This window comes from Mytilus galloprovincialis, chromosome 5 (assembly GCF_965363235.1).
Source record: "Mytilus galloprovincialis chromosome 5, xbMytGall1.hap1.1, whole genome shotgun sequence".
In the NCBI taxonomy this organism is placed as follows: domain Eukaryota; kingdom Metazoa; phylum Mollusca; class Bivalvia; order Mytilida; family Mytilidae; genus Mytilus; species Mytilus galloprovincialis.
In genome coordinates this window covers 100,438,229-100,510,317 of record NC_134842.1, presented here as the reverse complement: position 1 = coordinate 100,510,317, position 72,089 = coordinate 100,438,229, and the positions used below count along the sequence as shown (strand labels likewise).

Genomic DNA, 72,089 nt, shown 5'->3' with positions numbered 1-72,089 from the left:
CTTCTTTCAAAATTCAAACGTCAATCTAGGATGTTCCGATCAAATAAAGGCAACAGTAGTATACCGATGTTCAAAACTCATAAATCGATAGACAAAAACAAATCCCGGTCATATAAACCAAAACCGAGGAAAACGCATACAAAAACAAGAAAATGACGACACAACATTAAAATGTAACACACACAGAAACGAACAAAGCATTAGACAAAATCCGACGCGAATAACAAATATAACATCAAAAGTAAATACATGAATTTGGGATAGAAAAGTACCGTAACACGTCTTATAATAATGTGAATTCACACTCAAATATAACAGAAAACAAACGACACAAAAGAAAGACAACGTTAAAATGTAACACACACAGAGACGAACTATCATATAACAATGACCATATTCCTGACTTGGTACAGGACATCGAAAACTTAAAACACGTTATTGTCTGAACCGAAAAAAAATCTCAAGTCAAACGGTTGTTGTTCACTTGATGTCGTTGGTTAGTTTCTGTCAAATTTCGTTTTCGTTTATTATATTGTTGTAAACAAATTAAGTTGTTAATTTTTCAAAATTTTTCAAATTGTTTCCTATTTTTTTACGCTGGGAACTAGCCGATAATAGCATATGGGTTTTTCTTATTGTGAACAAGAAGGAACAGTTTCCTATATACATTCACTTCATTTGAACATTTATAGATAGATGTCTCATTGGCATCCATACTACACATCCGTCTTTTTTTTATTTAACAACAAGAAATCAAAAACAAACATTTAAATAAATACTCACGTAATATAATACTTAAAAAAAAAAAAAAAAATACAAAAAATACAAGCATGTTTTGACTTGAAAACTTGAAAATTAATATTATTTCCACAAATTAAAAAAAACAACAACCCAACCATATTAAAATAAATATTAACCTACAAAGTAAAAGGAATACTCACAGTACAAAGCATGACAAAGCAATGAACAATTTACAGCCGTAATCATTGGTAATATACACTATACATCGTGACTTGCTTCCTCAGTTGTATTATCTATATCAGTTGTATTGTCTTCATATAAATCTGGTTCGATCAATATCTACGTCATTACTACATAGACAAGTGAAACTGTAACCTTGTTTGCAACAATTATCAGACGAATTCATCCAACAATGGCACTTTCAAATCAATAACTCATCGAGGGGGGAATATTACGGTCTTTTCAAAATTGACTTTGGCTTAGAAAAATATTTATTAAGACTCTCATCTACAGATCGTAAAAATATAACTAAGGTGCGATGCTGTAACCTAAAAATACCAATTGAAACAGGAAGATGGAATGGAATTCCTAGAGATGAAAGACAGTGGCATCCCTGCTCCTTGTCAATTGGAAATGAGTTTCACTACTTATTTGAGGGGCAATCTGATCTTGTTAAAAATATCAGAAAAAATATATTTCGGAATATTACCGCATTTATCCATGTGTTGGGGAAAATGAAGGGACTGCTTTATTTTTGAATTATCAAAGTTCTTAAAAATTTACCATTGTTTATAAGAAATTAGTTAAAATATTGTAACTTTTATGAATATATGTTAACATATATATATATTGTTTTGTAGTAACCATAAGAGTCCAGCTGATTCGTGCATTTAAAAAAAAATTGTGGGTTTGATTATAAAAGCATAACACTTTGCACAATAGTAGATCTATATATGGTAGTCAATTTAAGCTATGGACCCACCCTGAAAAACCTAATATGACGGCCAATTTTTAGATGGCTGCCAATCAGAAAAAATCTCAGTTACCATTTTTTAAATTACAGCAAATAATATTCAAATCTAATATTTTTAAAGCATGATAACCAATGTGTTTCAACGTTTAAAGTAACTCATGGCGGTATTTTAAAATTTTAGAAATTTTAAAAGGCGGACATTTCAAAGTGGCCTCCAAAAGAGGAAAAAAAAAATTATCTAAACTAAAACATGGCTCTGTTGATATTCTTTTCATTCTTAGAATTGCTATTTGCAGTTAATACTTCGTTCTAAGGATTGTGTTTCCATAATACATGGCTTGCAAAATATTTTAATCAAAGATCTCATGGAAAAATTTGAACGTTTTCATGACGCCTTTATCATTTGTTTGACAGTGTACCATATAAGTCACAAATGGTGATTTTAAATAGACACTATGTGTTATGAACGCTAATGAGACAAATCTCAACAAAAGACAAACTGTCACAAAAATGACAGCTATAAGTCAACAGACGGCTTTCAACAATTAGTAAAGCCAATATCACATGTTCTATCTCTCCTTGTCCGATTTGTTTCTTATTTTTTTCATATCTGTGTTGTCAACAAATGAGTTTTTTAAGCAGTGTTATCCATTATACAGAAATGGGAAACCTGATTTCATTGATAGCACAAAACCACTATGATATATGGGATAATTAAATGCTAAGAACCACAGAATAAGCAGCATTATAACACTTTTATACATTTGAAGGAACACTATCTTAACCTTCTAACATAAACATTTCTACTTCAATCATTAATGTTACAAATTAGTAGAGGTGACGTGGACTCAATTTATCCTAATTAATTCTTTCTTTGACTGTTACATAGTTTACCACTATCTCGTTCCTCAGTTAAAATTATTTTAGGATCTTTTTATATTCATTTGATAAAATTTACTGTTTGCAATAGCATGAATTGTTCTATATAATAAGAATGTTCTTATCCCGGGCATAAAAACAATGCCGTATTTGGCGAAACCTTTTCAACTTTTTATCTCCAGTGCTGTACAACTTTGTACTTTTTTCACTTTCGATCTTTTATATCTGGGCGTCATTTGTAAGTCCTGTGTGGACAAGGCGCGTTTTTGGCGTATTGAATTTTAAACCTGATGCTTTTTGTTATCTATTAATCATGTTTTTCTTTGTCTAATATGTTCTCCTATTTATTTGTATTGTAGTCCTGTAATATTATGTTGTCATTTCAATGTTATATTTAACTTTGCCATTAAAGTGCGAGGTTTGGCATGCCACAAAACCAGGTTCAACCCACCACTTTTATTCCCCTTTAAAAGTGTCCTGTACCAAGTCAGGAAGATGGCCATTGTTATATTATTGTTCGTTTCTGTGTGTGCTGCATTTTAACGTTGAGTCGTTTGTGTTTTCTCTTATTTTTGAGATATTGAGATCAGACGTGGCACGGTACTTGTCTATCCCAAATTCATGTATTTGGTTTTCTTGTTATATTTGTTATTCTCGTGGTGTTTTGTCTGATGCTTGGTCCGTTTCTGTGTGTGTTACGTTTCGGTGTTATGTCGTTGTTCTCCTCTTATATTTAATGCGTTTCCCTCGGTTTTAGTTTGTTACCCCGATTTTGTTTTTTGTCCCTGGATTTATGAGTTTTGAACAGCGGTTACCGCATACTACTGTTGCCTTTATTTATAAGAAGGAGAAATAAACACGCTGTATCTTCATGGATATATCTTGTTCATTATGCATGAGAGCCTGTGAAAAAAATCTGCTGTTCACGAAAAGCTATGTTCAATACAGCTTTCAAACCAATCACGTAAGCTTCTCAATAATGCCATTACTATATATATATCTAAAGCAAAATGTTCTGCATGTCCCACTGTTCCAAGTTTGCATCAGCAGCAACAAAGAAATATTGATCATAAGTAATAGTTGATACATGTCAAGGAAAACCTTTGACACATTGCTGGATTGTATTTAGAGAATGTCGATTCGAAGTGACATATTTGATATCTTTCTGAAACATTATTCAATGCTGACGGCCGTTTGTCTTTGCTTTAAAACGTGGAATGATGTCAAGACATACTTAATATTTTCATTGTCATCTGCTAGTTCAGTTTCTGAGGATAAATGAATAATTAGAAGAATTTTCTAGTTCAGTCACTGAAGATAAGTGAATAATTGGATTATACATAAACAACCATTGTAAACTGTACATTTTGTCATTTAGTACCTCCTTTACTGGTCCTAAATCCAGCTGTAAAAGGGTCATATACATTAAGAGATCATGATTCTAGTCGAGACCTATAGAAGACTAAAACAGAAGTAACTGTGAAATGGATAGCATAGTAGTTGTCTCAATGGAATAATTTGAGTGCATCTGAATATTTGCCCAAAAGATAATCAAGTAGTGTTTAATATCTGTGGGAAAGGTCTATTAAAATTGCAAGGTGGGTCCATAGCTAATCCGGTAAGGACCGATTTTGGCCTCAAATTTCAGGTTCTTCTGACGAAAGATTTTGACCACTTTTTAAATACTTAAGTGTCTATTTTATTTGAATTAATTAGTTTATGTGAAAGATTTTAACAGATTTAGTCATTAAAAACGATCCAATTCAAGCTCAAATATGAAAATTCTACCTAATATGCCGAAAAATGTCACATTTCAGATGGTTTTTGGTAAAAATGAAAGTGGCCGCATCCGTGTTCATCCTCAACCTTTATATATGTTATGTATTATCATAAAATACAACTTACATTTCAATATTAAGGATGAACACGAATGCGGCCACTTTCGTTTTACACGAAAACCCTCTAAAATTTAACTAAAATGCTAGAATTATGAGGATTTCAGTAATTTAGCATGACTTAATGGTGCTAGTACCGAATATATGTGCATTGTATTGTCAAAAACAGCCCATATTTATGTAGCAGAAGTATTCTACTGTCCAATAAATAACTAAAGGTTTACATTTTAACAATTTTGTAAAACTGCTATATTTTGGGGCCAAAAAGGGGTCTTACTGAACCTACTCCTTTGGTGCTTTTATCATCAAACCCACATTTTTTTACCAATCAGCCGGACGATAATAATGACTATGTATTTTGCCACTTATTGCACATGTAAATATGAGTCTTAGTGTTTCCAAATAAAGTATATTGTTATTGTTGTTTGGAACCAGATTAAATAATTAACAACTACATGTACTCCAAAGTTCGTTAACAGTATAATTAAAATCTATCTACACACAAAGGACCACAAATTAAAAAAAAATACATATACATTTTTCATCTGTTTACAGCAATCATAAATCAAGTAAAATATTTAATGAATCTGAGAATGAAGATAGGGAATATGTCAAAGAGACATGCGACCAAAGAGCAGACAACAGCCGAAGTCCACCAATGGATCGTCAATACAGCGATCGAGAAAACCCGCACACGGAGGTTACATCCCAGCTCCTTTGTTCTAACCCACCACTCCTTTGTTCTGACCCACCTTGCAATTTCTTACTTCTTACCAGATCACCCCAGTTTAAGTTTCTTTGCTGTGCATGCTTTCCTTTGTTCTGTAACATTTTGGCGGGAATGTCAAATCCACTATAAAACTTATAATTAATTATACGGAAAAGACTATCTATCAAAATTCATGTAGAAAAAAACCCAGTGTAGATGCTGGGATTTGAAATCAAGACCTTTAGCATATGAAGCCACTACACATACCACTATACCAGGACGACTGACTATGAATAATCAGTAAATTAACATACTTAAAGGAACCAACATATTTTTATAAATGGGGCGAGTTGGCAGACCTTTATTCAGTGGGGATTAAACCCTTTTTGTTTATAAGTGAGTTGTTAAACTGATTGTTGAATTTGATATTACACTTTTTCAAAAGTGGGGCGAGTCGGGAAACAAGAGTGGGGCGATCTTTTTATAAAGGGGCGATACAGTGTGGGCCGATTGGTCACTGGGGCGAGTTGATATTGTTTGATATCTACTCATCGTGTTCAGTAGTCTCGATCATCCAGCCGCTTTATTTTTCAAAGTAGAGCGTCTGGATGACAAGTGATATAAAAATGGTAATTTATGACATTCGGAATAGTATCGGCTTTTTAGCTTGTTTTTAAAGATAATGTCCAAGACGAATAACCAAGAAGTTGGTTATTGACTTCGGAAGAAATTATATTACGATAATACTATTGAAAAGCCCGAGTGTACCGATTGTTGTTTAAAGCTATTTATATTTTTTTTGTGACGACATACAAGTCGTGGAAAACACCAGACAGCATGGCTTCCATGACCGCGAAGGAAAATAACAGCACATCAAACCTTGGTAAGATGATATAACAACACAAACTGTTACATAAATTTTAATGCAAACTGAAACATCAAGTAGTTATATTCTTTCATGCATGTCCGTGCTACGTAAGCAAGTTAATAATTATACAATAAATGGCATTTTTTCTATTGACTGGACCACTCGAACAGTCGTGTGTACGCTATAAATACATTTTGGGGTTGTTAACTTTAAAAATACTTGATGGAAAAGTGATTTGACGCCGAAATATGAACTTCATCCAAGATCATAAGTTTGTTGTATTTATATGTAGTGTATAAAGGAGTTTGCATCTTGATATGTGTAAAAAAAAAGGGGGGGAGGAGAGATGCGCAATGTTCTTCACATTTGAAGGACGGAACGCAATTCAAAACCATAAGCAGAAGAAAAACAAACTAAGTATATCTAGAAGATGCCACTGATTTTGTACATACACCAAACGGTCAAAATGATTTATGCTCGATTTTTTTTAAACAAATGCATTTAGCTTATACAAACATATAAGGAGTGGGACACGTTGTTATGAAAAGTAATTTAAATAAACTGTTAGTAAACCAAGTCTGGACTGGTCAACTTAAAAAAGAAAAATACTTTTTTGCACTTTTAAGAGACATTTTTTTCACACTAAAAAAAGTCCATAAAAGAATACAAATGTTATCAGTGAATATATACCAATTGGCTATCTAAACCTTGAAACAAAACCATGGCATGAGGAATACACTGAAAATTTGTTTTTAGGCAAAACAAGACAGTAAAACAATAGATGCAGCATCAATGAAAGGAGGTGTCAATGAGGCAGCAACCTGTGAACCCAATGACATACATTACCAAAAGTAGACATCAACATGATTAACAGGACATCTTGTTGACTGAAACAAAAATTGAGAATAAAAGTACTAAAAGGTCAACATTATACAAGTATAAGAACATGCGGTATGAATACCAATGAGACAACTATCCACCCCAAGTTCAAATGAGGTGGATGAGAGCAAGTATAGGCAACTGTATGGCCTTTAACAATGATAAAAATGCATGCATGATTTTGATAAAGAATACAGACAGGGAATGTGTCAAAGAGACATCAACCCGACAAAAGAGCAGGAAACAACCCAATGCCACCAATGGGTCGTGTCATCACCAAAGCGAGATAATCTCGCATCCCGTAGCGGGATTCAGCTTGCAGCAAGACATTTCTAAATGTGTATTTCTGTATGATGTTTTTTTCCAAACATTTTGTTTTTCATATCTGCTATGCTGGTGACCAAAAATTAATATGATTTTATTAACATTTACTTTATTTTGTAGACAAACCAATGATGATTTCGGGACACAGATGTAATGTGTAAAATGTGAAGAATTAAAAAAATCTATATAAATATACGAATTTTCATTGTATCATAAACAGCTTCAATTTTATAAGAAAAAAGATTCAAAGATTTTTTTTAATTACTGAAGCAGCAATCATTATAAATAAATCACAGTATCAAAAATGTTGGGTTAACATTATTTTGATAGCAACCACAAAGGGAAAAAAGGTACACAGACATATATTAAGTAAATAAAACAAACATCAAGAAACACATTGTTGTCAGATATGTCGGAGAATTAAGATTTGTATTAACAAATTAAAAATCATATAAACAATTTAACAGTTTTGACGTTTGCGTTGTATCTCATTTACATGTCTGGCCCTTCTCAGTTAACTATATGGTATGGAGTTTTCTTAATATTTGAGGCCGAGCAGTGATTATATTTGCGAATATCCATGTCATTTAAACTCTGCTGGTTTGTTGCCTCATTAGCAATCGTACCAATTTCCTTATTTTATATAAAGGTTCACATGTACAGGAGAATTCGAAGTTGTTGTTTTTGTGAAGCTGCCCTTTTATACAAAAGTCTTGATGGATATTATAATAGTTTGTAGTAGGAGAATACACTTTTCAGTTATTTTTTGTACAAGTTACTATGCAGTATGGGATAAATCCCATTTCATCTTTTCCATGGGATTGATTAAACATGCATTCAAAGAGTATTGGGTTTCATGAATGACTGGTTAACTTCTGAATTTCTTCATAGACACGGAGACTGGCAAAGTGGTATTGTGTGAAGGTTGGTCCCAAAATGTTTTCTTCCCAAAAGGATTAGGCGATATAGATTATTGGTGAAACATTCAGACTATTCTGTCGTTAGCAATTTTAAGAATCAGTTAATTTTGTAAATAAAAATTAAGTTGACTCATTGTGTGATCTCACTGATCTGCAGTGATAAGTTGTTAAGCAGGGTTTTCTACATTGTAATCTTAGTATTTGTATGAGTTGTTTTTCTTTCCATAAACGTAACTTGATGTGTGCTTTTCGAGTAAGGTAAGTGCGTCAGATATCTGAAAGATTATTATAAAAAGGAAAGCATAAATTATAACAAGAATTTACAGAAATAAGAATGAGACAAAACTAAGAAAAATGGATAAAAATTAAAAATAAGGAATACAGACTAACGTGGCTACAATATACCGACTGTTGGTTGCTTAACGTCAAGTGGCAAATATTTCATGAATGTTCAGGACGATGTGATACAATATAAAGAATAGAGAATATATATAGTGGTGTACTATATGAAAATAGAGAAAAATGGTAGTTTATAGTATGCATATTAAACGTGGTGTGATAAAATAGATTGACTTTTCTTTTGGGTTGCTTGGTTATCGTCTTGTGGTAAATAGTGTATGTTCAGGACGAAAAAAAAATAACAATAATTATAAAGATGAGGTCCTAAATTATAGCCCGTTGGGGATACATGTTCGAGAAATTATAACTCACCAGAAAATTAAGGTATATTGTATTGCTTTATGTACAACGGTCCACCTACGGATCCCTCTCTTAGCGCGCAGAGAGCGTGGTATCCTCTATAAACGACCAGTGGCGGATCCAGAACTTGTTATAAGGAGGGCACTATACAGTCATGCTACAGTGTTTCCTTATATGATATAATCAACCAAATTTTTTCCACGAAAAAATCATGTCTTTAATTTTCTTATACATGTGTACAAAATTCAGAAAAAAAGATCGCCGCTAATTACAGTTTTTTTATCGTTCTTTTTTTTTAACATTGCCCATCTGCAAGTTGGGCAACATAGGATCAGCTACAAGAATGTCAGTTTTAATAGTCACATATAAATGTAACGTTACACTGTGTACTGTTGTTATTTTTTGTTTAAATATAATGGGGATAACGGAAGTGCTATTTATAGATATGTTCTATATTTAATTATTTGTTACGCCCCCTATAAATATCTGACCAGTCCGGTTAATCACCCCAGACGCTATATTTAAATATGCGTCTGAGTTATCGAGACTACGTGTTCAGGGGTCATAAAGGGTATACATCATATAGTAATATATAAAGTATAATATTATAATAATGGTTGTGTGGCGTTTTTAACTAGCTTTTATGAATTGTAAATGGTTTTTCGTCTAATCTAAAACAGCTGGGATGTAAAATAGTTATCCCATTCGGACTTGGTGTGTCAGTATTAGATCAACCTCTGGCCTCCGGCCATCGGGGTGATCTTACACTGACACACTGCGTCCTCGTGGGATAACTATTATTGTACGACTTTGCCCCCCGCAGAGCTATAGAAAAACAGTACATTAACGGGTGTTACACCCCAGCTCCTTTGTTCTAACAGGGGTGATCTGAGCCGGATCACCCCTACCAGATCACCCCAGTTTGAGTTTCTTTGTTATGCATGCTTTCCTTTGTTCTGTAACATTTTGGCGGGAATGTCAAATCCACTATAAAACTAATATTTAATTATACGGAAAAGACTATCTATCAACATTCACGTAGAAAAAATCCGGTGTATTTGCTGGGATTCGAACTCAAGACCTTTAGCATATCAAGCCACGACACATACCACTACACCATGACGACTGGATACGTAATAATTGTAATTTGACATACTTAAAGGAAGCAAGATCTTTTTATACGTGGGGCGAGTTGTCAGACCTTTATTCAGTGGGGTTTTAACCTTTTTCGTTAATTAGTTTTCAGACTGATTGTTCAATTTGATTTTACACTTTTTCAAAGTGGGGCAAGTCGGTAAACAAGAGTGGGACGGTATTTTTATAAAGTGGCGATATAGTGTGGGCCGATTGGCAAGTGGGGCGAGTTTACATTGTTTGATATCTACTCATCGTGTTTGGGGGTCAAAAAGGGTATACATCATATAGTAATATATAAAGTATATTGTTATGGTTGTGTGGCGTTCAAAACTAGATTTTATGAATTGTAAATGTTTTTTCGTCTAATCTAAAACAGCTGGGATGTAAAATAGTTATCCCAGTCGGACTTGGTGTGTCAGTGTTAGATCACCCTCTGGCCTCCGGCCATCGGGGTGATCTTACAATGACACACCGCGTCCTTGTGGGATAACTATTAATTACACGGACTCTTTTTAGACGATACACGGACTCTTTTTAGTTACACGGACACTTTTTATGAATAGAATCACTGGTGCATGATCAGTGAGTTCATGGGCACTTTAACTTTCAATTAGATTTGAACTTTTTGGTTCACCGACTTCCTGTCTTTTTATTGAACAAAATATTAACGTTGGCATCAATATCTATTTTCAAACATTTCCATTAAAATACTATTCATCAGTACTTACACTAAGGGATTAGACATTTAACTTCAAAGGGGGGGGGGGGGAGGGGGTATGGTTTTTTCCTTAAAAAAGGTATTTTGATCACAAATTTTATCAGAAAAAATTAATATTGTCAAGCAGATGACAAATTAATGTTTTGCATGATTCCCTGATTTCCGAATACCGTAAATAGTGCTAATTTAAACAAAAACATTTGGGTGATGGCGTTGAAAGTAAATACACGGTGTCTATCCATATCGGATCCTTTACGCGCAATTCAGCGGTACGCGGCTCCTTTGTGAACAAATAACGGATCCTTGCCGTAAACATAAGGTGAGTTAATCTAAACGTTCCTTTAAAATTGTGTTTTATTCTGTCTAAACACTCTTGTCAACAAAAAGCAAATATCAGGCGGAATAAGCCAACTATCAAGGTAAGTATATAGATGTATTTTATTTCGTTAGCTATTATGATTACGAAATAATCACTGAAACAAGGGAGTGCAATTGTATGAAATTGCGAAGTGATGTTGACATTTTCCAGACTTTCAAGCATTTCTTCCCTGTTTTTGCTGATAAAAGTACTGAATTGTATTAGAAATTGACGTTCTTTTATTGGGTAAAACAATCTACCGAAATTCTAATGTTCAGTCTTCTGAAATTAGTTCAAAATGTTATAAAATTTGTGGCAACGGATCTTTATGATCACCGTTTCCAACACGGTCTTTTAATTCTATCTGGAGCTTATTGTATACTCTTTTATACTCAATAAAATGAAATGAGCAATTAAAAAATGATGAACTGTTTATTCAAATCGATATTGACAGAAATAACATGCATATAACGCTGTTTTTTGGAAAAAACAAAGGTTATGTGAGACACTTGCCCACTTTTTCTTGTAAAAATAGCCTGTTATTCTTAAAACTATCTATAGTCATAAGAAGAGTGGATCAGTTTGACATTCTAAAGTTCCGTGAACTAAGAATTTAATACAAAATACCTCTCTGATTGGTTGTCATCCATAACTTTCTAACAACACCACGTTGTTTTTACGGCAAGGATCCGTTATCTGTTCACAAAGGAGCCGCGTACCGCTGAATTGCGCGTAAAGGATCCGATATGGATAGACACCGTGAAATAGTTAATTAATGTACAAAAAAAAAGAACATACCGCCCCCTTTATGAAGTAAAATATTCGGTCAATATACGTTTTCTTCAATATATGGATATGAATAGTATTTTAGACAATGCTGAAAGTAAAGAAATGATGATACTGACGTGTATATTTCAATAAAATTAAGACAGGAAATAAAAAAATAAAAATCAAATCTTATCAAAAGATAAAATCCCTATCAACTCACCAATGCATGATTGATCCTATAAACAAAAAGTGTTCATGTAATACACATACAAATAAGCAGCTAATCTAGAAGAAAATCATTCAACTTATGTCATCAATTTTGTGCGGTAAGCTGCGATTGGATCATACAGTAACACGTGTTTATTCCCGATCAGATCTAAAGACGAGCATGCATTTAAAAAAAAAAAGTATATGCCTGAATATATTTAATATTAAGACAAATTTCATTTTTCCATAAACATTTCATTTACTAATGAAATAGGAAATTCATTCTTTTGATACATTTATATTGTTATCGAATTTATATCAATGGCGGATCCAGGTCCAAATCCAGGACAAAACAGCGGGGGGGGGGGGGGTCCAACTTTATGTCCCCATTTAAATGCATTGATCATCCAAAACAAGATTGTTCCAACCCCCGGGACCCCCCCCCCCCCCCCACCACTGAATATTAAATTCATGAATTTGGCAACAAACGTATTTTTTTAAGGGGGGATGGGGGATGGAATGGCATATCCTGCATTTTTCTTTAGAAATAAAGATTACAGCCTGTTTATCTTAAAATAAATTAGCCCCCCCCCCCCCCTTCTTCCCCGCTTTCCGTTTCATCCATAAAGATCAAACGTAATCCTCTTACCACTAAAATATTTCTTTAATATATTACATTTTTTTACGAAGTTGCCTTTTAAAAGTCTTAAATGTGTACAACATTCATCTTTTCCTTTAAATGGCTCTTTTTTTATCAAATAATTAGATTCCTGATTTTTTTTTCTTTAAAAAAAATCTCGGTTGAAGGGAAATGAAAAATGTTTATACTATAACTTACATTTACTGCTTTATGGCTATCTAAGTATCTAAAATGTTTAGTCTTGCAAAATGTATTATAACTTTCTTGAAAAGTCGTACAAGTCAGATAAAAAACAAAAGTAACAAAGAAAACAGGCCGGTAACAACCAGCCGAATAGTTTTTCTGCACTTGTAGTCAGGTCAAGGTCCTCGGCTATCGCCTCGGACCTTGACCTGACTACTCGTGCAGAAAAACTATCCGGCAACGGTTGTTACCGGCCTGTTTCTTTGTTACCTTTGTATTTTATCTAATACTTACTTGAAACACATAAGTCTGAAGACATTCATAGAACATCATTATAGTTTTATTACCGCTATTCCGCCTGGTGGGATTAGCTTATATGTATCTGTGAATAATATTTTATACATTTGTCAGAAGTACAAAAAATGTATGTAAATGAAATCCAAAGACATTAAAAACAGTATGACACGATCTTAATCAAAAGAACATCATTAGAACGACTATAAATGGAAATAATATACTTACAGCAAATTGTTTTTGTCATTATGAATCCTTTGATCCGACGTGTAATCACGCTATACACCAAATCCTAATAGCGTGATCAAAACTATTCGCTGTAAATATATTATTTCCATTTATAGACGTTAAGGAAGATTTTTTTTGTTTGTTCACGATACATTCAAATCTTTGAGTTAAAAAAATGTAGGTCATTGAACAAAGGAATGCGTTTGTCAACGTCTGTACACTAAATCCGTTCGATGTGTACTGGTTGGTGACATTTTATATTGAGTTAGGTGAAAATGGCTTTTAACTAGTTTTTTCTTACTGTGACTACTCTTATTTCGGTGATTTGTGTCTATTGCTTTTATGTTAGTTGTTTTTGTGCCTTGTATCGACCTTTTTAAATTCCATCTATTTACAATAATTATTAGTTCCTCTGTTGTGCTGATACAACTTTGTGACCAGGTAAGGGGATTGATTGTTACGGAAGCGTATTAGTGCCACACAACAATTTTTTTTGTAATATTTCTTCCTATGTTTGCGTTAAAAAACCTTTGCGAAATAGTGCAAACCTTTGAGAATTAACTAAAAAAAATTGCGATATAAACCTTTGCGAAAAGCAGCAGTTATAAATTGAAGAAGCTGCATATATTAAAATTTATCTCTTTTGGTACTCATTACAAAGCAAAATGCTTGAACATTTCATTTACTAATAATGAGTAGGATAATAGATATAAGAAGATGTAGTATGAACGTCAATTAGACAACTCTCCATCCAAGTCACAAATTGTAAAAGTAAACCATTATACATGTAGGTCAAAGTACGGTCTACAACACATAGCATTGGCACACATCGAACAGCAAGCTATAAAGGGCCCCAAACATATAAAAAAATATACAGTACATGTATACGATGTATATATTACAAACAAAATTGAGTAAATTAAAGTTATATCGAAGAATTTAAAAAAAATCAACCCTGCTAAAACATATATAGCCAAATATAAATATACTTCCAACGTAAGCTCTTAATTGAGGATTGTGTTATGTTAGTAAGATTCAAACAAGCTACCTTTTCGCAATTAAAATGAAGATGTTTTATTATTAAAATTATGTTCTCTCCATTCAAATTGCTACATTTGCCCAAGTATCTGCAAATAACATACAAGATTGAAATGACAATTTCATGACTTTCTATCAAAGAATCTTTAACATATTCTGAGATTTCCAAAAACGATTTATTGCATCAAATTTAAAAGAATGTAAATTTATTAATAATTCATTTTAAAGCAGAAATATCATTTTGTCTATTTAAATTGCATTTTGTGACCTAATTTTTGCTCTTTCAATTAAAATATGCCTACACCATATCTGTTTTCTTGATACATTAATAACTTCCCTGATACACAAATCATTCTTAATTTATTAATAATTGCACTTCAAGTATTCCCTTATCCTAGGCATACTTATTATAATGATTTGGCCTTATATTTATGGTTCGTTTTTTTTTTTATCTACTAGTAAGTCACAACCGAAATGAATGACAGACGGACATATATACAAAACGTAATGAATAATTGAAATCAAAATATTTGCGTAATAAATGCAAAGGTTCGCAAAAGTTTGCGTTATTTCGTAAAAGGTTTGCGTTATTTCGCAAATGTTTGCATTATAACGCAAACGTAGGAAGAACTATTAAAAAAAATTGTGTGGCGCTAATACACTTCCGTATATTGTTTGTGTTTTAACGCTCTTTTAAGCGCAACTATTGGGCTATTGTGTGGCGGTCAGTGTTTATGTTATAGATAATGCATATTTTAAGGTTTTTCTTGTCGAAGAACACACCGAGGGGTGTCAGGATTGATCAAATGAAAGACCGACCGGAGGGAGGTCTTTCTTTGAACAATCCTGACACCCCGAGAAAGAGGAATCCGAAAGAGGAATCCGAAGTGCCCGGAAAATATCCGACCTTCCTTACGAAAACCGATAATCCTAGTCAACTAAGATTGGAGTCGAGTGCACCCGCACGAGCGTGTTTCGAACTTACAACCTCTGGCAAGGTAAGTGGTAGAATGAGAACGTCCAAAACACTTTTCTTACACACTTTAATATCAAGATCGGTAGACATTTAACCATTGAACAAAGCTAATAAGGTAGACAATAACTCTAAAATAAAAGTTGTATGTATTATTAAACGTATGTATCATTGTCATTTTTGTTTAGTTTCTTTGGTTACATGTACCTATTCTGACATCGGAAGGACTGATTGTAAACAGTTCCTAAATTTTAAAGTGCGAATTGCGGTGTGTTTGTTTTTCTAAATTGGCTATAAACAGCAAGATATATAGGGGGAGGGTTGAGATTTCCGAAAACAGGTTTAAGGTTTATTACCCTTCTGATCCAGATCCGTAGCTATAAAATTACGAAATTTTCCACCTGCAATTGTATCAAAACAGCAGAGACAATTATTAATATAGATTAGCCATTTTGTACAAAAACCAAAGGGAAACGTCGTGCAAAGCATTATTATTCATTGTAACATGGCATTTAATAGAAAAGGGGGATTTTGTGGGGAAAAAAACCCAGAATTTTGTAAAAAATCCACAGACTTTGAAACCGAGATCTTTGTTATAAATGAAATTAGAATACTCACTTATTTTTCTATGATGTCTGTGCTAGCGTTAATTGTTTACAAAAAGTCTTAAGGTTTATGAACCCTTCTGTAGCCATTTTTGTACTAATTTTTCAAACTTCAATTGTATCAAATTTACAGATATGGCGACTATTGTTTTTAATCTTTTATGTTAATGAACCCATTTTGTTGATTTGGAATCTGATGGTCATTGGTGTTAGAGAAAATATCCACACCAGTTACTTTAAATATGTTTTAAAGGAACCGTGCATGGGCTAAAGCAATAGTTATTACTTGACTAAAACCCATGTATTTGTGCAAATGGATATGAAATGATAAATTTGCATAGATTTTTAGGTACATTATGAAAATTCGTAAAGGGGTCCGTGGATTACCGTGATTCTCGTCTGAGATTACCCCTTCAAAAATTGAATCCATCAATCAGTTCATTACATTACAAGATTTAAAATAATTAAACATTAAATTTCTTAAGATGTTTTTTTTCTTGATCTGGAATATTACTTCTGCTAAAGTTTCAATACAATATCTGAAGGTCTTCAAAATTGTCTAGTAAAAAACAATATTAACCACAGACCGTCTGTTAATTGCTAAAAGTTGCTTCAGACATTAACCACAAAAAAAGCTTCTGTCAAAGTTTCATAAAATTCGATGAAGGTTTGACAAAGTAATTGAAGTGTAACACACTTTAACCACAGACTGTATCTACTCTTTAACTGCAGAAAAGATAATTCCCTTTATCAGTAAAATACGGTAGAATTAAAAATATAAATTCATCATTATGATTTGGAACTGTATTAAGAATAAAAAGCTTCTGTCCAACTTTCGTAAAACTTCATGAAGGTTTGACAAAATTATTGATTTAAGAATTGAATGCTCTTTTTTGTAAATTTATTGGGGTGTAAAAGCGTTGACCGAAGTACATTTTGTATGAAGCGCGGAAGCGCTATATACTTAAAATGTGCGCACGGTCAACGCTTTTACAACCCTATAAAATTACAAAAAAAAGCATTCAATACTTATAATTACATTTTTACCTATAGGATCATGAAAACACGCCTTTTATCAAGTTTTTATTTCATTTACCTGTGCACTTTATTGTGGGACCTCGTGTCATCATGAATGAGAAGTTTTATTGAGTGATACAATTGCTTAATTAGCCAATCAGAATAACGTATTGTAATGAAACATACATCTAATGTAATTATATTAAAATAACCACATATTGAACCTAAATGTTGACGCCGCTGAAGAAATCTAGGTTCGATATTTCTTTTTTTCGCGTCATAAATGTCGCAGGCTCGGCTAAAGCACATATCGAATCTCAGCTGATTATGATTTTTTTGAACAAATGGAAAGTAAGAAGAATTACTAGGAGATTCAGACTTTGACCGAAAAAAAATAAACAAATATATAATACGGTACTATTTGATCGGAAGTAGATTTCGTCACCTTTATAAGCAATTACAAGCTATTGAAGATTGATCTACAACACTGATGTGCTTTAAACCAGATCTTTTTAATGGAGATATTTTTTTTATCAAAATTCAAGTGTACGCCCGGGCGTTTTGACGTAAACGTAGCTACCCGCCTGATTGAACTAGTGTTCCTTAAAATTATTTGAATCATCTTCAAAACTTTTGAAATAGTTCCATAATGATGACATCGTATTTCATGAATGGTCTTTCATCAACATTATTTTCAAAAAACGCTCAAACTTTTGTCTTTAGAGGAAATAATTTCTTTTAAAAATCTAATTTTCATCATATTATATAACCGGCTCTGCTGGGCGATCTGCTTTTACGAGATCGGCGCCCACTAGAGGTTTCCCGATTTGCTACCGTACAAACCGTAGTACGAACTGGGAGCCGTTCATCATTGAACTTTTGAAATTAATTTATATATGCCATCAATGTCAATGTATGTTTAATGAATCTTTATATACATTATTTATATGATTTTTATCTACAACTTGGTATAAATTTCATGTAGATATGTTATCTATTTATAACAAACGATATTGTGTGTACTCGATTATACTTTCAACAAACCGTTGCAAGCAACCGTTACAACGAACGGTTAGTAATTAAGATTTATTTCCCCTGAAATTGCACTGGCAAAAAATTCCTAAACATAAAGCACATTCATAGTTTATCTAATGTTGGCCTGATGTATTTTGATATACGTAAAGCATAGATAAGTTGGCATTTCTTAGGGGTAGGCTTTTAGAAAACATAGTAGAATAAGAACTATTTTAACATATAAAATTGACCTCATTGAAACGGTATAATGTTAAAGTTAAATAAAAAAAAACCTGTTCCACTATTTCCCCTCTAGCATGAGCATGTGGGAGACTTCATAATAGACAAAAAAATAAAATACAAAAGAACAAGTTAAAGTAATGAAAGTCACATGAAACGAGCGACTGGTGGAAAATAATGTGTTTCCAATTCTTGAACCGGAAATGGGGAATGTGTTAAAGAGACAACAACCCGACCATAGAACAGACAAAAACAGAAATTTACCAATAGGTCTTTAATGCCGCGAGAAACCCCCGCACCCGGAGGCGTAATTCAGCTGGTCCCTAAACATATATATATATACTAGTTCAGTTATAATGGACGTCATACTAAACTCCAAATTATACACAAGAAATTAAAATTAAAAATCATACTAAACTAACAAAGGCCAGAGACTCCTGACTTGGGACAGGCCATAAAAAGCGGCGGGGTTAAACATGTTTTTTTGAATCTCAACCCGCCTCCTATACCTCTAGCTAATGTAGAAAAGTAAAATTCAGTTCAAAGGTAATGCATGTTTATATCAAAAACTTAGTCTTGTGTGCACGATTTTATCATTTTTTACGCAAACATATCGTATAATCGTCATTTTTTCCCTCTCTGTCTGTTTTGATGTGAAAATATGGCAGCTACTTATTTGCCGTGTTAAGCAATTAAAACAAAGTAAACTTCTTTTAAATGTTGACAAATTAAAGAATTTTCTACAGAAAAAAGGTATATGTAAGTTTTATAATGAAAACTATCCGTTTAGTTATAAAAAACATATGCATCATTTTTTTTTCAATTTGAGGGTTCATATGACTTTAAAAAACAATAGGAAATGATATCATAAAATAAAATTGAGAATGGAAATGGGGAATGTGTCAAAGAGACAACAACCCGCCCAAATAAAAAACAACAGCAGAGGGTCACCAACAGGTCTTCAATGTAGCGAGAAATTCCCGCACCCGGAGGCGTCCTTCAGCTGGCCCCTAAACAAATATATACTAGTCCAGTGATAATGAACGCCATACTAATTTCCAAATTGTACACAAGAAACTAAAATTAAAATAATACAAGACTAACAAAGGCCAGAGGCTCCTGACTTGGGACAGGCGCAAAAATGCGTCGGGGTTAAACATGTTTGTGAGATCTCAACCCTCCCCCTATACCTCTAACCAATGTAGTAAAGTAAACGCATAACAATACGCACATTAAAATTCAGTTCAAGAGAAATCCGAGTCTGATGTCAGAAGATGTAACCAGTAATCTTCTTACTTCTGTTAAAATAATTAGTAAAAGGAATTTTTTCCATTCTGTAGGAATTTCATATTATAGGTTATTTTAGTTATTCATAAAACAATCTTTTTTTTATATAATTACATTAAATGAATGTTTCACTATAATACGTTATTTTGATTGGCTAACTGTACATCACGTGTTATTCCTTAAGCAGTTGTATCACACAATAAAACTTTTCATTCATGATGACACGAGGTCCCACAATAAAGTGCACAGGTAAATGAAATAAAAAAAATGATAAAAGGCGTGTTTTCAGGATCCTATTGTAGTAGAGTGATTTTTATGATCATTTTATATATTGTAAAAATCATCTATTTAATTACTATATTTATTATAAAGCTTAATTACATATTTTGAATATTGTATATTCAGTTTAAATTATTACTTGCAAACTCTACTTTTATGTATAGTAATATTCACGTTATTTTCTATGAATATTCATTAGGGATTTACTTGAATCATTGTATTTGATTGGCTGTTAATATTTTCGCGGTCAAGTTTAATTTCCTTTGTTTTGTACCTGTACATTTCCACGGGACGATAGCCATGACAGTCCATTGAATTTATGGTCTGATTATATTGACCACATATAGTTTACCTGTAAACCTTATATATTTTGGACAACATTATTATAGAATACTGTAAGTTACTTCTTTATTAACATTATTTATATTTGTCACGTAAATGATATTTTAGTAAAGTTTCTATTTTGCTTTGTAACGTTCTCCTCATATCGCATGTATGTAACACAAGTACACGAGATGTACATGATAGTATTTTATTACGCTATATGTATATGATTTTATAATCTACGGTTTATTTGCCACGGTAGAATTGTATTGTTAATTTGCGTACATTACTATTTGATTATTGTCATGAATAGTCTATATTTTATAAATGACGGCTTATTAAGTGAAAGACGGAAAAGTGTTTCCATTTATATAAAGTAATAGTTTTGTAGTAAATAGTTTTTATCAAGTACAAATATGAATGAGTAAAGAATATTTGTTACGTTGTATATTTTTATAATTAGAGTCCGAGTATTTATGTTCGTATTTTGGTTTCAGGACTCCATGTAATGTAATTATGTAGAGCACACGATTGTGATGTTTATATGATGTGCCGTTAACCTTATCAGTAGTACAACTCACTCCACAAGTGGTAAGAGTATATTTATTTATAGTTTAACTTTGTTTATATTGTATTGTAAACATGAATTACCTCCCGTTAATTTGGAGCTTTTAATGAATCGATAATACTGACATCATAAGTCTTTATGATTATTATATTTGCAACTTAATGATTGTTGTATGATATTATGTAGTTAATTATTATACGTATTATATATTTTAATGAAGTCATTATTAATAAATGTAGATGTAACATTTATTATATACCGTTTGTAAGGTAAACCAGTATTTAATACAAATACACAGATACACGTAAATGACGTATTTCTTTCCGATTTAGTGTAAAAGTACACGTGACACCCGATGTCAATTTCATAGAATGTAAACATTGAACATTGTCTACTTGCAATACATTTTACTTGCTACTTAGTTAATAACAGTTAAGGGTATTACTTATTATATTTCTGTATTATATAACCTGTGCTATTCGTAAAGTATATATATTTATGTTATATGAAATAGCTTGTTATTTATATACGTTGTATTGCTATTTCAGACTTGTTATTTATATACTGGTACAATAAAGAATCAGAACCTTAAGCTCTCATTGGTGTTATTCCTAACGCATAGAAAACCACCTACTACAAATGGCGCCCACGTTTCGTTGGGTTGATGGCACACACCAGTTTTTGTGGAGATCCAGATGTGATGTCAGTGACCACCATTAGATGTCTCGAGTCCATGTATGCAGTGACCATGTGTGTTGGTTTACTTCCGTTATGGTACCATGTGATGAACTTTACCACGTGCTTATGTTTACTAACATTCCGACCCATGTGATCATCGTCCACGTGCGTTTGTTTACAGTTTACCGGATGACATTGTAGTACCGGATGTTACTTATAGTAACTTGACTTTTTGTTTTTTTTTCACTTTTGGAAAACTGAACTTGTATTATTCTACATTGTGAAATATTGTGATTTAATTATACTTTTGTGGAACAGTGTAATTATTGGAATAGTTTTCTAGTTTAAGGTAGGACTTATTTATTTACATTATATACTGTATACCACTTTGATACATTGAAACTTAGCATACACTTGAAACATTTACACATTTCGAATTTAAATTTTGAAATTTAACATCCACTTTTTGGACTTTAAATTTTTTTTTTTGACGTCCTACATTTTGACCTTTTCATACTTAAACATTTATACACATTAAAAAAAATTTTTTTTTCCAAGGCTTATTTGGATATGGACTTAGTCTGTCAGAGGACATGTACACTTATATTATTTAGGCATTCTTTCATGGGGTACATGTACTGCTGATAGTGATAAACATACTTTGTAGATTACAGTAGCATAGTTACATAGTATATAGCATACACTTTTATATTTTAAATTAATTTGTCGGTATACAGTTGTAGTGTATTGTACTTACATTGAACTATAACCCACATGGTATAGGTCAATGCTCAGTTGAACTTAGCAATTATAACACACAGTATGTTTGATGTGTAGCATTGCTAGTTTATTAGATAAATAGTATATATATCTTTTTATATATGTACTTTGTATAGTGACTTGGTACTTAGGAGGATATGAATTAAAATTTATTATCATATTATTTACATATTAGACATTCACTGAGTTAGATAGTATCTAGATTTTGAGATTGTAGATAGACATTGTTGATTATTTTTTAATATTGATTAAAAATTTCCATTTGATCATTTAGTGTGGTGGTGTTGACACTTATTAGATTGTTGCATTAATATTGAACTTGAATTAGGGTGAATGAATTGAATGTTTATAGGTACACTAGTCTACACCGTTAGCCATGTATGACCAACCGAATGAGCCATATTACAACGCCAGGTATGACCAACACTACAATACCTACGACACTTTTGATCCACAGTACTATCCACCACGCAGAAAACGTCGTCGCCACCGAAGACGCAACAGACAACGTCCATACTGGGACCAGATAGAAGCTGAATACCAACCTGCTCCTACTCCGACTTATGTATCTCAACCATCCAGAGAACCTGTTATATGCTACAGATGTGGACAACCAGGCCACTATGCCTTTGCCTGCTGTGTTAGATTGGATCACACTAGAAAAGCTTGTAACTTTCAGCAGATGAACACTGAAGCTAAGATATACCAACAACGACAGTTATCAGGTGATACAGAAGGATTACTTGGTAGCCCTAATGAAGTCACAGTAGTCATCAATGGACTTCAAGCAGCAGCACTACTAGATACTGGTTCTACAGTCAGTACAGTTAGCCAGTCATTCCATCGACAGTACCTTGCCGACAGTCCTATTCAGACACTCAACCAGATACTTAACATCGAATGTGCAGATGGCCAGAACATGCCATACCTTGGTTACATCTCAGCAGATCTACAATTACCAGGTACATCTACATCAGCAGATCCTCAGCAATGCTTACTGTTAGTCGTTCCAGACAGTTCTTATAACCAGCTAGTACCACTTCTTCTGGGAACCAACGTTTTGACAGCAGCTATGACTGATGTAAAGCAACGATATGGATCACACTTTCTACAAACAGCAGATCTACATACACCTTGGTATATCACATTTAGATGTTTGCTTTTAAGAGATAAAGAACTACAAAAGAGATGCAACAGACTTGCCATCATCAAGAGTGCTGAAGGAAAGACAATCCGTATACCACCTAACAAAGATGTCGTTCTACAGGGATACATGGACCATGAACTACCATACCATCCAGTTTGTGGACTCCTACAGTCAACTGATAGAGCAGCAATACCATCAGACTTAGATATAGCTCCAACACTAGTATCATATCAGTATAGAAACAACAGCATCATACCAGTACACATCAGCAATGTAACTACCAGAACAGTGACCGTTTCGCCAAATGCCATCCTTTGCGAACTTCAACCTGTTTCAGTCACCGACATTGATGTACCAGACACCTACGAACAAGATGCATGGAATGAATCTACATTTCCAGATACACTTACTGATGATCAACTACGTAAAGCCAGAGAACTTTTACATCAATTCAGAGATGTATTCAGCACTTCAGATACTGATATAGGCCACATTACCGCCGTACAGCATAAGATAGAACTGATAGATGAAACACCATTCAAACAACGACACCGGCGTATTCCACCTGCCTTATTCGACGAAGTTAGAACACACCTTCAACAACTACTTACTGCTGGGATCATTCGTCGTTCACATTCGCCTTGGTCATCGAATGTTGTATTGGTTAGGAAGAAAGACAACAAGCTCAGAATGTGTGTAGATTATAGACAACTGAACCAGCTGACGATTAAAGACTCATATGCTCTTCCTAGAAGCGAAGAAATCCTTGACGCCTTGGGAGGAAACAACTACTATACCGTCATGGACATGAAGAGTGGTTATCACCAAGTAGAGGTAGAAGAGACACACAAGGCTAGAACAGCATTTACAGTCGGCCCTCTTGGTTTCTATGAATTTAACAGACTTCCGTTTGGCCTCGTAAACAGTCCAGCAACTTACCAACGTCTCATGGAACAGATACTTGGAGATCTTCACCTAGATATATGCTTTATATACCTTGACGACTTGATCATCTTTTCGGAGACGTACGAAGAACATCTTGAAAGGTTACAGATGGTACTACAACGACTAAGAGAACACAACTTGAAACTTTCGCCCAAGAAATGTGCATTCTTCAAAGACAAAGTCAAGTACATCGGCCACATAGTCTCTAAAGATGGTATTTCACCCGATCCAGATAAACTTGAGAAAGTAATCAACTGGCCTCTACCCACAACGCCAGAAGAGGTACGTCGCTTCCTTGGTTTTGTCGGCTATTACCGCAAGTTTGTCAAAGACTTCTCCAAGATAGCAAGACCGCTCACAGACTTGATGCCTGCACCAAAGAAGTCTAGTAAACGAAAACTTAAGAAGCCAACAGTTACATCATGGGTTTGGGACAAGCCACAAGAAGATGCCTTCCAGAAGCTCAAAAGTCAACTAGCGATGCCACCTGTTCTTGGTTATCCACGTTACAAGGAACCTTTTGAATTACATACAGACGCATCTATGCTTGGTCTTGGAGCAATACTGTACCAATCACAAGAAGGAAAGAAAAGAGCCATAGCCTATGCCAGCAGAGGACTTAGCAAGACGGAGAGGAACTATCCAGTCCATAAATTAGAATTCCTTGCTCTGAAATGGTCAGTAACAGAGAAGTTCCATGATTACCTTTATGGCAACACATTTACCGTGGTTACAGACAACAACCCACTTACCTACGTTTTAACAACAGCAAAGCTAGACGCCACTGGTCATCGTTGGATAGCTAGTTTGTCATCTTACAACTTTAACATCGTCTATCGACCTGGTGCTAACAACGCTGATGCAGATGCACTTTCCAGACTTCCAGAACTACTTGGTCGTACCAACACCTCCAACATTAGTACAGATTCTGTGAAAGCCATTTGTCAGTTACAACATGCACAACCATATGTTCAGACGTTATCGATGACAACATCTAAAGCCACTGATGATCCATACTTACCATCACAACATCTAGTTAACATCAAGATGGAACAGATGCAAGATACTTACCTTAAAGATTGGATATATTGGGTTGATGAACATCGCAAGCCACGAAAAGAACAGCTAGAACGTTCACCATGGAACACTTGGTTTTTGAACAACTACGACAAGTTGAAAATGATCGATGGCGTACTCTACCGTATTATCCACGACAATGGGGAACAACATAAACAACTGGTATTACCTGAAGTCTGCATTTCCAAAGTATTAACAGCATTACATGATGAGATGGGACACCAAGGCAGAGACAAAACAGTATCATTGGTTAGAGATCGTTTTGTTTGGTTTGGAATGAATCGAGATGTTGACAACTGGATATCGAACTGCGACAGATGTATTCGACGGAAGCAACCTGCAAGTCACAGAGCACCTCTCATTAGCATCGAGACGACACAACCTCTTGAGTTAGTATGTATAAACTATCTCTCACTTGAAAGATCTACAGGGGGATTTGAGAACATATTAGTGATAACAGACCATTTCACAAGATATGCCTTGGCAATACCAACAAGAAACCAGACAGCAAAAACAACTGCAGACGCATTCTTCAACAACTTTGTCGTCCACTATGGTTTGCCAGAAAGAATACATTCCGATCAAGGTGCCAACTTTGGATCCAAAATCATCAAGGAATTATGCAACATCACTGGTATGACTAAGTCAAGAACAACACCGTACCATCCAATGGGTAATGGCATCACTGAACGTTTCAACAGGACATTACTTGGTATGTTGGGAACATTAGAGAACGTCCAGAAGAAAGATTAGAAGTCGCATGTTGCTGGTCTTGTTCATGCTTACAATTGCACTCGTCAAACATCAACTGGATTCTCTCCATACTTCCTGATGTTCGGAAGACAACCAAAGCTACCTATCGACATCGCTTTTGGAATTGGAGATGAAGCTGAACCTATAACTACTACTAAGTATGCAGAAGAAATGCAAGAAAGACTTCGTAAGGCATATGACACAGCAACAAGAAACATCTTTGCTGCCCAGAAACGACAGAAGACACACTACGACCAGAAAGTAAAAGGAGCTGTGCTGAAGCCGGGAGATAGAGTTTTAGTCAAGACTCTAGCTTTTGATGGAAAGCACAAGTTAGCAGATAGGTGGGAAGATGACCCGTACCGTATAATTAGTCAGCCTAATTATGGAATACCAGTGTACGTGGTTCAGAAAGAGAATAAAGAAGGAAGAAAGAGGACTCTACATAGGAATCTGTTCTTACCTATTGGAGATCTGCCCAAAGATATTATTGATAAAGAAAAGAAACGTCCTGCGCCCAGGCAAAGAAGAAAGAAGCAGCCCGAGGAAACGACGAAATCTGAAGGGAACAGTGAGAACAGGACCACTGATGAAGTATCAGATGAGGAGTCGGAGCAGGAGTATGGATATATGATACTTGAACAGGATACACAGGACAACACTAACAGTGATGTACCAGTTGTGGACCTACAAGAAGAAGGAACTCTTGGTTTCACTGGTGACGGCCATGATGGAGCTGAGAGTAGTGATCAGCAGGGAACTGGTTTAGGAGGGGACGCTCTTCCTGTGGACATTATTACAGCTGCAGAACCAAACCCTGTGAGTGATGAGGAACCTGATGAAGCGACTGCTCAGACTACAGAAGAACACACTTCTATTGATCAAGATGAGAGTGCGCCAACAGACTTATCACTAGGAGAGGCAGACGAACCCACCATAGCTCCGGAACAACAACAAAGAAGAAGACGTATATTACCGACACCACCACGAGACCCACCAGTAGCAACTAGACCTCAGAGAGAAAGGAAACCACCGAAATACCTGGATGACTATGTTGTATCCAAACAGGCTACTACTATCCAACAGCCTGATTGGTTAATGAGGATTCACTGGTTGGAGTCTGAAGCAAGAAAAGGAAGATTTAAAGGCTTAGAGATTGAGTTGTCAAGAACCATACTCGACATCATGCGAACTGGTTAATGGCTTTGCCGAGGACGTCAACCTTCAGTGAAGGGGGAAACAGACCAGAATGACGTGGAAGTCATTTTCCTACAGCGGGGAGAATGTAGTAGAGTGATTTTTATGATCATTTTATATATTGTAAAAATCATCTATTTAATTACTATATTTATTATAAAGCTTAATTACATATTTTGAATATTGTATATTCAGTTTAAATTATTACTTGCAAACTCTACTTTTATGTATAGTAATATTCACGTTATTTTCTATGAATATTCATTAGGGATTTACTTGAATCATTGTATTTGATTGGCTGTTAATATTTTCGCGGTCAAGTTTAATTTCCTTTGTTTTGTACCTGTACATTTCCACGGGACGATAGCCATGACAGTCCATTGAATTTATGGTCTGATTATATTGACCACATATAGTTTACCTGTAAACCTTATATATTTTGGACAACATTATTATAGAATACTGTAAGTTACTTCTTTATTAACATTATTTATATTTGTCACGTAAATGATATTTTAGTAAAGTTTCTATTTTGCTTTGTAACGTTCTCCTCATATCGCATGTATGTAACACAAGTACACGAGATGTACATGATAGTATTTTATTACGCTATATGTATATGATTTTATAATCTACGGTTTATTTGCCACGGTAGAATTGTATTGTTAATTTGCGTACATTACTATTTGATTATTGTCATGAATAGTCTATATTTTATAAATGACGGCTTATTAAGTGAAAGACGGAAAAGTGTTTCCATTTATATAAAGTAATAGTTTTGTAGTAAATAGTTTTTATCAAGTACAAATATGAATGAGTAAAGAATATTTGTTACGTTGTATATTTTTATAATTAGAGTCCGAGTATTTATGTTCGTATTTTGGTTTCAGGACTCCATGTAATGTAATTATGTAGAGCACACGATTGTGATGTTTATATGATGTGCCGTTAACCTTATCAGTAGTACAACTCACTCCACAAGTGGTAAGAGTATATTTATTTATAGTTTAACTTTGTTTATATTGTATTGTAAACATGAATTACCTCCCGTTAATTTGGAGCTTTTAATGAATCGATAATACTGACATCATAAGTCTTTATGATTATTATATTTGCAACTTAATGATTGTTGTATGATATTATGTAGTTAATTATTATACGTATTATATATTTTAATGAAGTCATTATTAATAAATGTAGATGTAACATTTATTATATACCGTTTGTAAGGTAAACCAGTATTTAATACAAATACACAGATACACGTAAATGACGTATTTCTTTCCGATTTAGTGTAAAAGTACACGTGACACCCGATGTCAATTTCATAGAATGTAAACATTGAACATTGTCTACTTGCAATACATTTTACTTGCTACTTAGTTAATAACAGTTAAGGGTATTATTTATTATATTTCTGTATTATATAACCTGTGCTATTCGTAAAGTATATATATTTATGTTATATGAAATAGCTTGTTATTTATATACGTTGTATTGCTATTTCAGACTTGTTATTTATATACTGGTACAATAAAGAATCAGAACCTTAAGCTCTCATTGGTGTTATTCCTAACGCATAGAAAACCACCTACTACACTATAGTTAAAAATGTAATTATAAGTATTGAATGCTTTTTTTTTGTAACTCTATAGGGTTGTAAAAGCGTTGACCGTGCGAACATTTTTAGTATGAAGCGCTTCCGCGCTTCATACAAAATGTACTTCGGTCAACGCTTTTACACCCCAATAAATTTACAAAAAAGAGCATTCAATTCTTAAATAAATACACGAAACATAAGCAATACCTATAACAAACAGAAATGCAAATCTATATTTAGATATGAAGGCCGTGTCAACTGAGTTCGTTTAAGGTCTGTTTGATTAATGCACTTGTTCATAACTAAGTTATCGCATGAAAAATCCTAAACAATGTGTTCAAGAAACGTGGAGATCGTTATCAAATAAATCGTTAAACCAGTTTTTTGGGTAATACACATTTCAAATCTTTTAATTTTATCATGATAAAGAAATTTATTTCATGCATTAAATGATACCTCCAAAACAGCACCAACGGTTGTGTTACGTACCAACCGTACCTGATACGTAGCAAATCGGGAAACCTCTAGTAAACTTTATCCATCAATGTTATATCAATATTTGAATTTTCTCTCTGCGGAGGTCTGCTTTGACACCCATTTTTATCAACCTGCTGGGCGATCTGCTTTTACAAGATCGAATACTCCTATAACATATTAATCAATTGAATTCGGCTGATAAAATTGTTTGCCACATTTTGACATAATTAAATCGTTGTTAATAAAATGCGAACGTAAACAGCATTCTTATACGGATTTTTAAACGTTTTGACAACAAACTATGAAAAATTATAGTTGCCTTAATCGGTGACAGAAACTTTTCCGGAAATATCGATTTTTATTTTATTTTCCTGAATTGGGAATTCATTTTCATGTACATTTTTTTGGGGCCACTGGCGGATTTACGGGCCGCTAAGCGGCCCTAAACTATATAGTGGAATCATCCCTGCAGTAAATATCCACATATAATACCCAAGAAACATCATTCTAACTAAAAGTAATATTATATATAAAGTGACTTTTTCACAAAATTTCTATCAAATGAAAGTGAAAATCATTTCTTCTCATATAGTTTGACAAATCAATACCAATAGATCATTCAGAAAAGATGCCAAAGTAAAAATTCTAAATTTGCTGAAATGCACCTCTTAGGCCACAGACCACAATTAATTCCTCTATCAGTTCTTTATAACCTTTTGCATCATTAAAAAAATTGCACCATGCACTTTTGTCCAATTTTTTGTGTGTGTAATGTATTGTCCTAGTCCAAATATATATCCAAAATTCAGAAAGATTGAAGCAATCACTTTTACAAATTTAGCCAATACACATCCATACCCCTATTGACAAGTCAAGAGATGTTCCGAAAACTGTAAATATCACCTTTTTGCACTTGACCTAATCACTCATTCCATATCAAAATCAGTTAAAATACAACCTCCAAAAATTTATTTGACCTCTCTTCTTTCATTTCCACCCAAAAAGATTTAAGGAATGAGTGAGGAAAGGAAAGAAAAAAAATTAAGGAAAAATACACTCTAATTAAAAGGAACTATATTCGTGGACAACGAAAAGCGGGGTCATTAATTGTGGTCTTGGGCCTGAACCTTAATTGACTAGGATTGTCAGTTTGCCTATCGAAGGTACAAATGTAGGTAGTTTTATCTGGGCACTCCGGCTTCCTCCGGAAGAATAATCAAAACTCAAGTAAAAATTTACTATCGATTGATTTATACAATTGCACGGATATTTTTGTATGGTATGTCATGTATGTGTCGAGGTGCTCATAGTAACTTATAAATACAATATGTTCTGCTAAGTATAGATGTAGGACTCTAAAGTGCGATGGGGACGCTAAAATGCGATGGTCACGCTAAAGTGCGATGGCCTACGCTAAAGTACGATGGTTTGATACGCTAAAGTGCGTTTTTTGGCAAATACATCGACGTTATAAACGTTCGACAGCATTATGACGAGAATGTTTGTCCAGATTAAGGATTTTTATTACACGAGAAAAGAAAGAAGAGAAGAGAAAAACAAATGATCACAATCTGGAAATTTTGGTCGTTGCTGGAATAGGTTAACTCAATTTGTGAAATTGTAGAAATAACTTTAACCAAAACATTTACTTTCTAATTGAATTATTCAACACAAAAAAAAAATACTATACGGTTTGTTATTTCTGTTAAATAATAAATACTAGCATATGTCAATAAGACAACAACCTAACAAACAGATGTGTAGTATCATCATACTATATGATTGCCAATACGACAACTATCTATCTTCGACCCAATGTCATTGGAATATGCAACTTTAAGTATGACCTTTAATACGGGGCATTGTCTTATAACATATTATTTTATTAAAAAACGACTTCCACTACATTCCAGATGTACTAACAATACTTCAGTGTAACCATTACACCTTTTGAACAACTATCGTACTTTAAATAAACATAATTAAGAAGATGTAGAATAAACTATCCATTCAATCCCAAATGCCGTTCATGTATGCGGCTAATAATCATACGGCCGTCAACGTAAAGCATTGGTCCATGCCGCTACAAGCAATATAGGGTTATACAATGACCAGTGTAAAACATTTCAAAAGAAAAAGACTACGGCTTGACACATAATCAAAACAATAAACGAAAATGTAATAGGAACTCAGCAACAAACGAAAACCATTGCCTTAACCAACTTCCCGTTACACCATCGGACTTTAGCGTGTCGTACCATCGCACTTTAGCGTGATTTTGATCGCACTTAAAAAAACAAACAACCATCGCACTTTAGCGTATGACACCATCGCACTTTAGCGTAGACCATCGTACTTTAGCGTGACCATCGCACTTTAGAGTATCATCGCACTTTAGAGTCCTACATATACATCATGTATATGTAAACATTATATTGTTTTTTTTTTAACATATAATTGCTAGATGTGTGTTTGTTTAGATACATTTGTAATATAATGTGTTGCAACGCACAGAAAACTATTACGCTACACTGAGCAAACCCAACCTACTTATGAAGTATTATTTGTCATAAATGTGACTAGTTCAACTAGATGTAATTCTAATAATAGTATGGGGTAACACCAAGAGGCATTATGTTAAAGTTCTTATCAGATGCTTACGTGTAGAATAGTAAGATGTGGGTTTATTTGTACTATTTTGTTATATTTAATAAATGATGCAACACACATACAATAATACGATATGCCCAGCAAACCCAGCGTCTAATTGACATACATGTACCACATATTAACCCCAGAGATAACTGATTTGTAAAGGAGAATTTGAAATATGAAAAAGACGCGATATAGACAAACTGTATGATTGAGTTTATATGGGGACGAAGTCCCCAATTACGGTAGAAAAATCAATAAAAAAAAAAAAAAAAAAATCGGGAAAATTTCCCGAATTTTTCATTCTACTAATGAACTCAAAATCGTTAACTTTTTTTTTCAGATCTACTTCCTGTTCCGCTTTTGCGCAGATATCTGTCTTGTTTGCATGAGACTTTGAAAAAACTTATATTTATCAGTCTAGTAAAATATAAGATTAGATCTCAATACAAATTCAATTTTAATAATTGTTTGATATGAAAAAACGTTACCTGATGAAAGCGTTTCTTTTGTTTACATCGAATATGACGTCATAACTTAAAGAACGTCACAGCTAATTCCCCAACAACAGAATCAAAATCGGGAACGTTACGTACGGTATTGCGGTTTCTTTTATCAACGTGATTGAATTAAAAAAATAATACATACAGACTTCGTCCCCATTCAGAGGTTATGCCTGCCTCATATTAATTTCAGTTCATCACATTGTATGACATTTATTTGCCAGTTTTAGTCGTTTCATATTTGAAATTTAATCGCCTGAACTACATGTAAGTGCAAATACATGGAAACATAGTTCTTGATGGATTTTCGTAGTCATTGCACACGTATGTCATTTCCTGTCTATCAAACTAAAAGTGAAAGTGAAAGTTGGTAATTTATTTTTAGATGTTCTTTTGTTTTTATCTTACCGCGCAATAATCTGTATTGTGTATTTGTGACTTTTCCTAAGGTAAGTCGAATGATTTTATAGAAGCTAATCATACTAATTATTAGTTTATTTTCTAGCTTGTATAGTTATTTGTATATTTCAGGAGGGGGATATATTTAAATTAGTTGGAAGTACTTATTTCTTACATTTGAAACACATAACAAATTTCACAAAACAGCGCGTTAAATTACACATCATATATGAATGAAATATGCTAGATATGCAGACATTTTTCTTCAGGAAAGAGTGATGTAATGTTTGAGGATCACTTTATTATAATTCATTATTGTTTTCTCAGGAAGATTGATGGTTATTATTGTTTATCACTTTCGAATTTTTCGGTCATAATTTTTTAGTGACGTAAAACATTTTCGTAATATGTTTCTCTTCTCAACCAATCAGAGAGCTCGATTGAGTTCCCGCGGAAACTATCTAGTGCAGTGATTAAATTCTAAAGATAATTCCAAGCTCAGATTCTCAAGTGTGTAGACGTATATATGTACAGAGGGAAGTTTTTACCTTGTACGGATTTTTAGGGGGTCTCGGTGAGGAATCTGGCGCTATTTTTGTGTGAAGAAAATCTGTATTACGACTATTTCTAGGTAAGAAGTTCCCCTCCAATTTGAAGTATATTTTGTTGACTAACACTGGCTAGCGTTGTACATTTAAGCGGAAAATTGAATATTGATATGTACTGAAACGAAGTTAATGTCGAACGCGGTTCGTTGGTTAATTGAGTTAAATTATGAGCTTAGCTAGATGTGTGTTTGTTTGGGGAATTGTATTATTTTGTTATCTTTATAAATGTTAAAACGTTTTCCTTGACATTTTCACTTGTGTGCTTTACACTTTATTGTAAACATGTATTTAAAGAATGGATTAGAATGAAACTTATAAAACTTATTTCAACAACCAGCTGGTGTTCATTAATAGGTTTAAAATTTGTTTTATAATTTAAATTGCTATCTATGTATTGATCTAATATAAAAACAGTAGTAGGTGAATGCCATGAAATATAAACGGTTTTTGTATTCGCACACAACTGGCAAATAGCTCATTAAATGCCTCGCCCTTCCCCAGTTTCTCAGCCTTGTACAAACAATTTTATATTAATTTGTCTGACATTGACCTATTATTGTATATTAATCCGGAATAAGATCTTAGTTTTTAATCTGTTGAGTTCTCAGAGGTATTTAAACGACTTCATGATGGCAACAAGGCATTGTTAAATGATGTAGTTTGTCTTGAATAATTCAAAGACATTCTGCTTCCAGAAACTTTTATTAATTTATTTTGGAATGTTGGATTTGAATATAACTCATTAATTTGCGCAGTCATATGATTTTCAACACGTAACGAGGTGTCATCGAACCAGCGGAACTATTAAAAACATTTTTTTAAAGGACAACGACTACACGTCTTCGTTATGTTTTTTTTAGCAGCCAACTTTATAAACAGAAAATCCGTAATTTCATGCCTGTACTTCAAACATTCGCGATTTGTGGAAAAAGGAAGCTGAATGTAGATTTAAACAAGAATTATTATGACAGACGCCATCAAACGCGACTATTTCATAATTAAAAGCAACAATCACGTCAGAAGAAATATAGGATAGTGCCACATGTGGAGCAGGATCTGCTTACCCTTCCGGAGCACCTGAGATCACCCCTAGTTTTTGGTGGGGTTCGTGTTGTTTATTCTTGAGTTTTCTATGTTGTGTCGTGTGTACTATTGTTTTTCTGTTTGTCTTTTTTATTTTTAGCCATGGCGTTGTCAGTTTGTTTTAGATTTATGAGTTTGACTGTCCCTTGGGTATCTTTCGTCCCTCTTTTAAGAAAAATCAAAATGAATCACTTAACCTGACAGTGAATAATTGAATTAGAGTCGGCGACACTTTCCAATCTAATTGTTAAAATGCTTAATTTTAAAATTGAAACAATCCCCGGTGAAATCCAAATTTACATTTGATTTAACTGAATTGAAAGTTTACACAACAGCCGGTTGTGTGTAGCCTAGTCAGGGAGAATGTCAAAACCTCAGAATCAGTTAGATTCGTAAAATCAGATAAGCTGTGCCAATCATTATATAATTTATGAATAACTTTAGCAACCATTTTCTCACACGCAGAAAAGAGATGTAATATTAGTTCAGTCAATTTAAAAAAAAACAACGCCAGCGTGCATATGTTTATTAATTTATCACGTTGAAATTATAATCAAATGCAAGAGTTGAAATAGATTCTCTTTATGTGAACAATTGTGTCCATGATAACGTCACTCACTTGTGTGCTTTACACTTGATATTACACACGTATACAAATACAAATACAAATATTTTTATTGGCACAAACTCATTAACAATAAATGGTTAAGACCTATGGCATTACATACAACTATAATAATTGACATGGTAGAATGAAAGGTTCCATGATAACATATCATGCTAAATTATGAAAAGTTACAAAATGATGTATTATATAAGTTCACTATTTCTTATATTTAGACATTCTGATATGAAAGAGGAAGACAGTCTAAGTAATAATGCTGAGCGATTATTGACCAATAGAGATATTTTTTCATCAGCGGTAATGTTACGCTGTATTTGAAATATCACATTTATTTTATTTTCTAATATTTCTCGCTTTGAGGTATATCTATTACATTTTAATAAGAAATGTTGTTCATCCCCAATTTCCCCATTTTTACAGTCAGGACAGTATCTTTCCTCTCTAGGAATATTAAGATGTCTTCCCCTTTCAATCATTAAAGGATGTGCACTAATATGCGTATTTTGCATATTGCTGCTCTATCATTTAAATTGTTTAGTGAATCAACATATGATGGTCTTTGACCCATTTTGTAGACTTGACGAAAGAAACTGAGCTTAGAAGACGTATGTTTGCATTTTGATTTTGCAAGCACTGATCATAAATTCTGTTTTACTTGTCCCAAGTGCTGCTTTGTTAGACAACTTTTTTCAACAAGATATGAATATCCTAATTTTTGTAAAGTGCACTGAGTTTTTAGGATCCAGGGGTTTGAAAATCTTGTTTTCTTAATTTTGAAATAGGCCTTTCTTGCCTTTTCCATAAGAGTATTAATGGCTAAATTGAAATTACCATTACATTTTATTACAATACCTAAATAAGAATAATGACTAACAGTTTCAATACAAGAATCATTGTAAGTAAATTCGTCCAAAAATGTTTTACCATTTGAATTAAATACAATAACTTTGGACTTATTTGTGTTAACTTATCTGTGTTAACTTGTAGTTTCCAACAATCACAATAATCATATAAAGCATTAAGACTATTTTGTAGTCCTTTTTTACTTTGAGACAATAAAACAATATCATCTGCATAAAGAATAATATTTAAAGAAAAGTCCCCAATTACAACTGGATCAGAATTACAATTGACTAAAGCATTAGTGAGGTCGTTAATATAATAATTAAAAAGTGAAGGGCTCAGTACATCTCCTTGTTTTACTCCTCGTATATGACCGTATATAAAGTTGAGATTAGAATAAAACTTGTAACCAATACTGTTTATGTATATCATTTAGTTTTTCTTTCTCTATAAACTTGAATTATAAAAGCCTTTAGTCTCAGCCTTAAGTAAGTACAGTTTCACGGACATGATCCGTGGATAGTGCGTAGTCATTGCACAGATATGTTATTTCCTGTAAATCAAACTAAAAGTGAAAGTGAAAGTTGGGAATTCCCTTTTTCAAATATTTTACCGCGCACTAACGTGTATAGTGTACATCTGTGACCGTGTCTGAGGTAAGACAAATTATATCATATCACTTGATATACACATTATTCGGTTGTGTGCACAAAATACACTTCTGGCGTATTAAAATATTGAACTTGTTGCCTTTTGTTGGCTGTTGTTCGTGTGATTCTTTGTCAATTGTGTTCTCCAATTTATTTATATTGTAGTCCTGTGTTGTCATTTTGATGTTATATTTCACATGGCCATAAAAGTGCGAGGTTTGGCATGCCACAAAACCAGGTTCAACCCACCATTTTTTCCCTATAAAAATGCCCTGTACCAAGTCAGGAATATGGCCATTGTTATATTATAGTTCGTTTCTGTGTGTATTACATTATAACGTTTTGTCGTTTGTTTTCTCTTATTTTTGAGTGTTAATTCACATTGCGATAAGACGTGTCACGGTACTTGTCTATCCCAAATTCATGTATTTGGTTTTGATGTTATATACATATGTTATATTTGTTATTCTCGTGGGATTTTGTCTATGTGTGTTACATTTTAGTGTTATGTCGTTGTTCTCCTCTTATATTTAATGCGTTTCCCTCGGTTTTAGTTTGTTACCCCGATTTTGTTTTTTGTCCATGGATTTATGAGTTTTGAACAGCGGTATACTACTGTTGCCTTTATTTATCATTAGTTCTTTCGACGAACTAATTTCATAAAGTGTAATTTGTATTGAATATTGAATCTTTAGTAGCGAACAGAACATTCAAATATTAACAAGAAGAAATTTGTAATCGATTAACAAGTGAAGCGTTTGTTTCAAAGTTGCTAAACTAAAATTATAGAGTCTGTGTAATATAACTTCTTTGTGGCTAACATATCTTGTTTCATATTTGAAAAAAAAAATACTTGAAATATACTAGGATTGTAAGGCGATATGCATGTAACCTAATCATTTTAATAACGCTGACATACTTCAACATATCTTCAGCTCAACATAAGGTTATCGTGTTAGGTTTTAAACAATAGGTTAGATACGATTTGTAGTATTTTTAAGGTTTTAACAAACTACTTCAGATAGAGTTACAAATTTTGAATGTTGCAAATAATGAACGACAATAAAAAAATAATAATTACTATGTCGCCTTCAAACGGGACAATATTTAGAACCACAACTCGGCATGCGTATCTTTTTTTGATTGCAAATGTGCAAAACCCACCATGCTAGTTCAAAGGCAGTCATAACATGAGCTACCATGAAACAGCGTTTTGATAACAAAAATGGAAAAAAGATACGAAACAATGCTTCAAACATATGACATTTTTTTTCAGATAACGTGTTTGTTAAATATCCTTTTGGTCGACACAAAAGGTTTTCGAAGCCATTTTAGAACAATGTTTAGCTGCCTTCCCTATAAAAGAATTTAAAAAAAAGGAAAAAAAAGAGTAAGTGAAAAACAAACTTAAACGAACAAGGTAAATGCGCTACCAATAAAACAAACGTAACCCCTCAATAAGAACCTAGTTATAAGTATATGACAAAAATCATCGGTTCAATTATTCACTGAATATTCAGCTTGAAAAATAAAATCACAAAAAAACTGAACTCCGAGGAAAATTCAAAACGAACAGACCCTTTTCAAATGGCAAAATAAAAAATAACACATCAAAAGAATTGACAATAACTGTGACATTCCTGACTAACACTAGGTACTGGCATTTTCTGATGTAGTAAATTGTTGATTGAACCTGGTTTTATAGTTAGATTAACCTCTCACTTGTATGACAGTCTCATCAAATTATATTATATTGACAACGATGCGTGAACAAAACAAACAGATTTGACAGGTAAAATTGTCAAAAATAGGGGCACAACAGTCAACATTGTGTTATAATCTTAATCACAAAAAAAAAAAGTAAAAAAAATAAGTATAGATTATAATATGGCTTTTTCCATATTGGCCCTGGTATCATCCCGAAACTCCCATATCGGCCTCGAGGCTTTAGCCGAGGGCCGATATGGGTCAAGGGATGATACCAGGGCCAATATGGAAAAGACATGTTATAATCTATTTATCACATATCTAAGTTCTGCAGAATAGAGACACAAAGTTCAATTATACCAATTTAATGAAACATAACAGGTAAAATTATTAATTTTTTATCACAAGAGTGTCGTCAAGGACGCAATGACGTGACGTCATTTGGAATCCGGGCACAATATCAATATCGTCTTTTTTGCCCCGGGCAATTTTGAGGTTATTGCATATGCAAAATCCAACGTATTCGTAACAAATATGTGATAATAACGAATACACAAATTTACCACAGTACAATAATACTTATAAGTACAGAGCCACGCTATATGTATCGAAGTAACACCGAAAGGCATATAGACAAAGCACATTATCAAAAATAAACAAATCCATCCTCATATGTGTAAGTTATAATAAAGTTCACTGGTAAAAGCTAGGCAAATAATGACGAATTCGAAACTGGTAAATTCAAAATACACACACACACAATATACGAAACAAACAAATGCAGTTATTCATTATGTGGTATAGTGGTAAATTCAGTGAATAAATATAAGTCATCAGATAACACCAATTTGGGTGAGTGATTTTTGTATAACACTGAAGTCCTCTGCTTTTCTGATTGTTAGATATTGTTTGTAATAAATATGTTTTGATAGATGTGTTAAACTTGGTCCATTCAAAACAATAATTTCTATAGGGTTGAAAAACAATGGGGGTCAGTGCATGAATTAAGTGTTAATCTACAATGTTTATAAACATGACATTTTTTTTATGAAATCTTTTTTTTTGTATTATTTGATTTGTCTAAGAAGAATACAATACATGTTTATTCATTTTGACCTGTCAGTGTGAGCGCTTTTATCAACACCCCTCCCAATACCCCCTAAAAAACCATAAACAAACATTAAATAAACAAAAACAAACATGACAGTTTGAATGGCTAAAAAATGACGAGAGACGTTTACTAGTTATCATTGATATGTATATGATTATAGATCAACTGTTAAAAATTTGATTTTTTTAAAATCTATTTTTTCTTTCTCAGGAAAAGATTATCTGTATTTATCAAAACTTTCAGGAATCTTTTATCCTCATTGCTCTTCAACTTCGTACTTTATTTGGTCTTTCAACATTTTTTTATTCGAGCGTCACTAATGATTCTTTTGAAGACGAAATGCGCGTCTGGCGTAAATATAAAATTTCAATCCTGGTATCTATGATGAGATTATATTTATTGTTTCATTAGGTGGTACTATATTTCTTCTTTAATGCATGCTAAATGACAGCTTCTGATATCTAAAGGTTAATCAGGTATAAATGTAATTCAAGACATTAGTTTGCATTTAAGTCAATTGGGGATTTTGTTAACTGAATTATCTACGTATAAATAAGGTATACATACTGTATATGTCAAAGTCCTGCAATTTATAACAAGAACCATTGCATTTTGTTTTAGAATAATTTCCCGAAAACAGATAGCTCAATGAAGAGGATGGAGCGGAGAGTCCAATCAAATAAATGCAGCGGCAATGAAAAAGGAACAAAAAGGAAATTTAAGGTAACATGATATTTTAGAAGATAGTGAAAGGGTAATTTTGATCTATCCATTACACATTAAGTTTGTATGATATTTCAAAATAATCCATTGGAAATAGTATGTTATGAATGATATGAGATGGACATGGAGTAAATACGGTTCATATGAATAAAATTTGGGATGTAAATTCAATGAGGAAATTAACAGTTGAAAAAAATCAAATAGGTTAAAGTATGAAATAAAACAAGTACAGTTAGGCTAAAATATATGAATGAGTATCTATGTATTTCAAGTGGGACCAGTTAAGTGTAAACCACTTTGATAAAATGAATAACAAGGAAGCTTGGTATACATTCAATGTATATACATGTAACATGTATAAATGAAAAAAAAACTAGATACGCATTTACTAATTTTTGTCCGATGTTGTTTTGCTTCTGCTTTGAATGTGTTGTTGTGTTGCTTTGCGATTAGACTATTTGAAAGTGTATTCCAATCTATAACAACATACTAAGTAAGGATGTTCAGTCAGTTCCTTTACCTTGTTGGTACAGACAAAATAAATTGGTTTGATCTATCTTTTAAATATGAGTGACTAATCCTATTATGTTATAATGTGAGTGTTCTAATCATGATTGCTTGACTTTATTTTCGATGTTTAGAAAGCTAACAAACAATAGCTCTGACTACTTTATTCATTTAGAAGACACAAAACAGTTTTTTTATTTTCTGTCTATTGCAGCATGGTGAAAAATCTTTCGCGCTCCCAATCATCTGTCAATACAACCGTAGAAGATCAAATTTAATGATATTTCCCAAATTTCTTGCAGTCTTTTATAATATATATACCTTAATACAGAAACATTCTTTTTTAATAATTTTAAGGATTTTTCAGTATAATGACATTTCAAGATTTGTATACCAGTTCCGTGTTGTCACCAGTCAAAACAACTACAATTAGAATATTCTGGTAAAATTTAAATACAAATGTGTCCATAGTACACGGATGCCCCATCCGCACTATACTTTTCTATGTTCAGTGGACCATGCAAACGGGGTAAAATCATATCATAGGGAACATGTGTACCAAGTTTCAAGTTGATTGGAGTTTACTTCATCAAAAACTACCTCGACCAAAAATTAAACATGAAGCGAAACAGACGGACGAACGGACGAACGGATGCATAAACCAGAAAGCATAATGACGATAAATGGTGCATAAAAACAGTTTCCACATTAGGAAATATACCATATTTTTGATTTAGCGAACAAACTAGGAAGATAATTAGTACATCAAATTATCGAATGATTAAGTATAATGTGTTCTAGTCATTTTCGTGATCTACTGTTAGTGTCTACCGTTTATGGAGAGGGGGTATTTGGATTCATTTTGTTTCGTAAATTTAGGCGACAGCAGCTGACTTTGTATAAGTTAGTAAGAGGAAAGTAATAATCAAACCCAATCAAGCAAACAAAAACTAAAGAAAACAAAAAATCTAAATATTAAATTATTATATAAAAAATCTAACTGCAAAAAGTATGATAAGTGCATCATAATATTTCTGCAATAACATAATTCACAGGTGTTCCAGATTCTCAAAGCTTCTGGTATTACAACAACAATGAAATATTTATAAATGCTATGGTAGAAAGTAAACCTTTTACTTTGATGACACCCATATATTTATAAAAGTCTTTTACAGGGAGAAGGAGAGCAATTTCCACCTGTTAAAGTATCTAAAATGGACGGGAAAAGAGTTGGTACTGAAATTGCAAAATCAAGTGCAACAAGAGGTGCGTATCTACACCTTTTTACAAGGTTATTCTGTTCTAAAATTTGTGGTGAATAATTATCCTCACTTCAATTGTATGCACATGTAGCGTTAGCTATACACAGGAAGAGACATAGATAAGAAACTTTAGTAGTTTTTCAATGTTTTAGGAATCTACAAAGAATAAGTTATAAAGCAGGAACCGGTTATTGCCGTTTATTGTTGGACCTAATAAATTTGAAAGCCAATGATGAATAAAGAAAATTAACAAAAATACAGAACTTTAAGGAATCTTAAAATACCAAAGTTTTTTTTATAAGCTTGAAAAGATCAAACGAATGGAACACAACAGTCATTTTTCTGACTTGGTAAATTCATTTCCTATGCAGACAATGGTTCATAAAAACAGTGTATAGCTACAAAAATGTAGTTAAACCATCATTTGGATGTCAGTTGTATGAAATTTAATTATTTGGCCAACAATGTATAAGCTAAACAAACAGACATAATACTTTTAAAAGAATGGGGCACAACAGTCAACATTGTATCATAATCCTAATCATTACACCAACAAATGACAATTTCAACAAAGAAAAAAAAAAGAAGAGCTTTATGACCATGACAAAAAACGTTGAATCTGATTCTATTAATGAAACGTGGTCGGCAGTATTTCTATTTAAGAAATAATTCCTCCATGTCATGCTCTATGCTCATTTAAACATGGGTAGGCATTATATTTGTCGATATTTTACACTGAGCGTTAGCGAGGTGTAAAATGTGGTCAAATATAATGCCTACACATGTTAAAATGAGCATAGAGCATGACATGAAGGAATTATTTCGATTCTAATAGGACAAATATAGTATTTTTATAAGTCGAAGCGTACGAAATTACCGTACAAATGTTTGGCTGTTCCCGTTTCCTTCTCGAGGAATCTGTGCATTGCATTTCATATTTGATAAGTTTAAAAACTAATAGCAGGATAAATATATGTTGTTTCATAAAAATATATAATAAAGGTTTATGTTAGCTGCCTAAATATATATATTTTTTTAAAGGATAACGATAGAAATAACGTTAATATAAGCAGTAAGTCCTTGTGCATGTGTCAAGCATATTTTTTGTGCTCATTAGAACACGGCTTTGTTAACAAAGCGCAATAAGGACGTCATATTAGAATAGGGACCACCAAATACCTGTAAAATGAATTTCTTTCCCCCATGGAACAAATCAACGCCGACTTATGCCGAATGCATTTAACAGATCTGACAATGAGAATGAAGTCCTCAGACACAAAACAACGCACATTGGAAACTTTATATAGAACATCAATTAATCAGTTTAGCTTAAAGGAAGATACTCACACATACTCTGAAAAACTGTGAGGATAATCTACAGTATCTTAAAATCAACTAACTGTTCATTATTTGACTGAATGATGAGGACAAAATTTATTTTTTCAGACACAGTTTTCGATTACATAAGCCTGTTTTTTTTATTTTTCTAGTTACCCAACCAAAATATGAAATATCAAGAGAATCAATTGAAGAATGCCTAGAAGAGTATCCTGTTTTTAAGAAATGGGTTGAAGAAAACCTTCCATCTCATCATAGAAAGTAAGCAGTATTATGTTTCCTTCTATTTGACGATATACAGAATACTAAATGATAAAACTTAACATCTAACGAATGTTTGAAAATTTCGGACATAACGCGTTTGTTGATATTGTGTGTTCAACTTAACACATTTGCTTGTTAATTATCACATTTTACGAAAACAATTTTCACCCACCAAAACTCGCGCAATACAATATTCCTCCAATCTCGACAGTTCTATATCATTTTTTTTTAAACATTCGGAAATTCTCTCGTTTTAAATTTTAAGATACACTGGTTCGAGTGAATACATATTGTATCACACTCAATTCAGTTTTAGAATTCATTTTAATCTCATTTTAATGAACTTCCTTTGTTAGCATGTGAACTTCTCAAATGCGTACATTGTTTGCCTGCAACGTTCAGTTAAAAATCTATTTGGTATTTTGAATAAGGCACGAACTTTACAAAATGAAATTAAAAGTGACTAATTCATGCCTACACACATACGTAAAGTAAACAATTCTTAATAAGTCTTTCAAGAATATAAATAGCCTGATTGTATACGTGGGTAACACACTATTCTCAATTATAATTTCGGTGTAAATTAGACTCCAAAGGTTTCTTATTTAATTGCAGACAATTTTCAAAAACAGGAATAATGTAGACACAAAACTGCATATTCATGAATTAATGCTGCATGACATATATTTCTTAACAGATCCTACGGGGTAAATTGGATATCCATCTTTCGGGGAAAGGATAACTATTCAAATGAAACTAAAAGAATCAATTCAGTGCAGTCTGCTTTCAAAGGTACCAATATAGTAACGACTAAAACCTTGAAAACGCTTGCTGAAAAGTATTCTTTGACCAAAGGGAAATGGATGTTCTTCAAAGAAACAGGAAACAACATTGATCGACTCTGGAGAACCATAGCAGATGGTGTAATTAAAGGAACAATTCCTGCTGTTTCTGCTATAGTTAGCGCTACAGATGACGATCATGTTATTTGTATTCAGAATAACAACTTCCTAAATAAAGCAGATGTTTTTGCTATTAGAGATGGCATCCGTAATTCTGGCATTCAAAATTCATTGAAGTACAAGCCAAATATATATAAGCATTTGGGAATAGATGACCAAAACAAATGGGGAATAGATCCAATCTTGTATCGAGGTAGGCTCCATAATTTAAAATCAGTCATTCAGTATGTACAATCTGCTTTTTTCGGTAGCAAAAATTAAAAAAACACAATATTGCTTAGTAAAAGATAAAATATTGTCAATGTAAAAGTAAGTGTTGTTTTTAAATTTATTAATGACCTGAGGTTGACGATGAACTGTTATCCATTATGATACATGAAATACCAATGACAATTCGAAAGTACATATCACGTGACATCAGGCGCGTAGCTACGTTTACGTCAAAACGCCCGGGCGTACACTTGAATTTTGGTTAAAAAAAAGTAATCTCAATAAATCAAAAAGATCTGGTTTAAAAGCTTGTAAATCTTTTTTTCAATAGCTTGTAATTGCGAATAAAAGTGATGAAATTGACATTCGATCAAGGAATACCGTATTATATATTTGTTAATTTTCTGTCAGTCAAAGTCTGAATCTATTAGGAATTCTTCTTACTTTCCTTTTGTTTAAATCAATTCATAATCAGCTGAGATTCGATATGTGCTTTGAATTTTAGCCTAGCCTGCGACATTTATGTCTCGGAAGCAAGAAATAGCGATCCTAGATTTCGTCGAAGCTGTCAACATTTAGTTGTGACCTACCGAATTAGACTATTTACCGGATTTGTAATCACATAAGCAACACGACGGGTGCCACATGTGGAGCAGGATCTGCTTACCTTTCCGGAGCACCTGAGATCACCCCTAGTTTTTGGTGGGGTTCGTGTTGTTTATTCTTTAGTTTTCTATGTTGTGGCATGTGTACTATTGTTTGTCTGTTTGTCTTTTTCATTTTTAGCCATGGCGTTGTCAGTTTATTTTAGATTTATGAGTTTGACTGTCCCTTTGGTATCTTTCGTCCCTCTTTTAGGTTCAGTATGGTAATTTTTTTTTATTATGTCAAACCTTCATGAAATTTTACGGAAGTTGGACAGAAGCTTTTTATTCTCAAAAGAGTATCCAGAACATAATGATGAATTTATATATTTAAAGTCATAAGAAACCTCAAATTAAAAAAAAATATGCATATGTTTTTTATAACTAAATGGATAGTTTTCATTATACAACTTATGTACATATACTTTTTTCTGAGGAAAATTCTTTAATTTGTCCACATTTAGAAGAAGTTTACATATTTTTAATTGCTTGCTTCCAGGAAGCAATTCGCCGACATATTTTCCGTATGCATAGTGACCCGAGCATAACCCTCCTCGTAAAAATCCGGTGACCGCAATACGCATGGATCTGTCATTGAAATAAACAAATATCTGATTTTATCGCTTTTTTGTGCATTTTTCCTTTGATCTTTTTTTGTGATAATTTTCATATCATGCTTCTCGCTTGAGATGGAAAAATTATTGCTAGAAACTTAGGAGACCACGTGGCGTTGCTAACGAAATTGACATTGAAATTGACAACGTCGTCATAGGTAAAATAGCGATAAACAGATTATCATTGGTCATCTCAACTCGATTGCTTTTCTCACTTTCGCTGTTCCAGCTCAAGCGAGAAAATCAATCTCGTTGAGATGATCAACGATAATCTATAAATACATGTTAAACACGTGCTCAATACCCATGCTTTTTGTGATTTGTTTACTGTATGTTGACAATCGGTAAAACTAGGCTTCAAAACACGGCATTTAATAACCAGCCATATTTGTTAAATCATAACAAACATAGAGAAAAAAATTGACGATTATATGATATATTTGCGAAAATAATGATAAAATCGTGCACAGAGGACTAAGTTTATGATATATACATGCATTGGTTCAAAAATTGGATAAACATTATTTTTCACCACTTACTCGTTTCATATGACTTTAATTAATTTCCCGTATTTTTTAATTATATAAAATATGACCTCGGGGGCATTATTTACTATTTCTATTTACTTGTTTCTGATATGTATATATTTTTTTACTATCAATGTGCCACCCGAAAAAAAAAAAAAAAGAAAAGATCAGTATAAAAACGTTAAAAATTTAATAAGAATGCTAAGTCATATGTTATAGGATTACCGTGCTTTACTGATATAAGAAATTTCAAGATACAGTCTGTAGTTAAAGTTTGTTACACTCAATTACTTTGTCAAACCTTTATCGAATTTTATGAAACTTTGGCAGAAGCTTTTTTGTGATAAATGTATGAAGCAAATTTTTAAAAGTATACTTTTTTTTCAATTGACATACAGACTTATCTTTTAGCAATTAACAGACAGACGGTCTGTGATTATAATTTTTTTAAACATGACAAATTTTTCAGATATTGTCATATTCCATCTCAAGAAAAAAAAAAATCTTCAGAAAATGTTTGATTATTCAAACTTCTGTAATGGACTGATGAATGATATCAATTTTCGCGGGAAGGGGTAATCCCAGGCTAGAACCACGGTTCCACGGAACCCTTTACGAATTTTCATAATGCACCTAAACATCTATGCAAATTAATCAATTCATATCCATTAACGACATTTGCACAAAAATGGGTTTTGTTCGAGTTACTTCTTTGACCCACGGTTCCTTTTAAATATTTTTAAGTAACTGGTTTGGATATTTTCTCTAACACAAATTACCATTAGATTCCAAATCAAAACAACGTATATGTCGTGTACATGTTATTATTTTGTACAGGTTATTACTTGTACAAAATTTTCATACAAGTAATTACTTGTATGATGCCATCATACAGGTTATTACTTGTATAAATATAATTGTACAAGTAATAACCTGTACAAATTTTGTGGTGAAAAAGATAATAACTTGTACAAATCATTATTTTACATTGGCCTATTTGAAGTTCACAACAAATTGTTTCCCTTTTAACATATAATTCATTACTTTGCCTAAAGGTATAAACTCTCAATATGTGAGTACATTTAATATACATATATATCAAGTATATGAGCAAAACTGTTCATTTAAGTAGTCAAAACTAAAGTGCAGAGATGGAAAACAGTATAGAAAAGAAATTTAATGATGAAATAATTAAATTGTGTGATGACAATAATAAATCTTCTAATAATTCATTATTTACACGTGAAAGATACAGACAGACTATTGAGAATGTAAAGAAAGTAAAATTAAGTTCCAAAAAGACTGCTCTTCAAAGATATTTCTTAAGGCAATATGATATTTTGAGTGTAGCAGGCATTGAAAAACTCATTCGCAAAGGCATCATTTTTTTTTTACTATTGTACAGTAGATGAACTTTATCCATTAATTAGAACTGCACATTCTGGAATTGGCCATGGAGGCATCCACAAGACATACAAGGAGTTAATAAAACAATTTGCCAATATCAGCAGAGAAATTATCAAAATTTTCATTCAGATGTGTGAACAGTGTATTTTGAGGAAAAGTCGTACTGCAACCACAAAATTAGTTTTTCGTCTTATCACTTCTACAGACTTTAATTCCCGTTGTCAAGTAGACCTTGTTGACTATCAGTCATTTCAAGATGGAGAATACAAGTGGATCATGCACTACCAGGACCACTTTTTTTCTACTTATGGGATCTCCACATATACTGCAAAGTGATAATGGAAGGGAATTTACGGCTAATGTAATTACAGAACTTAAACATGTTAAACTCATTTGGCCAGAGCTGAAATAAATGAATGAAGTGTACCAATTTATTTTTGCTTTTAACGACCATGTCACTTTGCACCAGAAGTCCGTAGTTACGTGGAATCTAGCTGTTTAGCTAAATTTGCATAAGATGTCACATGAGCTTATGTCATTACTTTGCGTCCTTCGTTCATCTGTAAACTTCTAACATTTCAAAATAATACTGATAAACACTTGAAAATAAGAACAGAAAAACAAACACAATATAAATTTCAAAAAAAACGAAAGATAATGAGTTGTACAAGTTATTATCTTTTTCTCCACAGAAGTTGTACAGGTTATTACTTGTACAATTATATGTATACAAGTAATAACCTGTATGATGGCATCATACAAGTAATTACTTGTATGAAAATTTTGTACAAATAATAACCTGTACAAAATAATAAAATTTACACGACATATAAATTAAACATAAAAGATTAAAAAAGATGGTCTCTAAAGTATGTTCAACTTGCTATTGATTAGTTTTTATTGTCAGAAATGGGCCTTCCCCTCGAACACACTACTAGTAATTGTTATAACCTGGATTCGATTGGGCCCTCAAACCCCTCGCCGAGGTTAGGGCGTACACTTAAAAATAGCCTAGCTACGCCACTGGACATTATAGTCTCAACTAATATTGTAATATATATTCAATATATAGGCGCGAGCGGTTCACGATATATAAGAAACACATATACTTCATAGGTAACTAACAAAAATTATCAATTGATCATTTGAAATGACATTCAAACTATATTCCTTAAATTGTTGTTTGTTTCTTTCAATGAACAAGACATTTTAGATATGTTAGATTCTCGTCGATCGTTTAAGTTTTGTACTGTTGGCATGATTATAACATTTGTGAAACACATTATTATTTTAATCTAATATTTTATCGGACCACAGATGAATTATCATGTTGTGATTGGTTAAAAGCCGTCACGTGGTGACCCCTATTAGACCATATGGGGTTAGTAAGTTTCATATGGGGTTCATGACGCGTTATTGGCGACGCCATCTATTAATGTTGTTGTGTTTCATTGTTTATTTTTCAACAAAACGCCGCAGAAAAAGTTCAGCGTCCGATAAATTCGTTATACGGTTAACTACTGACCCCTTACGGATCCATAAAGATTGAATACAATTCATAGGGGATTCGGCCTCCGGCCTCACCCCCTATGGATTTTACTAACCCTCTATGGATCCGTAGGGGGTCAGTAGCGAACCATATAACTTATAGTATCATTTAAAAAGATTTATCAAAAGCCCTTCATTGATTTTCATAACATTGTTATAACTAAATGCTGATTGAACTGAAAGAAATTGAAGGGTTAATGGCTTCGTTAATAAGGGCTAAAATAAATATTTTTTTTCAGATGAATCATTATTTGACTTATCATACGATGAAGAAGCTAGCAGATCAGCTGTAAGTACAAATACAGTTAAATTTATTCTATAAATCAAACAATCAAATTTACATATGATATCGGATATGTTCAGTAGGTCTTAATTACAAATCCGTTCCCTTTTCACGAATTAGACAGGATATGGTCCTTATTTCGTAACTACAATCCCGTTCCCTTTTTACGAATGAGACCTACTGAATAAGATGTTTTACCTGGTTGGTGATTATATGAGCTACACGACACATGTAAAATTTCTCTGTTTGTCCCTTTCTTTTGTGGCCATGGCGTTGTTAGTTTGTTCTTTTTTCGATGTTTTATTTTTAATGTTCCCCTGATACGTTAGGCTCTTTCGTATATCAAATAATAAAGATCATATCAAACCTATTTATTATAATAGTATTTTGAACGGAAATTGAAGTAAGTTTGAATATATTCACATGCATTTAATTGTATTTATGTTTTTTAATTATATTTCGATATGAAAAAGAAATGGTACCAATGGCTTCCATATGCATTTTAACATCACGAATTCAAAACATGATTCAGAATAAAATATATAATCTTTTAAATGATTATGTACTGTGGATTCATTATTATTCGTGGGATACCAATTTTCGTGGCTTTCGTGGGTACTGGCGAACCACGAAATTAAATGTTTAACGAATAACACATTTTATATAGGCTTGAATGTAAACATCGGCAAAACCACGAAATTAAATATCCACGAACTTGCAAGTTGTCCATAATCCACGAAAATTAGTACCCACGAAAATAAATGAATCCACAGTACTTCAAATGTCACGATCTAGTATATACTATACATGCTCTATTGACATTGTAAACATGGTAAACATGTATGTAACATTTAGATAAAAGTAAATCCAATTAGCCCAAATAACTAAACAATGTTTCATGGAATAATAATAACCGCACCAGTATTCCATTAGTTGCTTTTAAACAATATACTTTTATTCATATTACCGACTTTTGACTTCGATTATAGTTTTGTTCGACAGGTTACCAAATTTGTGGTGAGACGTCATGGAACTCAGTCAAGTAACAACAACCAAAAGAAATGAAATCAAACATAAAATGTTGAACACTATGGGGTGAAAATTTACTTTTTTCCTACTACTAAGTATTTAGTCGTAAAATGAAAACAGTTTGTGTCCTAAAAGAGTGTTGTCTGCTGAATGTATAGTGTCAGATGCATGTGTTATCAAGACAAAACGTGTATATTTATTCCTACAACGACATTGAACGAAATAGATAAAATATTATAGTTTCTTCAATATGTGTGTGCAGCATGGCTAGTTAAGTATGACATTAAGCTTTATCTGTATGTGGTCTGTTCTATGCGCTTTTATGGAAATAGGGTTATCAAGAACGCTAAAACCGTTTGATTGGTTGTATATGTTTGTGTGTATGTATATGACCATTAGGGGTAATTTTTACCTACATCAATTGATTGACAATTGAAAAAAACCCATAAAACATAAAGCTATTATAGTTACATGACTTAACAAATTATTTTTTTTGTAAATTTACAGGTAGCTGGTATCACACTCACAAGAAAGTATTCTCCTATACTCTCTTTATCTGAGCCAAGCGAGAAGAGTCACTATCCTATAATGCTCGGGATCAAAGCGATTTCAGCTGTAATAAGATACGGGAACGACCATGACGAAATAAAAATATCCATTGTATTTCACGATGGAAACACTATTATGAGAGGGGTTGCTTTTGGAGATGCGGCCCGAAAATTTAAAAATAGATTAAAAGTAGGTCACACATACACATTTCGGAATCACAAAATTGAAGAAAGCGATAAATATCATGATAACACAAAGTATACAATACAGCTTCGAGAAAATACCACCATCAAGAGAATACAACCAGGATATGCTGAGGTACCCAAAGTGAAGGGAATGAAAATATTAGAAATAAACCAAAGTTATAAGAACTTGTTGGTTTCAACATTAAAAGTGAGAATAGATAAAATTGGAGAGTTGTCAAAACCAGCAAAATATTTTCTGCGAAAAGTATTCATTAGTGATGAAACAGGCAAAATCAGGGTTTCAATGTGGTCATATAAGAAAGTTGAATTTCCTCACGGTGTTGGAGATCATATTATACTGAGATACATGACTGTTAAGCTCGAAAACCAACATTGTTTCCTACACAAATCTGATAACTCGAGAATTGTAAGATGTCAGGAGCAGTAAACTGAATTATGCTTAGAATAATAAGAACACATGCGCTCATACATAGCAAGAACATAACTGTTAGTAATTTTAGGATATAACTTTTTAAGTGCATATTTGGATGGCTAACGTTGACTTTTGTACTAAATATCTTCTTAAACATATACTATGAAAGGAGCATTTGTATTAAATGTGAATTTTCTTTATGCAAATTAAAAGTTCCTGTTTTTATGCTTTAAATTTGAATGGTATTCTTTTTATTTAAATATCAGCAATGAGGGATACCATTACATATTGTGGTTAGTTCAAATCTCAGGTTTTAGTAAATTATACTGACTGATTTCAAGATAGCAGGTAGTATTATCAACATATGGCTGACATCAGTAATTGTAAATTATAGGACGTACTTTTTTTGTCAGTTTCGACGTTACCTTTCTACTATTATTACGACAGTTTGAATAGGAGAACTTTAGTGTTTGCACATTTAAACAGATATGTTTATAAATCGAACACATCAACTACCAAAAGAAAATTGAAGTGTTTGAAAAATAAAGCACAAGCTTAATAGGGTCACCTGTTAAAACATCGGGTGCCGCATAGCCTACTAAAAGTTGACCTTTGTATTGTTTGAGTTGTCTGAACAAAAATCTCTATATCATTTTAAACTATAGAAATTATTCGATTCAACAATTTTGTAACACTTTTTATAGGTCTGAACATTTTTGCATGTCAACGTAGCTACATGTAAACATTGAATTATCAAAAACTAATCAAATGAATAAAAAAACTTTCATATTCAAGATTTGGTACAGACATTGCCTTATGTAGACAATGGTGGACTAAGAATACTATCTTGCTTAGTAGTGAAAATCTCTTCAGTTTAATATATTAACGCTTTTAATGGGAGTTTATGGATAGGAATCATTTAACATGTAACTTTTCTCTATATCAGCATGATCTAGTTGAATATGTTTCGTCTTTTTCATAACTTTAATTGTACATTTCTCGAACACGGTTCAGACTCACATTTCTACGTATTCATTGTCTTATTTGTGATGTCTGAAGACTGTAGAGAGTACCAACGGAGTTTTTCAGTTGTAGTGTCCCACTGGTATAGATGTTTTCCTGTTTGAAAGCTACAACTGCGAGGAAAATAACGGAACAGGTTCCCCTAGATCTAAAGCTATACTAACTACAAAGGTCTGATCAAGGCAAACAAGAAAAACTATGATGCAAATAGAAATCTAAACAATTTCAATGGGATTTTCAAATAATGTTATAACATGGGTGGTACATTAACACTGCATGGGCCAGTTCTCAGATATTCAGAAAAGCTCACAACATAAAAAATTTGAAAATACATATCGTAAGGTTCTTTAAATCATATAAACAATTTTGTAACTTGTGATGGTCAGACATTTTTTTAGAATAATGTCATAATAGGAGGCTTACCTATACCAATTATCATATTCTTATGTAAATAATAAAAAGGATGTTTTCCGGGCAAACAATGTCATAAATATCATCTTCATTACCTGAGTTCAAAGGGCAAAGACACAATGAAATCACATTGCACCACATCGCCAATAGTAACACTTATATTTCAAATAACTTGTTTGGCATTGAAATGATAGGAACGGAATTTTCCTATTGGACAAAGAAGAACGCTGAAAAAGTTATAACAGTTCACAAGGGACAAACTGATTTTTGATGTTTGGTAAGCAAGCACTCTAAAATGTTAATAGATATACCATAACTGTACGAGGCTAGGAAACGTGTGCAAATCAAGCTTCTGTGAGCTATTGGTCTTATTTCGAGCCGATTACTAACACAGCTAATATTGAAATTGCTCTAATTTTCCTGCTATTTTCATATTTCCTGACTGGTGTGAGAAAAATATTTCTAATCTCTAGTGAAAAATTTGTTCTCAGCAAAGGATTGGTGGAAATTTTATTGTGACGTTCAATTTTCTTTGTTTCCTCTGACTTTTCCTATTGTGACGTCGTGATAAAAGGCGACCATACCTGATGACGTCACATAAAAAGTACACAACTTTCTTCAAATCTTTGAAAAAGAAGGATACAAATCATAAGAGAAACAGATTCCACCCCTATAAATCGTGTATTATGACATTTCTCCACTCTCAACATTTAAATTTTAACTATTTAGCCTCGCGTTTTAAACATTGTTAAATATTAAAATTTAACTGTCTCGAGTGGAGACTTGTTGCTGTTGTGGAATCTATATATAACTTTATCAAAATCAAATAATCAACTGCTGACCGGCTTGCATTGTCAAAAATAGATCATCGCTCACAGTTGATTTTTTGGTGTTCTAATATGACGTTGTTTCTTTTGCTTTGTAAACCACACGGTGACATAAAGGAGTAGGTCTGGTAAGGACCGATTTTGGCCTCAAATTTCAGGTTTCTGATGAAAGATTTTGACCACTTTTTAAACACTTAAGTGTCTACTTCATTTGATTCAATTATTCTATGTGAAAGATTTTAAGAAATTTAGTCCTTAAAACGATCCGATTCAAACTTAAATATGAAAAATCTACCAAATATGCCGGAAAATGTCACTTTTCAGACAGTTTTCATCAAAAATGAAAGTGGCCGCATCCGTGTTCATCCTCAACAATTATATATGTTATGTATTATCATCAAATACAACCTACATTTCAATATTAAGGATGTACACGAATGCGGCCACTTTCGTTTTACACGGAAACCGTCTAAAATTTAACTAAAATGCTAGAATTGAGAAGATTTCAGTAATTTAGCATGACTAAATGGTGATAGTTCCCCATATGTGCATTGTATTGTAAAAAAAACAGCCCATATTTATGTAGAAGAAGCATTCTACTGTCCAATAAATAACTAACAGTTTACATTCAAACAATTTTGTAAAACTGCTATATTTTGGGGCCAAAAAGGCGTCTTACTGGACATATTCCTTAGCACAGAATAATACGAATAAAAACACGAAAGCTGATGGGTTTTCTGTTGCGTTTCTTCATAATAATCTGATAATGCTGCATTGAAAAGCAGTTTTGATGTAGGAGTTACTTTATTTCTATTATATTGCATTATTCGCACATTTTACTGATTTCAGCAAGTCAACATAGTTGCTCCTTAGTTACGATATGACGACTGTAGATTTATGGGAGCTTACGAGAAAAATAAATAAATGAAAAATGACAAATGCTAGGGTTGAGAATAAAAAGACCAAGACACCTTTTTAAGGGCTTATTTGAAATAAAAAAAACAAACATGCAACCTATGAATTTATTAGAATTTAAAAAGAAATAACAAAACATTGTCGGATTTAAGACACAAGTGTTTGATTGTCCTACGATTCACAATTTCGAACTGTCATTTAATGAGTGTTAACATTGTTGCATGGTGGATTATTTATTTGTGTTACAGATTTACACATTCAAATTATAAACTTGAAGATTGGTGCCGTAAACAAAATGGAATTCAAAATTCGATGAACAGAAAATCGGTCGCTAATCGAAGACTGGGACATTCACACACGAAGCAATTCGTCATTTGAATGCGATTGCTATACCAAATCTGAGGTCACTCGTCAACAAAAATACACAATGATAGTCCGTCAGTAGGGACAGCTTTAAAGCAATATCGGTATGGTATACAAATACAGACTAGAGATATACATGTAAGTTGGGATGTTTATGTATGTATGATACAATACCAAATTGCAGCATAAAACGAGGTACTCTTTTAAACTGTATATTTTCTGTAGTGATCAACATGAGAGTCGTTCAATTATTTGTGTCGTTATGTTGCTGTTTCTTGCATGTATATTTTATTATCATAAACTCATGGACTACGCAAACGAAGCATTCGTCCATACACTCACAAGTCATAAATTATCTGAATCAGCTAATTCACATGGTAGTTTGGTGGTTTTTAGTCGTCATTGTATCATACGTTCAGCAGTCAATTGTGTATGAATGGTTTAAGCTATATTTTATTTACACGAGTCACGCATTTAGAAATTATTACGAAACTTTAAGCTGTAACTGCCATTAGCTATGTTAGTTATCTTTGATTGGCACTTTTTTATCTTAGCATTTATGTGGAAATATTCGAAATGTATACATGAGGTTAAGAACAGTAAGTATCCATTACACTTCCGAACATGAGAGTGATACCATTTTGTATCAAAAAGATTTCACAACATATGAATAGACAATGGTTGTCGTTTGTTGATGTGTTTCATATTTGTTCTTTTTTTTCACATTTTTAGTTGTTAATTTATGAGACATTTGGTCTCTTGTCGAGAGTTGTCTGAGTGCAAATCATACAACATCTTCTTTTTTTTTTTTTAAATATGTGTACAGTTAACGTCAAAATTCACATCAGAATATGGAAACTGATAAAATAGGAATCCTATAATTTTTAGAACACATGTGTGAGAACAAAAACCATTATGCAAACTTCAAAACATTGAAATGTTTGAAATTAGTATCCTACTTACGTCAGTACACATAGAGGGCGAATTGCAGGATATGGATGAAAACAAACAATTAGTTTCCTTTAAACGTCTACATTATAAAACTGAAGTGTAAACAATCATTGATCCATGCAAATGAGAATAATCAAGTAAAAACAATATGTATAACATCAACATCTTGTGAGAACAGCTGTGAGAACACTCAGGATTCCATGAAGTTTGGAAAACAGGATTAAGGAGTGTTAACGACATTGTTAATGACAACAATCGGTGTTATCTTTCTTATGTGTAGAAATGTTGATATTGATTTACGATGTTTTGACATTGTATACGTCTAGAAATTGAAAGCTAAACAAACTATTTCAACTCCCTGAGAATGATCAGAACAAACTTGAATTCGAAGGATTTGTCAAATTTTCAAGTCATTCCTTGTCAAGTAGCTAGTCAACTTATTCGGATCTAAGTCATCCTTTGAGATTTTCATATTTTATAGATTTTTGTATGAAAAACATCGGGTCAACTACGATTAAATTACATACGTAAACTCCATCCCCAAACAGCAAATAATGATATACATGTATATAACAAGTATTATATAATAAGGCGGTTTTTTTTTTAAATTTCAAGTCACACAATTGCCCAATTTGCTTCATAAATGTTGATGCATACTTTGCTGCTAAATTGTATTGTAACTGTTACAAAAATTTACTTCTACTAGTAGTACGGAGCCCTGGATATTTTAAATTTTACATTGTCAAACATAATATATGGCTGTGTTATATATCTTTGGATTTGTCTTGAAAAAAGTACTTTTAAAATATCAATGAAGAAAAGTGGTGACAGTTTTGCATAAAACAAGACCCAAGATCAAGTACACTATTTTTACTTTTTTTTCTATTTTTTTTTAAATGTGATGATATATATAGCAATTAATGTTAAATTTAAGTTAAACACATCTTTAACATCCAATTAACGAACAATTAACAGGAAAACAGAAAGAAGAACTTTCTACACGTCGATTTTTATAAGTATTGACGTTTGTATGCTCAATTCTAGGGCATTATATTTTCTAGTCTGTGCGGATGTTTTTGATGAAGTTGCATTCCAATCAACTTGAAACTTAGTTCACATGTTCCCGATTAAATTATTTTTCTATTATCCAAGATCAACACACACGTATCCATGGTATTGAGTTTACATTTCCCTTGCCTGATATAAATGAAAAGAGTCCACAACATTGAACGCGTATTTGACAAAATATCATGTTTTATAGCTTATAGCTGGTATGGGTTTTGAACTTGTTGAAAGTAATGGGTATCCCATATCTGAAACAAATCCTTATACTTTTGTCTTTGGTGGATAATAAGAAGCTACCTCATAAGCAATCATACCACATCATCTTATTTATCTTTTTAATTAGTGAGAAAATGATGGGTATTTTTCTAACTGAAAAACAATTGAAACAGTAATTCAAAGTGAAATTTATAGTTGACAGAGTGAATGTGTAATTCTACTCTTACTAACAATTCTATATTTCAGCACGTATTAACTTTAATTTTGTATTCCTAATATTAAACTGGCACTTATAAGTAACGGAAAACATAGAAACCAATATGGAATAAGAACTTCAGTGATTTTTAATGCAAAGTTAGTTAAATTCTTCTTAAATAAAATTGAGAAAGGAAATGGTGAATATGTCAAAGCGACAACCACCCGACCATAGAGCAAACAACAGCAGAAGGCAACCAATGGGTCTTCAATGTAGAGAGAATTCCCGCACCCGTAGGTGTCCTTCAGCTGGCCCCTAAAATATGCATAATAGTACAGTGATAATGGACGTCATACTAAACTCCGAATTATACACAAGAAACTAAAATTTAAATTTAGTTAAATTCTTCTTAAAGTCAACTTATGCAAAGAATCATAAAAACTTACATTTCCCTTAGTTCTGACTTTCTGTTGACTCAGATGGTCATTCCTGGTAATTCTACAGTATTGTTCTTTAACAATATAACTTTCTGCAGTAGAAGTATTTCTTAAAATTAAACAGTGGGTGTTGAATCATAATTGAAAAAAAAACATATTAAATTTCCACCGTGCAAATTAGAAATAAATGACAAAAGCAATTATAACAAGATGAAAATAATTCCCCTGGTTAATTTTAAGGCAAACAGGAAGTTTTGACATAAAAAAGTTGTCACATGGGACACAAGATGAAACTAATCACAAAATTAAAGTTGTTAACAAACAGAACGAAGAATATCAATGCATAAGAAGATATGTACAAGCTTCGGATGCGGGAATTTCAAGCTACATTGAAGACCTGTTGGTGACCTTCTACTGTTGATTTTTTCTATGGTCGGGTTGTTGTCTCTTTGACAGATTTCCCATTTCCATACTCAATTTAATAGTATATTGCGATAGGTATTTGACATAAAAAATATCAGACATGATTTGAATCAAATGGTTTACAATGGCACTAAAATTGATGATGTTCGCATCCTGCCATTTCTGTTGGTCTCTTTTTTTCATGTCATTTTTGCACTATTTTCAGAAGTACAAGCTCTCAGCATATCACCAGTGAGGAATGCTAGGACATGTAAATCTAGCTATTGCAGAATTTTATTTTGATGTTTTTAATACCTATGCCATCTGATCTCTTTGAACTGGGAATAATGTTCTTTTCTGTTGCAATGTCGGTCCACATAGCGTTAAAATATCACTGAGTCTGTATTAAAATCGCTACCTGTTACTGCAGATCGAATCTTCTCTAGATATTTGAAGCATATCTAATATTCAAACTGACATTTGCCTGAATAAATTGGTACGTTTGGTTAAAAAAATAATGCAATATTTTAGATTACGATCTAAAATGAAGTTACCCCCTCGTTCTGCCCTAACATTTGACAGCAAAAGATCAGTTTTAGAATGTACGTTATACAACAAATCCCATTGCATGTATATGTACGTATATATATATATGTAACACTTCGAAACATGTCCTTCCCCCAAACGTGTCTTTTCTCCCTAAAAGTGTCCGAAATGTACAATATTCCCCAAACGTGTCCGATAATTTTTATTCTGCAAAACGTTTCCAATATTTAACGACAAAACGTCACACGCCTTTTAACGCTAATACTGTACATGTATCTCCTAAATAAAATCGATTATAACGTTTACGGTAATTCTATGATGGGAGACACAGATGATGAAGTTGTCATTTATCAGATTTAGTTAGTACAATGTAGGTTTTTAATGATTATAATAATTGCAAAATTAATCTGTTATCAATAAATAACTTTTACTGAAATTGCTTATTGTCCAGTTGCAAGTATTTCATATTCATTTGGAGGGACCATGCACATAATTCTGGAGTTGAATTAATCGTTAACTTTGTCAATTATTTGTACATATAAACTCCAATGAAGCCTTTTAGATTTATCCGAATATTGCAAGGCGGGCTTTTAACAGCATTTTCCCCCCACTTAGGTCAATAGTTTGTGTATATTTCAAAAGCTCATCCAAACATAAACTGGTTATGCGAATTTTTTAATAAATTTAAAGTTTCCAGCGTCACTCAGACACAATATAAAGATACATAACGTTGATCAGTGTCAAATATGTCATGCATAGGTTTTATATATTTTTTTTTATCAATATGATTGTTATGTGATCAACGCCTGTTTTAATTGCAAATTAATTTTGTAGTGTAAAAATAAAGACTGTTGATTACGTATTGTTTTAACAGTTTCACTGTACAAATTAACTTTAAACTGATGATCGCGTATTGTCCAGTTGCAAGTATTTCATGCATATTTAGAGAGAACATACAAGTTTTAATGTTTTTGCAGTTCTATTTAAAGATAACATAGGCTACCTGTTTTTATTTTTTTTACATTTAAGGTAGTTCAGGGGTATAGAAAAAAAAATGACAGAATTTTCTTATACTTTGTGAAATTCAACTTTGAAGTATTATAAATGAAAAAATGCAAAAAAAATTGGGGGTCACCGGCCATCTAGGAGATATTTTGACCTCTGAAAATGAGTGCAAATAGGTTATAGGAAATTATAGGGAAAATGGACACAAATACACTTTGATTGAAATTTCAGAGCAAAATAAATGACAGAAGTGACTAATTGTTTCATACTGTATAGCTTGATGTCTCTATTTTATAAAATTGAAATAAAATTTGGGGGTCACAGGCCATCCAAGAGAGTGTTTGACCTCTGAAAATGAGTGCAAATAGGCTAAATATAGGAAAAACAGACATAAAATCTCTTTGATTGAATTTTCAGATCAAAATAAATGACAGAAGTGGCTCATTTTTTTATACTGTATAGCTTGATGTCTCTATTTTATGAAATTGAAATAATATTTGCGGGTCATCGGCCATCCGAGATTTTTTTTTGCAAAGAATACCAGATGCTCCGCAGGGCGCAGCTTTATACGACCGCAGAGGTTGAACCCTGAATGGTTGGGGCTAGTATGGACACAACATTCAAGCTGAATCCAGCTCTAAATTTGGATTGTGATTAAATAGTTGACACAGCATAGGTTTCTGACACAGAATGAATGTGTTCTAATGAACTTAAAATTTTTATTTTCTCTTAGAGCAAATCACTATGATGTTGAATATTAATCCTCTCAAAAAAATGTTTGAAGAAATTTTCATTTTATTTATGAAATTTTAAATGAGAAAAATTGAATCCAAATTTTTTTTTCACATCCCCCTTTCCCTTATTCCAAAACTAACCTTAATTAAAATTTCTAATGGAGTTTGCAAGAATAACTACTCATTTAAATACATCATAAAATATTAAGATGTAAAAAAACTGCTTGTTATCACTTGTTTTAATTTGTCAGTTGGTAGTTAAAATAAAATTAACGGTACCAATTTTCTGGCACCAGATGCGCATTTCGACAAAACATGTCTCTACAGTGATGCTCGTGACCAACATATTTGAAATTCAAAGCTTATATAAAAGATGAAGAGCTATAATCCAAAAGGTCCAAAAGGTCCAAAAAGTATAGCCAAATTCGTGAAAGGAATCAAAGCTTTGCATGAGGGAGATACATTCCTTGATTTATAAAAGTGAATATACATTGATTCTGGAAAAAGAAAGATAACTCCAATTAAAAAATTTCTTGCTATTGCACAATATTGTGCAATTAGATATTTCTTGCTTTACTATTCTGGACAAAGAAAGATAACTCTAATTTAAATTTTTTTTGCTATTTCACAATATTGTGCAATTAGATATTTCTTGCTATTGCACAATACTGTGCAATTGAAAAGACTTACTATTGCACAATACTGTGCAATTGAAAAGACTTGCTATTGCACAATACAGTGCAATTGAAGATTTCTTGCTATTACGCAACACTGTGCAATGGAAAATTTCTTGCTATTGCACAATATAATAATTTTAGATCCTGATTTGGACCAACTTGAAAACTGGGCCCATAATCAAAAATCTAAGTACATGTTTGGATTCGGCATATCAAAGAACCCCAAGAATTCAATTTTTGTCAAAATCAAACTAAGTTTAATTTTGGACCCTTTGGACTTTAATGTAGACCAATTTAAAAACAGGACCAAAAATCAAGAATCTACATACACAGTTAGATTTGGCATATCAAAGAACCCCAAGGATTCAATTTTTGATGAAATCAAACAAAGTTCAATTTTGGACCCTTTGGACTTTAATGTAGACCAATTTGAAAACGGGACCAAAAATCAAGAATCTACATACACAGTTAGATTCGTCATATCAAAGAACCCCAATTATCAAATTTTTGATGAAATCAAACAAAGTTGAATTTTGGGACCCTTTGGGCCCCTTATCCCTAAACTGTTATGACCAAAACTATCAAAATCAATACCAACCTTCCTTTTATGATCGTAAACCTTATGTTTGAATTTCATAGATTTCTATTCACTCATACAAAAGTTATGGTGCGAAAACCAAGAAAAATGCTTATTTGGACCCCTTTTTGGCCCCTTATTCCTAAACTGTTAGAACCAAAACTCCCAAAATCAATCCCAACCTTCCTTTTGTGGTCATAAACCTTGTGTTAAAATTTCATAGATTTCTATTTACTTATACTTAAGTTAATGTGCGAAAAACAAGAAAATGCTTATTTGGGCCCTTTTTGGCCCCTAATTCTTAAAATGTTAGGATCAAAACTCCCAAAATCAATCCCAACCTTTCTTTTGTGGTCATAAACCTTGTGTAAAAATTTCATAGATTTCTATTCACTTTTACTTAAGTTACAGTGCGAAAACTAAAAGTATTCAGACGACGCCAACGTGATAGCAAAAAAACGACGATTTTTTTTCAAATTTTGCGGTAGTATAATGACAGAAGTTGTTCATTGTTCAAAGATGGGTTGACCTCTGCGGTTGTATAAAGCTGTGTCCTGCGGAGCATCTGGTCATTATTGTGCTTAAACCATATTTGTGACAACATATGAAAACTGTGAGCTGACAGTCTGCTTTGTTTTTATCCATAAGTCTCATTTTGACTTTCTATATAAAAGGTTTTTATGTGTCAATATTTGTGTTTCAATACAAAAGGAAGATGTGGTATGATAATTGATTGTTAATGAGGCAACTCTCTACAATAGACAAAATGACACAGAAGTTAACAGCTACAGGTCAAAAGCTGTTATCGCATAGTGAGATGTAAAATTAAGGCCCTTCAATGCCTAATGAAGAACAATTCAAATGAGAAAACTGAAGGCATATAAATGTACAAAATGATGAACTAAAAAAAATATGTGACACAACAAAAGACAACCACTGCCTGAATTACAGGTTCATGACTTGGGACAGGCACATACATAATGTTGTGAGGTTAATGTTTGAAGGTGACAACCCTTCCCCTTAACCTGGGACAGTGGTGTAATTTGGTACAACATAGGGGTTTTATCAATTTGTATTATTCATTTTTGAATTCTAAATCTAGCGAAAAGTAGATTATCACAGATAAATTTGCAGAATGAGTTGTATGAATAGTCCGGACCCTAGTTTTACAAACTTTATGGAGCAAAAAAATGTGATGAGTTTTGTATGTACATAAGGTCTGTCATAAATTAAAGGTTTCAGTATATTCACATTTTACAATATTTTTTGTAACTGCTGTATTTCACATGTTATTTTTCTTTTCTACTGTAGGATAGTGAGTGGTTCAAATATACATGTATGCCTCTTGAGACTTAAATTACATGCAATAGAAATCACCCCCCTCCCCCCTGAAAAAGCTAATTTTAATAACTTCAGCTGTAATATGCATTTTTTTAAATGTAATGTATGTGCTGGGGGCCTAAATTGACCCTGAATTATTTCAAGTGTTTTGGACTAAGACTTTAATACTTAAAGTACTGTTAAATTATTACATGTATATTGTAATATACTATGCAATTGGTAATTTCCTTTTTATTTAAAGTACATTTTAAACATATGGGAGGATTCAGAGGCAGCCCTGGGAAACATTTGGTTAATTATATAGGGAATCACTGGAGCATGACCTGAGCGGGTCCCCTTTTGGGCAGTCAGTGAGCCCCCTCTTATGAAAAATTCTGGATCCGCCACTGGGATTTTTTATACAACAAAAACATTCATGAGGTTTTAAATTGCAGGAAAATATCACCTCTTCATACAAGCCCCCCCCCCTCTTTTTTCATTCAAAAACCTATTAAACATGCTAAAAGGCACATACATTTGTACTTATACATTTGTATAATTTTTACTTTTGAATAATTATTAAACATTCTACATATATCAGATACATGTACATCAATTTAGTCTGTAAAAACATTTTGTCTATAATATATATCTTATAATTGCCATGAAACTTGGTCCGTAGGCTTTTAATTTAGTAATCTCTGGTCATACAAAGTTGGTTAAGATCAGTTAGTTCCTACTATCCTATTACACTTTAGAAACATCCTTTGATTTTATCTTTATTTACAAAATAAAGAATCTTGTGTGGACATTACCATGCGTTCCACATGAAAATCAATTATATAATCATTTTCGTAAATTTGATTACATATCTTGAAATATTTTTTTCATACACCTTTAATAAATATGCCTTAAAGAGGAAGTATTTTTAAAAGAGTTGAAATTATACTGTAACTTTTGGTCATGAATGTACCACCTAAAAAACCTTAAAAAATGTCTGAAGCCATCATTGAAAAGAAAATGACACCCATTTAGTGCAGGTGTAATTTTTTAAAGTTTGCATTTAATGTCTTTAACATATTAAAGAAATGCACTTCGAAATAACTGTGTAGACCCCTAACAAGCTTTTAAATTTAGAAAAATATCACTTTATGACAAGACCACTTTTCCTGTTTAGGTAGTAAAAGTTTTGTTTTTCTCTCGTGAAGATTCTGTGGGATCAAATACAGGGTTTAAGCTAGGATTTTGATGGCTTTAGTCACTTTTGCGCGCCATGGAAATCAAACTTTTTTTTTGTGTATAAACAGCAAGGGACCAAGAATGTATATTACTAGCTTCATCTTTGACTTTGTCAGATTTTAAAGGACTTGTAGGCATATGACTGGCAGTCAGTATTGTATGATTTGACTGTATTGCCCTTATTATGAAAGATTCTGACATGGATGTGGAAACTTAGTTCACAATATTCTCTTCAGTTTGTTCCAGAGGACATTCCTGAACAACACAAGTTGGATTCGTTTTTTTTAAACAAGGAATCACAGTAGAAATTAACTTGCAATGATTTTATCACTGCATAATCATTATCCTTATAAATCGTCTAAATCGAAATCTGGAGATCATTTCTATTAAGTTGGATGTATAAAATCCTTTTTGGAACTAGTATAACGACTGAAAGGAGGTTGTAAACAAATCAAGAATAGATAACGTTTTCTACTTTCGGGTTTAAAATGAAACGAAAACGGGAAGTGACACGTGAATAGTAAATTCAAAACGAGTCCGGATTCATCAGGAAATTATCATTTTTCTGTTTTAATTCCTTTAGTAAGAGATATATATTTGTCTCTCTCGTTTAATTGCTTCTAAATGATATCGCATTTTACGTTTTTTTATCAGGGTCTATAAATAGTTAAAGGATTACTTTCACGCATGCGTAGCACAAAGTACAGGAAGCACCTGTTTATCTCGTGAAGACAATTTGAACGTTTTGAATAAAGTTCTATATAATATTTTTTAAATGGAAATTGTCGAAAGTTTTAGATGGCAATTTATATCAATTGTGACGAAAATGCGTTCAAATGACGAATCTACGACAAACGAACTTTAAATTGTGATCGTTTGAGAAATAATGAACTTCAAATGCGCACTGTCCGGGGGTAACAAATTATTTCGATCAAATGACGAAACTATACTCCTGGTTGTTGAAATGCCAACTGACTGATGTTCCTCGGGAAAAAATTATAGTGGTCAATTATGAGATTTATTAATAATTAACGGATTAGTGACCCATCGGATGGCGAAAAGCAGATTAGTTGTAATCACAACTTGTAACACCTGTTGAAAATTACCTGGGGGTCATAAACTTGTCAAAAACATAAAGACAGGTAGATTTATAGTATTTTAATGAGAAAATATTTTTACACTTTCTAAATTTAAGTGACGAAATTGATTTGAAAAACTTTCGTCAATGCGAAAACCCTTTCGTAAATTATAGGGGGGTAAGGAAAAGTTTTAAAGAATAGAGAATAATGCATGTAATGTTCACAATCAGGGTTTCCCCTGGGTAAATTATTTTTTTCGCCACCTCTTTCGCCAAAACAATATACTTTTCGCCACTTTATGAGTCACAATACATTTGTAGATAAAAGAAAATAGACATACATGTAACAATGAAGAAAAACTGGGTTGTTAAATTATAAGAAGTACAGAAAAATGGGAAAAAATAAATAGAGATAAATGGTATAAAGAATTAGTTATGAATGAAATGAAGGACCCTCAATCCAGACGATTGGTAAGAAATGCAGTTTTGTGAAATGATTAATTTTAAAAAATAATTTATACGGTATAGATCCTGCTAACTTGTTTAAACTCGCCACACTATTCATGTATGTGTCTGTCCCAAGTCAGGAGCCTGTAATTCAGTGGTTGTCATTTGTTTATGTGTTACATATTTGTTTTTCATTCATTTTTTTATATACAAATAAGGCCGTTGTTTTCTTGTTTGAATTGTTGTACATGTACATCATGTACAATGTACATTGTCAAATCTGGGCCTTTCATTGCTGACTAGTATATATACATGTATGTGGTATGGGCTTTGCTTATTGTTGAAGGCCGTACGGTGACCTATAGCTGTTTATGTAGGTGCCATTTTGGTCTCTGTTTGGATACATTGAAGTTGTCTCATCCAAGCAATCATACCACATCTTTTTTTATAAAGATGGGTTTTGTTCTAACATGTCTAAATTTTAAGTGTGCATGCTTAACCAAAAATGTTGTGACTGGAATCCTGGCAAAATCAACTCCATTCACATTTGAATACTCCAGGTTTACAACAAGAAAATTCTTTTTGCATATGCATGTAATACACCTTATCGCTATTAGCCTACTTGGCCGGCTGACCTGGTCGCTTGACTTTTTGACGCATTCAACAATCACTTTTCCATTGTGACATCAGATATTTTGTCAGATAAATGTACGGGAACCTGTGTGATATCCAGTAATGGTGGACAAATAGCGATAAGGTGTATTACATGTCTTACATGTATATAAACCTTTACTTCCATGAATCATGACCTTTACTCCCAGAAACATAAATGGTCTGAACCCTATGCAGATGACATATTTCTCAGGTCCACAAATTTCAAATCTATTACATGATAAAAGTACCATGAGCTATGCCTTTGGTTGCATTAATAATTAATTTTCAGCCTGAAAAGGGGGGGGGGGGGGGTCATTGTTTTGTTGTTCGACACGGATATTGTTCTGAAATTATTTACGCTTGCATGTTATTTTTCAGTGGTCGTGAATCGCTCTTGAACATTTATATTCAATTCAATAGTACTTACTTGTCAGTTTAAATTTCCCCTTTTTCATGATTTGTTTACATCATCTTTCGCATGTTTGTCGGACCTTTTCTAGTGTAAGACAAGAGTGAAACTGCTTCATAAGCTACCAAAATGAAGATCGTTATCTATAATTTCGATCTGCATTACAGTATTCATGAAAAGCAGTTCACGTGTTCGATAAATGTGAGTTATTATCTTTTCATTCTTCTCCTTCGTCAAAAACATGGTATTTATTTTTAGAACGGAAGTCCTATTTCAACAATGCAATGACAATTGTAACAATAAATTTTATTAAGTTTTAAAATTGCATTTAAAAGTTATTCAACTCTTTTTCAATGCATTTGAATAAAAAAGATTATTTAAATGATCATATTTTACTGTTACGGAAAATTACGACTATGTACATCACTTACGATACAAATGCGCAACTTTATGCGCAGACGGCGCGAAAATTTAAACCCCCGAACTACCTTAAACATACATGTTTTAATTTTTTACTGTTCTGTTGTTAAGATATACTTTAGACTGTTGGTTGCGTATTGTTTAGTTGCAAGAATTTCATGCATATTTCGAGAAACATACAAGTTTTAATGTGTTTTTTTTCAGTTCTACTGAATAAATTAACTTTCGACTGTTGATTGCAATTATCCAGTTGCCATCATGCATAATTAGAGAGAACATTAAAGTTTTAATGCACAGAGAAAGAGACACTTTGGCCCGTTAACTGTACAGTTTAACTAAACATGTTTGCTTACAATTTGCGTACGATATAGCCAAAATGACGCCCTCACTGAAACCCATGCAGTTTAATTCTGCCGGTTTGAAAAAGTACTAACGTGCCTTATTTATATTTTTAATGAAATATTAAAATTAGTATATGTTAATGAAATAGCAATAATCAAATAACGCTTGATATGGACACGTTTTGGGGGTAGGACACGTTTTGGGATCAGTTGAGAAATGGACACGTTTGGGCTTTTATACAAATGACACGCTTTGGCGCTGTTTTCAACTACACATGTTTGGGGGAATCGGACACGTTTGGTGGGAAGGACACGTTTCTGAGTGTTACACATATATATACAACTCGTCTAAATATCAACCTAACAATGTTAGATCTGTCGCAAATTTTATATATATATATATACATAAGTACGTCTGAGTCAGTGACAACCCTACAACAGATGTCTCCATCGGATCGCCATCAATGATGGTGATACATGGCTGTGTACATAATGTATATACAACTCGTCTAAACATCAACCCAACAATGTTAGATCTGTAAATTTGCTTTCGCAAATTTTTGGTTCTTCCCTCGCCGGGATTCGAACCCATGCTACTGTGATATCGTGACACCAAATCGCCTGCACTGTAGCCGTCCTGCTAGACCACACGACCACCTGGGCTTCATAAAAAATGAAGCTTTCGCTGGCCATGTGTTACCTTTCTACGTCAGTTTTAATCTAGCGGCGTACTGCAGTACATGATTTATATGACAAGGAGATGTTATTTTGACAGATCATATATATACATGTGTATATAGATATAAACGAGTCTTAATTAAAAAATACGTTCAAACCTATGATTGCGTTGGATATTATAAAGCGCGTTTTTCTATACGGGTGCATGTAAAAAAAAAAATCGTTGTAGAAGGGTACAGCACAAACAACATTTTCCAAAAGACAAAAAAAGTGAAAAAGTATATTCAAACAAAACGCATTTGACTAACAGCTGATGTTCCTAAACACTACTGATTGTAATTGACGATTGCCAAATAAAATTGATCACACAATGGATCTTAATATTAATTAAATACTAAACAGAAAACGATAAACGTATAGCCAAGATGTTGTGCTACAAACGCAAGGTGTCAATATTTTTTTAAGTTCACTAGATATAGATTTCGACACTCTATGTCTCTTCAGTGATGTTAGGGATCGAAACGGTATTTGGAAGGCCATATAAATAAATTCATCATAGATACCAGAACTAAATTTTGTACCTACGCTAGACGCGCGTTTCGTCTACAAAAGACTCGTCAGTGACGCGCGAATCCAAAAAAGGTAAAAGGGCCAAATAAATTACGAATTAACCCTCTATATCAGATAGACTCTTGAATTTTAAGAGTCAATATAGGATGAACGGATCATATAAACCGGAGGGAAAATATGATACAAGCCCAAACGAAAAAACTTAAAAGACTTTAAATTGAAAACTACGTTCAATTATTTGGTTGCGTTGGATACAAACCGCAATGTTTATACGTGTGCATGTAAAACAAATTTCGTTGTAGAATGGCATAAACACAGTACAAACAACATTTTCCAAAAGACCAAAAATGTAAAAAAGTATATCTAAACATAACGCATTTGACTAGAATGTCTAACAATTGATGTTCTTAAACCCTGCTGACTGCCATTGGCGATTGCCAAATAAAATTGATCACGAGATGTAACAAAATGGATCTTAATATAAATTTAATACTAAACAGAAAACTATAAACCTGTGGCCAAGATGTAATGCTTCAAACACAAGGTGTCAATACTTGTTTATTACACCAGATCTAGATTTCGACAATAAATGTCTCTTCAGTGATGTTAGGGATCGAAACGGTATTTGGAAGGCCATATTATTTATATATCTATATTGTTTTGTGCAAGTGCATATTTAGGCTTTTTTGGTATCTGGCTTGAATTGTTGACAATATCACTTGGAAACTCCACCATAGCATTCTAAGTAGAAATAATGTGACATTGATAATTTTAACTTTATCTCATAAACTCACTTCGATATAACTCCTTAAATATCTGCATTTCACTTGAGATGTTCTTTTAAAAATCGTATTCACCATACAAAGGTATTTTTCAGCTAAAACACCACTCAGTTAAATTGAAACATTTATCGAGGATCATTCCAGCTTTCTGCAGACTTCTGTATAATATAGGAATTACATAGGGGCAATTATGATTTTTGCTCTGTGCGCACGCTCGTTCGTCCGTCTGTCCCGCTTCAGGTTAAAGTGTTAGTCAAGGTAGTTTATTTTATGAGGTGGAGGTCCAATAAACTTAAAAACACATATTTGTTGTAATACGATCTTTCTTATTGTAATACCTTATTAGAATTTTGACACCATTTTCACGGTCAATTGACATGTAAAAGAGAGTATGAGTTGGGCAACCGTGTACACCATGTACAATGGCCACAGTATGGTTGTTGTATGGTATAAATTTATATGAAATCGTCTTTTCTATTGACGGTAACAATACCAACCCTTGCAGTATAACAGTGATATAATAAATGTTCCACCAAGCGTATCTGTTGAAATCAAGAGTATGATCAACCATTAAAATTGTATATAAGTTATCCGCTTTGTTTATGTTTGCATCTTTTTGAATCATCACATGATACATGCATGGTTTCTATGCATCATCTATATATATGTGTACTTAAACAAATGTTTGATTACCGGGTTTTATATGTTCAAAAACAGATAAATACAATAATAAACATGAACACTTTGTAGATCGCAATGCATTAAAGTTATGTTCGAGCGACTAATGCCATCAATGAAAATAAATGTAATTTTCAGGGAAAGAAAAGGCATTTGATTCTTTTTAGTATGAACAATTATACGACAATGAACCAAGTAAAACAGCGGAACATTGTAAGTCTAAATAAAACTAACATGTATAAGCACATTGAAAAAGCAGAACAATTCATGTAAGAGCTTCAACAGTTTAGTATCGCATCAAAATTTAGACTTACTTTACAAGTACAAGATATCACAACTCCCTGAGCAAGCTCAGGAATACCTGACATGGATGATTTTGCAATTTGTCATATCCTTTTTACCGATATAACTTGTCAGCTTCTTACAAATGTAGGTTCTTAATCAACCGTGGCCTTTCAATATTTAGATTGGAGAACGAATAATAGTAGATCAACTACTATTACATACTAACACCTCATAAAAAAAACAAAATATGATACATATAACAGTGATATGATTGTAAGCGGTTTTGTTTACGTTTATCAGTCATACGCATACGCTTATTTTGCTTCATACATTTTAATTCATTCTTTGCCGATATATTTGATCCGTTTCAGAATAAAAAAAGAGTTTGATTACGTTCATGTATTTTTTTTTTATGAGATTAGGTGGTAAAATGCTTACACTATACTTTTAAAATGTGTAAGATGGCAACTTATCTTTTTTTTGTAATTTTATTTTTATCTGAAAAAAAAACCACACCAAATATTGTTATACATAAATACATAAATAATATATAAATCATGTATTTTTTTTATGAAACTTATCTTATCCTCACTATACAAACACACGGCTTGTGCATGCTCAACAAACAATATCCGTGATCGCATGGACAATAGAAACGTAGCAATACTCATGATAATAATGATTTTTTTCGTGAAAAACTTCGTAAACCTATTATTAAAAAAAAAACCACATTTCTTTTTTTGTTATTATTTCACCTA

General features: G+C 32.8%; 1 protein-coding gene and 2 long non-coding RNA genes across 3 annotated transcripts; all 3 read left to right on the top strand.

Moving 5' to 3' along the window:
* Positions 1–15,397: 15,397 nt before the first annotated feature.
* On the top strand, positions 15,398–52,325 carry LOC143076889 (uncharacterized). The gene is made up of 7 exons (XM_076252775.1): positions 15,398–15,456; positions 40,222–40,323; positions 42,006–42,096; positions 43,583–43,691; positions 44,392–44,849; positions 49,846–49,895; positions 51,426–52,325. The coding sequence occupies exons 2-7, from the start codon at positions 40,249–40,251 to the stop codon at positions 52,098–52,100; spliced, it is 1,458 nt and encodes a 485-aa protein (XP_076108890.1). The 5' UTR covers positions 15,398–15,456; positions 40,222–40,248; the 3' UTR covers positions 52,101–52,325.
* On the top strand, positions 19,975–22,311 carry LOC143076888 (uncharacterized). Its single transcript, XR_012978829.1, has 3 exons — positions 19,975–20,268; positions 20,695–20,788; positions 21,314–22,311. It is a non-coding gene; the product is annotated as an uncharacterized LOC143076888 (long non-coding RNA).
* On the top strand, positions 27,387–28,940 carry LOC143076887 (uncharacterized). Its single transcript, XR_012978828.1, has 3 exons — positions 27,387–27,806; positions 28,233–28,326; positions 28,852–28,940. It is a non-coding gene; the product is annotated as an uncharacterized LOC143076887 (long non-coding RNA).
* Positions 52,326–72,089: the final 19,764 nt, after the last annotated feature.

Bases quoted from the DNA above. Each gene is read 5' to 3' on its own strand.
- LOC143076889 (XM_076252775.1), top strand. From the start codon at position 40,249: ATGAAGAGGATGGAGCGGAGAGTCCAATCAAATAAATGCAGCGGCAAT. The intron at 40,324-42,005 runs GTAACATGATAT...AGTCTTTTACAG, and splicing joins GAACAAAAAGGAAATTTAAG to GGAGAAGGAGAGCAATTTCC. The intron at 49,896-51,425 runs GTAAGTACAAAT...GTAAATTTACAG, and splicing joins AAGAAGCTAGCAGATCAGCT to GTAGCTGGTATCACACTCAC.